Source organism: Capsicum annuum, chromosome 8 (assembly GCF_002878395.1).
Source record: "Capsicum annuum cultivar UCD-10X-F1 chromosome 8, UCD10Xv1.1, whole genome shotgun sequence".
Classification (NCBI taxonomy): domain Eukaryota; kingdom Viridiplantae; phylum Streptophyta; class Magnoliopsida; order Solanales; family Solanaceae; genus Capsicum; species Capsicum annuum.
Window position 1 is genome coordinate 86,263,382 of NC_061118.1, and position 72,089 is coordinate 86,335,470.

Genomic DNA, 72,089 nt, shown 5'->3' on the forward strand with positions numbered 1-72,089 from the left:
TTATTTGTTTAATAAATAAATTATGTTTGATCTTTGATGTTTTAATCCATATTTAATTTTCATTCTATCTATTATCTTCTCAACAAATATTTCGACGACTAGACGTAAAAAAGAATAATTTAGAATCCAGTAGCAATAGCAAGATTTATCTGTTGGGTTTGTGGTAGGGGTTGATTTGTGTTGTTTCAAATAGATTAATCATTCGTTGCAACAGATAATTAGTCTGGTGCAACAGATAAACATTTTGATGCAACAGATAATTAGTCTGGTGCAACAGATAAACATCCTGATACAACAGATAATATGTCTGATGCAACAGATAATACGATGATGAACAGATAAATAGTCTGATGCAACAGATTACTCATCTGATGCACTAGATGATTGATTTGTTTAAATTGTGGGCACTTTGTGCTGGATTCATAATCGGGGTTCTATCCATTATTGGAAAAATAGAAGTGTACCCAGATGACAAATACGAATAAAAATCATAATTTTACTTACCAAAGTAACCTATGAATTATTGCCAAAGTGGAAAGCGATGTAGTAAACAAAATTTGACCTAAGAAATTGGTCAGATCGCAGCAGTAACGTTGTACCAACAATAACAACAACAACACCAACAAATGGTCGACAAGAAGAAGATGAAGCAGAAGATGATGAATAAAGCAGTAGAAACAGAAATAATTAACAACAAAAGTCGCTAAGAGAGAGAAAACAACAATGGATGAGAAGAGAAAGAAAGATGCATTTTTTCGTCCGTTTCCTGTTATTTTAGGTATATATTGGGATCAAAATGTAAATTAAAAAACTTGTGGGTTATTTTAAAACTTTTTCAACTTTCTTACTACATAATAAAGTAATTGTCACCTCCAACTAATAATTAAGACTTGTGTTACCTACACCTCATTTTAAAACTCTTTTATCACCTGTGGCCCAAACCCCCAAGTTAGTTATTGGTTATGCTAATGCATATTGAGCGCGTGGACAGTAGAAAAATTTGGAGGTGCTTTCTTTCCACAAAGTTTTTTTTTTTTTGGTAATTTTCTTTCCACAAAATTTGCTAATGCATAATTTAATATATATATATATATTAATTTTAACTTAAATTATTTTAGCAATAAAAATTAATAATAATCAACTATATATATTATTAACAACTATAAGAATATTTCAGTCATTTAATTAAAAAAAAAGTACTTAAAAACATTATTTATCAAATAGATCAATAATTTTTTTTTTTTTCAGTTTTATCCAAATATTTAACTGTTTATCTTTGCACTTTAATTTTTTTTTTTTCAGCCACTTTTACAAAAATGTCTTTTCGCTGATTAGGTTTTGTCAATGTCATTAATACTCAAATTCATCAATTCAAGAATTACAAAGCACATTTCTTTAATTTTCTCCGGTTTCAAGAATTACAAAACACATTTCTTTAATTTTCTCCGGTTTCCAAATACCGATGGTGTGCTCTCTGCTATGCCCTATCTGAATTCTGAACCATGGGATCGGCAGAACCTTCTAAAGCTTCAATTAATGATGACGGCGGTGGCGCCTCCACTTCCGGCAGCGTGAAGAAGTTCCCTCTGGCAGCGCAGCCGGAGATTATGAGGGCCGCTGAGAAAGATGACCAGTACGCCTCCTTCGTCTATGAAGCTTGCCGTGATGCTTTTCGTCACCTCTTCGGTCTCTCTCTCTCTCTCTTACTACGGTGTCAGTTTGAGTACACTACTTATATCTTTTTGAAAATCTTAAAGTTGCTGTTTTTCAGGTACAAGAGTCGCTGTAGCTTACCAGAATGAGGTAGTTCTTTCTTTACCTCATATTGTTATCTTGGCGTTTCCAATTAAATTAAATCAACTACGATCTCAATTCTTGACTAGTTAAAATTTCTTTCCATTTGCCTTTAACCTTGGCGGACAATAATCCGACGTTTACTGATGGGAGAACGCAAGTACTCGGATATTGTTTTTTTTTAAATAACTGTGGTGTTCGGGCAAGCGTGCGCGCATCTCCGATTAATTCCACGGGATAGTTGGCATCTCTCATTGCCATCTCCCACCAGCAAAGGGTATCAGGTAACTCAAGTATTCAGATATTGTGCGGGTGGCAGGGTGCAATTTCTCAATAAAATAGTCGAGGTGCACTACAAGCTGTCAGTGACAATGATGTTATGGGAAAAAGAAAAATGGATACACTAATTGTGAAAGGAATGCTTCAAAAAAGAAAGCTTGCTTACTTCTGTGTGTTGTTAACTTCATCACATTATGTGCAGCGTGAAATAAAGAAAAAAAAGTTTAATTTTTATTTGAGTTTTGTGTCTAAAGAGTTGTCAAAACTAACTTCTTTTTGTTTTCAATTTTTGTTTCTCTGATTGATTACTCTGTTTAGTAGTAAAATGAACTTCATTGCAAAGTCCATTGGACAAGTGATGTATCGGTATTGGATTACTAATCAAAATGGACCTTATTCCAATTGAGGTATTGAAAGTTCGGAATCCTTCAGAAAAAGGCCACTGTGAGTTTTTTAGCAAGAATCACCCTCACCTCATACTGTGAGCTTTCGTAGAATGTTTTTTTCCTTCTGATCCTCTCTTTGCTGGTTCAGCCCTGGTGTTTAGGTTTTGGAGTTCTGTATGGCATCCTCATAACCTTAGGATATCTTGAAGTGACAATCAGAAAATGACTATATGTATTAGTCCGATGAAGACTTTGTGTACTCCTTTTATGTTGTGTAGGAGTTCCGATCAAAAGAAGTGAAAATGATCTGGCATTATGAGAATTGAGAATAGTGTGATTTTGGTGGAAGAGCAACTTGCTTATCTTGAGGGCTTATCATGAAGATGACTGTGAATGTTATCAGTTAGTGGCTATTAATAATTCTACTCTTTGCTGTAGAATTGGGTAGAATTGGACGGGAAAGAGGAATTATATTTTTACTCTTCCTACCATGCCTAACACCAAATTAATTGTATTTGTTTTCTATCTCTTTTACCCTTTCCTTTTCTTTTATGGAGGCAAAAAGACATGATATAGCTTGCGGATCTTACTTGTGAAGCCTAACAGTTCTAACTTTATAAGCTGTTGTCCTAGAATCTGTATCACAAGGATAGTCATTACTTCCTAATACCAGAATTGGTGCAAATTTTCGTTTCAGGCAAAACTCTTAGGGCAGATGCTCTATTATATGCTGACAACTGGTGCAGGGAAACAAACATTAGGAGAAGAATACTGTGACATCACTCAGGTTGAAGGAATATATGTTTTGCCGTTTTTACATCGAGTCTAAGTGTCTTGAGCCGTTTGGTTTGGCTTTTCTCCTGCCTTGGATTTTGTCTTTACTCAGTGTTTACTCATTTTCACTACCCCCTTCCTTCTAATTTTTATGTGGTTGAATTTAACTCAACATGAAGAGTGAAAGAAAGACTTCTAAAAATTGAGGTTCTAAACTTGGCACGACAATTTATATTAAATCATATCATTATTATGGGTAAAATGCAAAATTTAAAGTTAATTATTTCCAAATTCGGAAAAGTGTCATTCTTTTTGAAAAGATTTAATATGGAAATAACACAACATAATTGGAACAAATGGAGGACTTTTTTTGATAGATAGGAAAAAATAATATTCTCTCGCGATTAATGTGTTCATGGATATATTACCTGGCATAAATGTAATGTTTGCAAACATGCATTTAATTATTGTCCAAGTGTTCTCGCTAACATGTAATAGGTTCCTTCAACAGTTATATTCATTGAGAAGTATTGATCTAGATGTCACCCGACACTTTACCCGCACCGGTCAAACCAATCCTATGTGATAAGCCCCAATCATATGCATTTAGAAACAACATTCAAGTTCATTTAAAACCATGCATGAAATAATAACCTTTATATCGGCAACCTTTTCATAAATAAATTAAAAAAACACATAAAGGTAGTAACAACGTTTCATTCATGCATGCTATATGAGTAACCATAAATACAAGAAAAAATACTGCCTATAAAACCTCTATGACAGGGAATGAAATAACCAACCGCAACATACCCTGGTGCTCAAAAAACAAAATCTTATCTCCTCGAAAATCAAAGTGGACTTTAAACATAGTACTGAGGAGTGAAGCTGTGCTATTCTGCCTGGCCGTCTCGAACCACCAGCTCCTGAAATAGAAAATGAAACGCTGGTAAAAAATCCTAAGCTCCACATGCTTAGTATGTATCATTAGATGTTTCCATAAGTATGAGAACAAGTATTTATGAAAATGTAAAACATTTCATATAGGAAAATAAACATCTGAATCAAATACAATTTCAAACTATTGAAAAAATAGTAATATATAAATCCATTTCAAATCAAATTAGCTTATAAGTCTCAAAACATAAACTTGTAAGTTAATACTTCAATTGGGAGTACTATACTGACATTGGCATCAAAGTAGTACATCATGACAACAACATCATCATAGGAGGGAAAAACTCTTTCACTTGCGTAGTGCAGTCTAGCCATCATGCCGTACAACTCGACAATCATGTAATAATAGCACAGGTTCCCACACTTGGAGGACTTTATCCCATATACTTTAACTCTTCAGGTTGGTCTATGTTGTATTGAGATTTGAAGTTTCATGGCAATGAACCAAATCCTTCTGTATGCCACATTCGACTATCACAAGTAACTCCCCAAAACATTTTATATTCCAAATAGGCCACATGACATTTAAAGCCTCAAATATAACAAGTGGGAATGTTTGTCACACATTTCCCAAGACACTTTCCTAGGGTCCCTTCTGGGTTTTTTGATTCTTTCTCCGATGAACTTCGTTCAGCAGAGTAACACCACCAATCTTCTTTCTAGCCTAACATCTTTTTCTGGGATGGGGAATTGGATTTACTTCAGATTAGGGGAAAAGTCATATGATTTAACTTGCCACATAGTCCAGAACTGCCACAGGATCATGGTATGAGTGAGTGGAGAGTTCTAGATTCTATATGTGAAGGATGAAGCTTAATAGAGTAGCACTAGTGTGGTTGTGCAATAGACTTAAAGAAGCTTCAGATATTAAGGGGAGATCTTTCAAGTCGTGAAATGCAGAGGTCTAACTACCTATATTTATAGCTCCCTCAAGTTCAATAAATTTGGTAGGTTTATCTCTATAATAACCGTCAATGGGGAGTCTAGATCTATCATCATCCTACCTAAAAATTCATTTAATGAGGGTTGGGTAGGGCTCGCTGCAAAAATTGAGTCTTTCATAGTGAAGATCTTCAGGCACAAGAAAGAATTACAAATAGGGGGGATGAGATTACAAAAGGGTAGGGGGGTGGGGAGGAAGGGGGAGGTGGTGTGCAGAGGACCTTTTGAACCAGACTTCATGTCCGGAAAAAATGATCTGTTGAGAAGAAGTTTAGTGGGTTATTTTCCAGACTGCGATGAGATCCCAACACGTAATGGTGTAAAAAGATGGGTAGAACAAACATGTATGGACATTCACAACATACAAGTCTTTGATCTGAATGGGATCCAATTCCTATTTGAATTCCAATCGAGAAGAGATGCTGTGAACATTCTTTTTGGGAAGTGTTTGAGACAAAATCATCAGCTGGAGTTGGACTGGTGGTCTCTGATGTACCTCAAGTTATAAAAACATATTCGAGGAGGCCAAAATAAGCAATTGGAAAACTTAGTAACTGTCATGAGGCAGTTACACATGTATTGGGTGGTCTTTTCTGTAGAAAAAGGGCAGGACAGTGAGAAAGAGATATTCTAAAAAAGAAAAGGGAATCTTCTGGGAGAGTTCTAGCCTTTTGAATGTCTAGGAGTGCTGGAATTTGTGTAATCTTTGTATTATGTACTGTATTATTGAATTTCATTCATATCTTAGGTTCTATTTTAAGGTGTTAGCAGTTTCCTAGTGGCTTTTTTCAGAATTCTTGTTTTAATATCAATGTATCTAGTGTAAAACATCAGTATTTGTTCCTTTATTTACTGTTTTTGCAGTAAGTCTATCAATTTGATACCCAGAGAAGTAACTTTCGGGCATGATAAGTAAAATAGAGGGACGAGTCGAATAGGCGGAGACTATTTGACAGGGATAAGAGAAGATCTCAGAAAACTAGAAGGATGGTTTCAAGGAATAAGAGTCTCTTGTAAGAATTGAAGCACAAGGGTGAACTGTGATGGCAGAAGAATCCTCTTCTCAAACCAGATCCATCGAAAACCAAGAAGAGGGAAGCAATGTCAGCTTGGCCGGAGAAAAAGAGGTGAAGAAGTTTTGAAAGCTACAATTACTAGTTTTTGAAGGAGAGGATCCATTAGGATGGATTTTCAGAGTGAAACGATATTTCGTAGTGAATGAAATTTCTGAAGTGGAAAGACTACGAGCAGCAGGTGTTTGTTTGGAAGGAAAAGCCTTAAATTAGTATTATTGGATGGAGTCTTGACAACAAATGTTAGCCTGGGAAGACTTCAAAAGGGAGTTGTTCATCATTCTCAAAAGATCAACCAATATGTTGTCTTAATGGGGCTGAAGCAGATTACCACATTCGCTGTGTTTCGTTAAGAATTTGAAAAGGTGTCAGCATCTATGAGTGAAGCGTCAGTTGGAATGTTATCTGGTGCGTTTTTGAATGTTCTAGAAGGGGAAATTTGAGCAGAAGTGATGCTTTTACGGGCTTAAACATTGAGGGAGATAATGGAGATGGCTCAAAAGGTGGAGGATCGAAATTCTGTGTAGCAACAAATTCACGATTTTAAATTTGAACCAAACAGAGGAAATCGAAGCAATAAACCCGTTGCATTAAGAACCAATTATCATTGACTTACAAACATTCTTGAAACACGGGACTCAAGTGCCGAAACAGCAGGTCGTAACACTGATTCACAATTGCATCCTGCTGCAAAGTCGACTAGGTTCAACTCTTCAGTAGAAAAATTCGAGGGGTAATTTAGAAGGTTGTCTGTTTTAGAATTTGCTCGAAAAAGACAGCTAGGGGTATGTTTTAGATGTTCTGAAAAATTTTGCCCCAATCATCGTTGTAAAAATTAACAACTTAAACTATTGATTGTTTCAGAGACACCCAACATAGATGAAGATAATACAAAAGAATTTTTTGAGCCTACTGGAGACGATTTAGTTGAAGAGGAAACGAAGGGTACTATGATGATGTTAAATATGAATTCAGCTATGGGACTTACAAGATGTAGAGTACTGAGTTTGTAGGGAAGATTCATTGGCACAACGTAATTGTTTTGGTCGATATTGGGGCGACCCAAAATTTTATATCTTCCACCCTTGCTCATCACCTGCAATTATCTATTAAGAAGACCAAAAGATTTGAAGTAATAATTGGAATGGTCAACAGGTTAGCAGGAGTGAAGTATGTAAAGAGGTAAGGATGGATGTGCAAGGAGTCCAAATCAAAACAGTATTTTCTATTCGAATTGAAGGGTACTGATTTGGTTTTAGGGATGGAATAGTTAGTCACAATAGGTGAGATGAGGATAAATTGGAAACTTTTTACCATGAAATTCAAAGATGCGGGAAGATTAGTGTTGTTGAAAGGGGATCCAGCTATGGCATCGAACAATAGTATTATCAAAGCCATGACCAATTTACTAAAGAAAGGGAATCAGGGATTTTTGGTCGAGTTGAATTAGGTAACAAGAACTGAAGATGAAGAAGCTATAACATCAAGGAGATTGAAAAGTTATTATCTGATTATCTAGAAGTAGGTGAGCAAGCCTTGGGCTTACCACCACGTCGTTCTTGGGATCATGTTATTACTCTTCAATCTGAGATCACAACCGTCGAACGTTCGTCCATATTAATATCCTCATTCTTAAAAAGCGGAGATCGAGCGTTTGGTCAAAGAGATGTTGGCCGCTGTAATCATTGAGGCTAGTTCTAGTCCATATTGTAGTCCATATTACTAGTTAAGAAGAATTACTAATTAAGAAGAAGAATGGAAGTTGGCGATTTTGCGTGGATAATTGTGCTCTTAATGATATCACAATCCTCTACAAATTTCCAATACCATGCATTGATGAGTTACTGATGAGCTAGGGGGCATCATATTTACAAAGTTATTTACAAAGTTGAATCTTAAGTCGGGTTATCATCAAATTCGCATTCAAGCTAGAGATGAAGAAAAAACAGCCTTCCGCACCCATGAGGGACATTATGAGTCTATGGTCATGCCATTTGGATTGACCAGTGCAACCTCGACTTTTCAATCATTGATGAATGATATTTGCAGGGATTATTTGTGGAAATTTATTTAATTGTTCTTTGATAATATTTTGATTTACAGTAGGGACTATGCTTCACATATTGGGCATCTGAAGGTTGTTTTGGATATTCTCAAAGAGAATCAATTGGTAATCAACAAAAAAATTGCATGTTTGGTCAACTTAAACTTGAATATCTAGGCCATATCATTTCCTCTAAAAGAGTGCAAGCTGATCCCTCCAAGATTGAAAGTATGATATCTTGGCCAGTTCCTAGAGATATCAAGTCCTTGTGAGGATTTTTGGGACTCACTGGATATTACAGAAAATTTGTCAAAGACTACGGTAAAATTGCTGCCCCTTTAACTGATTTACCTAAAAAGGATGCCGTTTCATGGGTGGAAGAGCCCAACAATCATTTGAGGCGTTGAAGTTGGCTATGACTCAAGTGCCCGTTTTAGTGATGCGGAACTTTTCTTAGCTTTTTGTAATTTAAACCGATGTTTCGGGGTTTGGTGTTGGTGCAATTTTAATGAAAAATGGTAAACCTATTGCTTATTTCAGTCGAATGCTTTCCTCTAGAGCAAGACAATGTTCGGTATATGAACGGGAGCTAATGGCTATCGTGTTAGCTGTTAAAAGATGGAATCACTACTTGATGGGCCATCATTTCATCATCAAAACAGATCAAAAAGCCCTTAAAGTTTTGCTAGAACAAAGAGTCATGGATGAGAATCAATAGGAATAGGTCTCCAAACTCACGGGTTGTAAGTTTGAGATAAAGTATAAATTAGGTGCTGAAAATAAAGTGGCTGAGGCGTTGTCAAGACACGGGGAATCTGCAGAGTTATATGCATTTTCAATTTGGAAATATGAAGACAAGGAAGAATAGGACCAAGAAGTACAACGCGACACTAAAATGATTTCTATTTTGCAGAATTTAATTTCAGGACATCAAGCAAATGACAAATACAACTTAAGAATGGATGTCTACTATTCAAAGGACGCTTGGTTTTGCCCAAAGGATTATCTTGAATACCTGGTCTATTGAAAGAGTTTTATTCTCTCCTATAGGAGGCCATTCGGGTATCTTCGCACATATAAGAGGGAGTTATGAAGAGCGATATGCAAGACTTCGTTTCCAGGTATGCAATTTGTCAAAAGAACAAGTCTCACACTTTTGAGTCCTGCATGGCTACTTTAACCTTAGCCTCTACCTCATCATGTGTGGGAGGATGTAACTATGGACTTCATTACTGGCCTTCCTAAATCCCACAGGTTTGATACTATATTGGTTGTAGTAGACCGTTTTAAGAAGCATGCACATTTTGTTCCACTTTTACACCTTTTTAATGCTAAAGATGTGGCTGCTGTTTTCATTAAGGAAGTGGTTAAATTGCATGGATTTCCTAAATCTATTGTGTCTGATCGTGATCGTGTGTTCATAAGCCAATTTTGGAGAGAGCTATTCAAAATAGCAGGTACTACCTTACGCTATAGCTCTTCATATCATTCGGAAACCGATGGGCAAACGGAAGTCGTGAATAGGAGTTGAGAGACATATCTCCGTTGTATGGCTGGAGAAAATCCTAAACAATGGTCCCACCGGTTATCTTGGGTAGAGTATTGGTTTAATACATCCTTTAACAGATTTGTAAGTATGACACCCTTTAAAGCATTATACAGAAGGGATCCACCATCAATTTTTCAAATAAATGACATTACTTCAACGGTGGAAGAAGTAAATGGGCAGGTGCACACTAGAAAACTGACCTTGACTGAACTCAAAAGAACATCTGCTACAAGCACAACAAAGAATGAATAATCAAGCAAGAATTAAGCGGATTGACATTATACAGAAGTGATTTTTGAGATTGGTGAAATGGTATATCTCAAACTTTGGCCCTCCAAACTTCGTTCTTTGGCTAAGAAAATTAATGAAAAACTCAGTCTCCATTTTTATGGCCCTTTCAAGATTCTAGAAAAGATTGGTCTCGTAGCTTATCGGTTGGAGTTACGTTGGGGCTCGCATTCATTCAGTGTTTCATGTTTCACAGTTGAGAAAATGCTTGCAACTCTGCTCAAAACCTACCTCCATTTCTTACCCAAGATTTGGAGCTTCAAGTTGAACCTGAAGCAGTGAGGTAGACCAGGAAGGTAATCAATGGTAAGTGGGAAGTGTTAATCAAGTAATCAATGGTAAGTGGGAAGTGTTAATCAAGTGGAAGACCCTACCAGAATTTGAGAACACTTGGGAGGAATATGTAATCATCAATTTGCAATTTCCTGAGTTTTGCCTAGAGGACAAGGTGACTCTTATAGGGGAAGGTAATGATGTACCTCAAGTTATAAAAACTTATTCTAGAAGGCCAAAATAAGCAATTGAAAAATTTAGTAATTGTCATGACAGTTAACATGTATTGGGTGTTTTTTTTTGTAGAAAAAGGCAGGACAATGAGGGAGGGATATTTAGAAAAAGAAAAGGGAATCTTCTGGGAGAGTTCTAGTCTCTCCATTGTCTAGGAATGCTGGAATTTGTGTAATCTTAGCATTATGTATTGTATTACTGAATTTCATTCACGTCTTAAGTTGTATTTTAAGGTGTTAGCAGTTTCCTAGTGGTTGTTTTCAAAATTCTTGTTGTAGTATCGGTGTATCTAGTGTAAAACATCAGTATTTGTTCCTTTATTTATTGTTTTTTGCAATAAGTTTATCAATCTCCCATTTTGGTGGCTATTCCAGAACAAGCGCAATATAATTTATTTGGGTGCGAATTCTCGAACTTTCAGTCCATATATGGTCAGAAAAAGTGATGAAGGAATTGGATGACCAATGTGGCGGTTGGATAGAAACAGAGGAGAGGAGGAAACCCAGTTGAAAAATAATCTGCGATGGGCCAAACTCCGAGTGAAAGGACCGGTGAAGAACATACTGGCTTATGTCGAAATAAGTGACGGGATCTATAGTTTTCCCCTTCTGGTATGGTATGGTGTGAAGCTCCGACTAGATTCAAATTAAGTGGAGACGATGGACACATGATTCAAGAAGCAAGTACATCGAGGGTACAACCTAAACCTATGGAGAAAGAGGTACTGATTGGAGCAAGTAATCATAATAAGAAGGCAATGTGCTTTTGAAGAGTCTACGACACAACAGTTCATAAAACCTTATGAAAGGTTCAGGTACTTGAAAATAATGAAGTGATGAAATCTCAAAATGTTATGTCACAGTACGAACCGATACAAAATGAGAAACTGTCGACGATATCTTTGATACAATATTGGCGCAATATTGTGAAAGATTATGAGGATCTGAATTCTACGTTAATTTAAGCATGCTGACGTAGAAATATTTATCAAGTGACATGAAAGGATGCATCTTGGTAAGCATAACACTTATTTGATTTGCAGTCCAGACATTTGAAGATGTCACACATATTGATAGTCACTTGACAAAAATCCATATGAAAATTCCTAAAGAATTCAAAATGCCTGAAGCATATAAAGTTTCTGGGAAACTTGTTTATTATCCTTAGGGATAAATTGATGATATGAATATTGTTGAAACTCTTGGAGATTTTTCAAAAGCAATACATTATTTGCTGAAATGAGAAATATACCGAATTAGATTGGTTGTGAAGTACCATATCTTAGTGCAATTGATGCACTCATGTATCTTGCAAATTTTACAAGGCTTGATATAGCCTTTTCAGTCAATTTATTAGCAACGTATATTTCTGCTCCTACTAGGAGACATTAGAATGAGATAAAACACATGAGCTTGTTTTATTCTAAAGATTGCAGTCTCGATCTTATTGATTATGCTGATGTTGAGTATTTAATTAATCCGCATAAATCTCGATCTCAAACAAGTTATGTGTTCATATGTGGGGATACTGCCTACAAAGCCGTCTATCGTAGCCACTTCGTTGAATCATGCTGAGATAATAGCTATTCATGAAGCAAGCCGAGAATATGTATGATTGAGGTCCATGATACATTTCATTCGAGAAAAATATGGTGTGAAATGTGACAATGTACCCACAATTTTATACGGAGATAATGCAACATGCATAGCATATCTTAATGGAGGATTCATAAAAGGAGATAGAACGAAGCACACTTCATCAAAGCTTTTCTACATACACGAGCTACAAAAGAATGGTGATATTAACGCGCAACAGATTCGTTCAAGTGACAATGTGACTGATTTATTCACCAAGTCTCCTCCAAATTACAACTTTCAAGAAGATGGTGCACAAGATCGGGATGCAAAGGTTCAAGGATGTTCTCATTGGGGGGAGTTAATACGCATTGTACTCTTTTTCCCTTTCAAGGTTTTGGCCTACTGGATTTTCCTTGTAAGGTTTTTAATGAGGCAGTCTATATGCGTATTGTTAGAGATGTGTACTCTTTTTCCTTCACTAGATTTTTTTTTCTACTAGGTTTTTCTAGTAAGGTTTTAACGAGGCGCATTCTCTATCTAGACATTCAAGGGGGAGTGTTATAAATGTATTTACATTATAGTGAATGTCTATCAAGATCTAATAAGATCAAGATCTAACTGATATCTATCAGGATTTGAAGTATCTGTCTTTTAGTTAGAAACTAGGAGTATTTTCCCCTATAAATAGAGGGGTTTTATTCATTGTATTCTCAATCAAGAATCTTATGATCTCTCATCCATCAAGAGAAATAAAGAAGTCTCCCTCTTCTCTCTCTATTTATTCTTCTTGTTCTTTCTTTATATTTCATAACAATATATAAAATAAAATATATATTATTTGTTTATTTATAAAATTTCGGTTTAACCAAAATTTTTATTTGAAAAATCAAAAACCGAACCGAAAAATCGAATTTTAAAAATTAAAAATCGAAACCGAACCGAAAAACCGAAACCAAAATTAAATTTCGGTTTGGTTTTTCGGTTTTTTCGGTCTGAACCAAAATATGCCCAGCCCTAATTGTAATATAATGTCCTATAAGGTAACAAATTAGAATGTAGTGTCCATAAATAGGGCCTCAATGTAATAATGTAGTTACAACAATTAAATAATATCCTTACGATTTTATCTTATGTTTCTCACAATGATAATGAGGGAAGATTCTGTGTGTGAAGGCTATACCAAAAAGAAGTGTTGGAACTAGCCGGAGGTATCCCTGGACCTTGGAAGCAGATCTGGAACTTCAAAATTCCCACCAAGGTAAGATGTTTCACATGTATGGTTACTTACTAGAAGAGCATGTTTAACATAGGAAAAGCTGAAAAGAAGGGAATTTCAGATATCTATCTCCAGATTTTCCCTCCGTCACGAAAAGGAAGAGACAAATAGCCACTTGTTCTTACATTGCAAGGTCGCTGCTCTGGTTTGGTCTATGATCCTAGGAGTTCTCCAGTTAGATTGGGTGATGCCAGAACACACAGTTGACCTCCTTAGCTGCTGGATAAGGAGAGGGGGAGTAAGAGTCAGAAGAAATGGTGGAAGATAATTCCATCATGCCTTTGGTTGTCAATATTGAAAGAGAGAAACAACAGATGCTTTGAGAATATTTCCGACACAACACAGAAAATCAAAGAGAATTTTATCAATACTGTCTTTTCGATGTAAAGATCAAGGTTTAGAAGAAGCTGAATAGTTACTAGATTTCCCAGGCTCTTTGTAATTATGGTACTTTCTTCTTGTAACTTTTTGGAGGTTGCCAGCATGGCCTTAATGCTGAAGAATACACCTTTACCTTTCTCAGAAAAAAATATCTAATTACACATTCATGGTTCTCACGGCCTATCCAAAACATTTGAATAGATATGCAAATGTAAAACATTTCTAGATATTTATCAAATGAGAAATCAACTCATAGTATTCGAGCAAGTGCTATTTCAAATCATTTAGCGTCTCCTCTGATACAGAAAGTCGTGTATCAGAATTTTTGAATGGAATCAACCAGTATTTTAATTTTGAAGATTTTGTCTCAAGTGGGGGAGTACCAAGAATGGCTCTTTTGTTAGGAGAGCTGCAGCAGGCGTCATTATATGCAGAAGTAGAAGATTAACTTAACTGGAGATGGCAACAAAACGTCACTTTCACAGTGGGTCATGCTATAGGCAGATAAACAAAGAGTTGTCAAGTACTCTCAATTGGCCTCACAAACGGCTATGGAAAACAAAAGCCCTTACGAAGTAGCATTTTTATGTTGCTACTCACACATGAGGCTTGTCTCACTCAAATCAACTTGGAAGTGTTGGAGAATACTGATTTGCAGTAGATGCCATTAGTGCTACAAGGAGGAAAAGAGAAGTAATCATCTTTTTATGCACTGGGCTGCAGCTTGTTAGCTATGAAGCTTTCTTTTGACCTGTTTAATCAGTCATTTGTGATGCCTTGATCCGTTAAAGATTGCTGTGCAGTTTGAGTTATGGTGGTATTAGAAAGTCTCTGAAAAGGATATCAAACACTATTCCAGCTTCTGTTTGTTGGGTATTGTGGGAAAGCAGTGTAGTATAGTTTCTAAAGTACAATTGTTTTTGGTTCTTGGTATTCTGGTGCAATATTCAAGATAAGAGAACATGATAGAGTTCATCAGCTCATTACAGGTATCTATCCTCTTTTTGTGTACAGATGGGATCTTTTTTAATTAGGGGATCACTCTTGGAATTCACAAGCACAGTCTTAGTGCTTGGCTGTTTTCATTTATACTATCACTATATTGCCAATTTCAAAACAATTGTCATGTTTAATAAAACATGTTATCAATTATTCCCTCCATTTCAATTCGTTTGACTCCTTTCCTTTTTAGTCCTTTTAAAATAGAATGCCTCTTTCCTTTTTTGGGAACTCTTTAATTCTAACTTTCCATGTGGAATGCTTAAAACCACAAGATTAAAGGTCATTTATTGTACATTCTATATATCTTTAGTTTAATTCCACAAAATTCGAATGTCTTTTTTACTTTCTTTAACTCGTGCCATGACAAATTGAAACGGAAGGAGTAGCACCATCGTCCTGGAGCAACCAAGGATGATTATATTATATGGAGGTATTATTCAGGTGGAATCTTCTGTGTTAAGTCTTGGTACATGTCATTAACTTCTTTTAACTCCGATCTTCGGAATTGGAGCAAGATTTGGCACAAAAAAGCACCCTTGAAGGTTTTTGATTTTACTGGCTTGTGGCTAAGGAAGCAACCTTAGTTCACTCAATCAAATCTTCAGAGAAGAAAATGCAATTATGTGGAAGGTGTTCCCTTGGTGAAGAAAAACCTAAAGATAGTTGTTATCTTTTCCTGCATTGCAGGATCACTTGTTAGATTTGGAGCATGTCTTTTTCCATTTTGTACATGCCCTGGACAATGCCTCACTCCGTTCGGGATTTCTCCTTCATAGTTAGAGAAGGGATGATCTCGATAGGAAGCGCACAAGTTTTGGAATACATTTACCATGGTCATTGGTGGACAATTTGGACAAAAAGAAACAATAGAACTTTTGAAGGAAAATCTAGCAACATTCATATCCTTAAACACTATTGAATTGCTTTGCTAACTTTTGGGGCAGCATGAACTTTGCAAATGATGTAGATCCCTTTTTAGATATGATCGAGGCTTTACACACCTCCTAATTTTTAACGTGTTGTCTCAGTACTGTGATAAAATATTATTAGTTGTAAAAAAATGCACCAAGAATTGCATTTAAATTCCAAATCACTATTCATTGTCTCCCCCAACCATCAACATTAATGTCAAACTAAGGTTCCTTAATACAATCATTCAAGTTCTTTCTCGTGTCATATTAACGCTTGGCTATACTTAATAAAATGAGTTTGAACTAGAAGAATTGCCTCTTCTAATCAACCCTAGGTAATCTCAACTTTGGTGTTCTTGATGGTCTTTCAAGATTTGGAAGAAATATAGCAATTTTATGACTTAAACTTGTTAATACTAGTGTTAATTAACCTTAATCAACACAAAATATTGTAGAAATTTCAGCTATGGTATGGTGGGACGAGATCCACTTTGAGTTCTCGAGAACTTGAAAATTTGGCAAATATTTTCTCTCTCCCTTAGAGTTGCAAGAGGCAGCTCGAGCAAGGCCTCAGAAATTTCTCAACTTCACTCGTTGCCCAGCTCGCTTCATGAGCTTCCCGTTTGGGCGTCGCAGAGGTTGCCAGGCCTAAGCATTTTTGGTTCTAGCCATGATGCTCCCCAAGTCTCTTGTAGTTTCTTCCTTTAGCCCCCAGGCTTCTCGAGGTCCTGCACTTCTCTTCCTGGAGCCATAAAACTCACCAATTCTCTTTCTGGGTTGCTTGCTATGCAAGGCCCAACACGAGCATGCTGGGAGTTGTTTTTTCCATTTTGTTTCATTTTTTAAAAATATTTAAACCTTGGTTCATTCTTGCACACCTTTATACACTCCCAAATAATTGTGTATATATTCATATACCTTCCCACTAATTATCCTCATCCATGGGTCTTATTGACATGCAAATCGAAGTGATTAGTATGCCCTAACCCCCTTGTTAGGTTTTAAATGCTTTGAAATTTTGTGGGGTGCTACACTAGAACATTCTTTCTTTTTGATAAGTTGGAAGTCTCAGCCTAAAATATTTTATACAAAAGAATTCAAAACAGGTCTACATTTATAAATTATACGATTTAGCCATTTGATTTACTGCATCAGCATATTTTTATTGTTCTTCTGTCCCAATTACAATTTGGTATTGCAGGTTGCAGGGCCATATGGACTTTCGCCAACACCTGCAAGACGTGCTCTTTTTATTTTCCATCAGTCAGCTGTTCCTTATATTGCAGAAAGAGTCAGGTTCATCTACATTTCTAGGAGACTTCATAGAGGACATCCATACGTCTTACTTCTCCTTGTAACAATAATGGTTTCGGAGACCACCAATATTTATTGCCTATTGTTTATTTATTTATTTATCATTTGTTGTTTTTCAGTTCTAGGGTAGCTTCCCGTGGCATCACCCTGGCTGATTCAATGGCTGACTATCCATTTGGGGATGTTCCTACTTCAAGCAACGAAGCTGAGCCATCACCAACTGTTGAGATACAGTCATATTCAACATCCACTTCATCAATTTCAGCTCTTTCACTATTGAAAGCCAAGATGAGGGATTTCTGGTTGTATGCAGTTCGAAGGTGGCCTTCGGTACGCCCCATTCTTCCTAATGTTTGGTTATGTCAAATTGCCGAAGCCTGGTCATTTAAATCATGCGTTTCGCTCTCACTTGTATGTATTATATATAACTCTTCGTCTCAGATGTTATCCACGAAAGTCAATGGATAAAGTTGCTTCAGTTAAATCTTAAGCTGGATTTCTTCCAAGTTGGATGCTCTGTTTTTTAAAATTATCCTACAATTTGGACATTCTCTTGAATCTAAGGAAGCATCTATGACTCCTTGGATTTCGGATTCCCTGCAACACTTTAGACTTTGGGCTGATGTTAAACTCTCTGGATCTACTGTACTCACCAGTTGTTAAGTCCAGGGTTCCTTGTGGATCTAAGTTTTAATTTTCTATTGAAGTAAAGTAAAAGTTTATCATAATTGCTTTTACTTTTCCCGAAAGGAAAATATAATTTTCTTCCATATTTGGTTATCTTCTTTCTTGGAGGAAAAGTTTTATACCTCTATAACTGGAGGATTCTTCTTCTTATTTCATAACACCATAGCATCCACAATGTAGTCGTCAAAGAGTCTTGTTTAGGGGTAGATATTCTCTCATAGCTTTTTATGATTTCTTTATATTAGTTTTCATGATTGCTTCTTCTTATGAAGAGGAGCCTTGGAGTGACTAGTAAAGTTGCTGCCATGTGACCAGGAGGTCACGGGTTTAAGTCTTGGAAACAACCCCTTGCAGAAATGTGAGGTGAGGTTGCATATAATAGATCCTTGTGGTTGGGCCTTTCCTTGGACCCTGCACCTAGAGGGAGCTTAGTGCACCGGACTGTCTTTTCTTATATTAGTTTTTCATATGTAGGCCAATTGGCTGAAACTATCAATAATGTCTTTTTAGTATAATTTTGTGTCATTCGATTCATCGCCACAATGTTTTGCAACTATTAGCTTCCGCATGACACCCTACCAATTTCTCCTTTCTTTCTTGTCTCGCATTAAGTCTCTCCCTTTCTTTTCTCCTCAGATCAGTAGTTTTAGTCAATAACTATGGGCGAAGAAAGGATTTACTTCAATGCTGGCTATTAATCTTTTAACATCTCTAAGTCTATCTCTAGGTCAGAGACTTGGTTTGAATGGACCGAGCGGAGCAAAAATTTAACGAGAAAGGTATCTTTCAGCCTTAAAGTCATGAAATGGGTAGTTTTTGTCTTTAATGAAGCATCAAAGGAACACAGAATGGCTGTCAGGAGATGGAAAACAAGGGATCACTTTTCTGAGTTCTTTTGTACCCTTAAAAGTAATGAATATGGTAGATACATCAGTTTCATTGCAGTTCAGGGTGAAAACAGATCAGTCATAATAACTCCTGAAATTACATTAAATGCCGGATGGACAGCTATAGCAGAAAAAATCACAAGGTTTATTGGGTTCCCAAAAAAGGAAGAGAAAACAGTAGCAACAAGGAAGCTGCAGGAAAAAGTGTCGTTTGTGGAAGCCTTAAGAAGCAGCAAATGGTCGACTCAGTCGTCAAAAATCTTGGCCCCCCAAACTATCACTTGAATGGTGGTCGCCTACTGTGGGATGCTGGCCAGCAGATATAAAAAGAAGTTGGGTATGGATTCACATTTATGCTCTCCCGCTGAATTTGTGGTCGCAGAATACCTTCGAGTAGATCGGAGATATGTGTGGGGGTTGGATCGAAACAAAGGAGGAAACTACCCCTAAAAAACCACCTAAGGTGGGCTAGGGTTAAAGTGAGAGGAGATGGTTCTGAGGTGCCTAGGGTAGTAGAGATAGAAAGCGACGGTTTCACCTACAAAATCCCGATCTGGTGTGAAGTTCCGGCAACGGTGAGAAGGAAAGAGAAGACTGGAGAAGAAAACATCGTAGAACCACTGTTTAAAAGGGGGACCGTCTCAAGATCCGAGAAACCTAGTACAATCCTATCGGATTTTTCACTTTCAGTATCTCCAGGGCACGTGGGCACAACGACAGCTGGTGAGCAATTTAATACTTGCATACGTGAGAAGCACGGGGGAGGTTTAATGAATCAAAGGGCCAAGACTAAAGAAAGGTTAGTAGGCCTCTTTTCAGGAAAAAGTGAACTTGGGCCTGACCCAGCAGCCCATCTCATTTTTAATAATATCCAGAGTTCAAAGATGAAGGAAAGAATTACTGCTCTAACAACAGAGGATCTGGACAACTGCGATCACCAATTCCAGGTAGAGTCACATGCTAACCACCGAAAAACTTCAAAGGAAAGCTCGTATGCAGCAGCTGTTGGGAATCGTGGCACCATGGAGTCAACAGACAACACAGAAATCGCTCTGTTGGTGGATATGCAAGGCAGTAATAAGGGGGAAGTCAATCTGGCGCGAGTTGAGGAACCAAGGAACAATGCAATTGCAATCTCGGAGGAAATTAGCTGGGTGGTAGAAGATGCAGAACCACTACGCATGCAAATGCAAGATATGATTCCTGATAAAGAAAGAGAGGTGACTACTTGGGTTCAACAAAACCTACTCAAGTTGAGTAAATTGATCGAGGTGGACTTCCAAGGGCATAAAGAGGAGGCTATGGAATTGTTAAAGCAAATTGACAGTAATAGACAAGCAAGAAAGATGGAGCAAAACTATAAAAGGACTAGCTTTAAAGGCGCGCAGGAACTTAAAAGCCTAGTGTCTTTTGATGTGAAATTCAAAGATAATGGCAAAAGGAGCAGGGGAAAGAGTTTGTCACTAGGTAACTCATGAATTTCAAACTAGTCTCATGGAATGTTAGGGGTCTCAATGGGAGGGATAAAAGAAGATTGGTGAAGAGTTTGGCTTTGGAGTGGAGGGCAGATATAATCTGTCTCCAAGAAACCAAACTGGAGGGAGAGATAAAGGAGATGATAAGTCAGGTATGGGGAGGTAGATGGGTGAGACATGCTCAACTTGAAGCCAGCGGTACTAGGGGCGGAATTGTTTTTATATGGGATAGCAGAACGTGGAAAGGAGAGGTGCTAGAAGTTGGTGCTTACACTATCACATGTAAGTTTGAAGCAATTTTACAAGAGTTCTCATGTCACCTAACAGGGGTGTATGCCCCAAATTGTGGTTTTGAAAGAAGGCTAGTATGGGATGAAATCAGTGCTATTAGGGGTCTAACGGAGGGAGCATGGGCTGTTTGTGGAGATTTTAACACATGTAGGTACCCCACAGAAAAAAGAAATTGCAAAAGAAGGTCCAGATTCATGATGGAATTCTCAGAAGAATTGAAATTGATTGATCTTAATCTGGAAGGGGGTAGTTTCACATGGTTCAAAGGGGATAATCGTCTGGCAGCTTCTAGGATTGATAGAATCCTTATTTCAGAGGAATGGGATGGCAAATTCAGCAATATCAAACAGATTGTACTACAAAGAATGGTTTCAGATCACAATCCAATAGCTTTGCAGTGTGGAGTTTGGACACATAACAAGTCCTACTTCAAAGTGGAGAAGTGGTGGCTAAGGACAGAAGGTTTCCGTGACAGAATAAGAAATTGGTGGAACTCTTTTCAGACTTCAGGAAAACCTGGGCTTGCAAATTCAAATCTCTTAAATCAAAGTTGAAAGAGTGGAGTAAAAGCTATCAAGGGAACCTTAGTGCTCAGAAAAGAAGTCTGCTGGCGCAACTAGCGGAATGGGAAAACATTCTGGTAAACAAACCTACCTCTGAGTGATGAGGAAAAAATAAAGAAAGCTGATTTGTTTATGGAGTACGAGGAGCTGGTAAAGAACGAAGAGATATCCTGGAGGCAAAGATCAAGAACACAATGGCTAAATGAAGGAGATATAAATACCAAGTATTTTCACAAAATAGCTAGTGCCCACAAGAGATATAACAACATAGATCAATTGATGATCCAAGGGGAAGTTACTGAAGATCAGACAAAAATCAGCGGGGAAATAATCAGCTTCTATCAGAGCTTATACATAGAATCAGAGAGCTGGAGACCAGTCTACAATTTTGCCAACTGCCCTACCATCTCAAAGCAGGAAAAATTGTATCTGCAATCAAATTGTGAAGAACAAGAGGTCCTACAATGCTTGAAGTGGTTCGCAAAAGACAAGGCCCCTGGGCTTGATGGTTTCACCAGGGATTTCATTTTAAATTGCTGGGATATAATGAAGCATGACATAATGGAAGCCTTCACGAATTTCCACGATTGTGAAATTTTTGAGAAGAGTTATAATGCCACCTTCATAGCTCTTATCCCAAAGAAAAATGAGCCAAAGAACTGTGAGACTTCAGACCCATCAGTCTGATAGGAAGTGTCTACAAACTATTTTCAAAAGTGCTGGCTGAGAGATTAAAGAAGGTGATAGATAAGCTGGTAGACTCTCAACAAATGACATTTATTAAGGGGAGACAAATAATGGATGCTGTTTTGGTGGCAAATGAAGCGGTGGACTCTAGAATCAAACAGAATAAACCTGGCATTTTGTGTAAGCTAGACATAGAAAAGGCGTATGATCATGTCAGTTGGGGTTTCCTTCTGGATATCCTACAGAGGATGGGTTTTGGAAGTAAATGGATAAACTGGATTAGGCAGTGTATCTCAACAGTGTGTTTTTCAGTCCTTATTAATGGATCCTTAACAGGTTTTTTAAAAGCTCAGAGAGGATTGAGGCAAGGTGACCCTTTATCCCCTTTTCTATTTATTTTAGTAATGGAGGGTTTGAACAATATGGTGAAAAGTGCTTAGCAGTTAGGTTGGATCAATGGCTTTGAAATGGATAGAAGCGCAAACAACAGCATGGAAATAACGCACCTACAGTATGCTGATGACATTGATTTTTTGTGATGCCAATGCTGACCAATTAAAGTATCTGAGGGTGATTTTAGTACTTTTTGAAAGCGTGTCGGGGTTTCACATTAACTGGATTCTATATACTCTATAAATAATGTTACTGATATGAAGTTCCTAACTTCAATTCTGGAGGTGAAGTCGGAGTTTTGCCTATAGTGTATTTAGGCATGCCTTTAGGGGCAAAATCAAAGTCTAAGGAAATTTGGAATGATGTTATAGAAAGGTGTGAGAAGAAACTATCTAGATGGAAGTCTTAATACTTGTCACTGGGAGGAAGAGTCATACTCATCAACTCAGTGTTAGATGCCCTACCTTCCTACATGAGGACCCTCTTCCCTATACCAGTTAGTGTTATCAAAAGACTTGACAGCATCAGGAAATTTTTTTTGTGGCAAGGGAGCAAAGAAAAGAAAGGTTTTCATCTAGTCAAATGGAAGGCTATAACAGCAAGCCGAAAGACGGGAGGTCTGGGAATCAGGGACCTGAAAATGCAAAGCAAGGCTTTAAAACTTAAATGGCTTTGGAGATACACAAAGGAATACCAAATGCTATGGAAAAGAGCCATCAATGCTAAATATGAGGAGGCTGACAGGTGGATGACTAAGGAGACAAACACTCCGTATGGAGTAAGTCTATGGAGGTCCATCAGAGCATAATGGCCTTTGCTGAACCAAGTGCTCCATAAAAATTACAGATGGGAACAAAGCCAACTTTTGGACAAATGTTTGGCTAGGTACTGAGAGCCTAAAAGAGAAGTTTCCAGATATCTACAATATGGCGCTTTACCAACATAGAACAGTGGCGGAGCAGCGGTCAAATGAGGGTTGGGATATCACTTTTAGAAGAATGCGAAGGAGTTGACAGTCTTTGGTGGAATAGTCACAACAGCGGGAACTACAAGATGAACATATCCTACGAAGATCTGAATACTAGCAGCCACTAGATTGAAGATTGGCCCTGGAAACATATTTGGAAGCCAAAGACCCCTTTGAAGGTTTCTTGTTTTGTATGACTTTTGACTAGAGAAGCTGTCCTTACTCAAGAAAATTTGATGAAAAGAAGAATAATAATGTGCCCCAGATGTTGTCTATGTGGAGAAACATCTGAGACAGTTAAACATTTGTTTCTCTATTGCAAAGTGACAAGTATGGAGGATCTTTTTAGCGCTCAGAGGGATCACCTGAACAATGCCAGGAAACATTGCAACAAGCTGGGAAGAAGGAGGGAAGGAGACTAGAGACAAAAAAAGATGGAGCATTATACCAGCATGCAGATGGTCAATTTGAAAAGAAAGGAACTCTAGGTGCTTTCAGAATAGGAGCAGTATAGTTTAGCAGATAAAAATGAATTGTATTCTGCTTTTTTGTTTTTGGTGTAGACTATCCTACTCAGTAGAAACTGTAGAAACTCTGGATGTACTAGACTCCATTTAGTGGTGTAGAATATCTACAGGTTCTGTGAGTTTTTTTGGTTGTAAATAGGGGCTAATGCCCCCAAATTACTGTGTATTTGTGAATCTTAAAAGTGAAATATACAAGTTATCAGTTTCAAAAAAAAAAAAAAAGACACCCTGTCAATTTCGAACCCAACAAGTGATATCAGAGCCTATGGTTTAGCAGTGGGTTAAAGACAGGGTTAATGTGATTTCAGTTATAGCTGCAAGCAATTTGAAGACAATGAAGGTTTTTGTCAAACTACATATGGAGAAAATTTTTTAACATTCCTGCTGTTGCATCTTTAAAAATAAAACAAAATATTAATTTTTAAACCCATTTGTAATCATGATATTTTAAATCTTATTTTTAACCATGGCAATCAACAGTGATGGAGATTATATGAAGAACAAAGATCATGCATATGAAGAAGGTAAATCAAGTTTTGTCAAGAAAATCAAGCCTAGAGGGGAGATTTGTCAGTTTTTTGCCCTGATTTTCTTACCAAATTTGAGTTTTAATTTTCTATTAAAGCAAAGTAGAAATATTACGATAATTGTTTTTGCGTTTCTTTCAAGAAAAATGTCTCTTTCATATTTAGTTAACCTCCTTGGAGGAAAGGTTTTGTACCTCTATAAATTGAGGATCCTTCTTCTTATTCCATAACATCCACAATGTAGTCGTTAAAGAGTCTTATTTAGGGGGAGATATTCTCTTATAGCTTTTTATGATTTATTTATATTAGTTTTCTGAAGGCCAATTGGTCGAATCTATCAATAATATGCCTTTTTAGTATAATTTGTGTCATCTAATTTATCGCCACAATGTTTTGCAACTATTAGCTTCCGCATGACGCCCGACTGATTCGAACCCAACAGAGCATTACTGTAGACTAATATTTGTGATATTCCATATATGTAGGACAAAGGTTTAGAGTTACTTCCACCCTGAATAGAATGCCTTGTGGCATGACAAAACCCTATTTACTGATGGTCTAACCTTTGAGCTGCCAGAATTGCTGACTATCATGTTCAACTCCTTTATTTTGTTAGAACTTTGGCAAATTGACTAAGACATAGTTGACATGTACAGGTAATTGGGAAGTACCTTGTAAAGTAGTGCACATTTGGTCGACTCTCACATTTGGTCGACTCTCCATCTTTCACTTCCAATTTTTGTAAAGCAACATACATCCTTGCAGGTGCTTCCTCTTGTTCGTGAGATCTTGCAATTGGTTATCCGGACAAATCTCATGTTCTTCTATTTTGAAGGTGACTTGATTTGCCACTCAATAAACCAATTAAGTGCTGCTAGTTTCTGATACACGTGCTAAAAATCATTAAATTCTCTCTGTGCCAGGACTTTATTACCATATATCAAAACGTGCTGCGGGCATTCACTATGTGTTCATTGGAAAACCTATGAACCAACGACCTCGGTATATAGCTTCAAGCTTCTGTTGTAGAAATGTATGATCTGTAACTCTCTGCATCCGACATCTGGTCTCTGAAAAATGACTTTTCCTTCTGACCAAAGTTGGTAGATTTCTGGCTATATAATCTTTTCTGTGCTAGTCTTCATGTGAAGGAAAAAAGAAATTGCACAAAAATGGTCATTTCATTTGACTAAGATGGCATTCCTTCTTGTATAGACCTTGGGACAATATTTTTGTATCAGTGCTTATTAGTTTTCTGCCAGCTGTTTTTTGTTATTTAAAATATTTTCTTGATGCTTTTTCTCTGATATTTTAAAGGAAAAATTGGGAGTATTGGCCTTCAAAAGGAAAGACTATTTAGCTTTGCCAAAAATATTGGGCATTGGACGTGTCTGCCACTTTATGTGCTGTGGGATGTGAGCAGTCAGATATTTCACTTTCATGCACCAGTTAAAACATTTTCTGTATCAAACTTCACTGAAGTGGATGATTCTGTCTGGCACATATTCATTTATTAAAATAGTGATTTATGGCTCCTTGTCTGCATAAAGACCCCAGTTAGACAATATTGGCTGCTCAAACTGTTCTTGTTGTGCAGATATCAAATACTAGGGGTCTTCCTTCTAATTCAATTATGTATTCTTGCTGCTGAAGGTCTGAGGCGTAGTAGTTTATCATCCGTTTCAGCTTCTGCTCAACAAGCTCCCTTTGGAACCTATCGAACTTCTGCAGGTGAAACTTTTTGCATATACTATTGCGGGACATTCCCTGAGTATCATGTGTGAAGTGTTTATTTATGTTTATCACCCCAAAATACAAAATAATTTGTTCTTCGAAGAAAAAGAATAATCGTACCCATTATTTTCATCATATGTTCCAAGGGTGTGACTGCGGCTCAACATCAATAGAGGAAAGAATGAGCTTAATTAAAAAATGTAGTTTACTATGATTTGGAAGATATGATCATGACACAGAGTAATTATGCGTCACAAAGTTCCAAAATTTATTTTGGTCGTCAAGGTTACTTTCATATCTTTGCATTCATGCACCTCTTCTAGCCCTGTAACAATGCACTTGTAGATTAACATTTTGGTGTCTTTGTGTTAATTTTCCTTCTTCGGGTATTTCGTAGGTCATTTTTGTCACTTGTAGGTTGTAACCTCCTCTCTCCGTGTTTAGGCCGAGGTTTACCTGTTTTAAACGAGGAAGGCAATCTAATAACTGCCGAAAGTGAGAAGTATGGATTGGTTGCTGAACCCACATCAACCTTAGAGGTATATTTTGTTTTACTTTCAAGAATTATGTGTTACGTAATTCATTTAGCTCATATGACCTGGGAGAATTTAGCATTTCTCTACTATTCAAAAATTTGTGGGAGAGTAGTTGAAGGTTATACAAGTTTTACTTTGACTTTGTGCCTTTTGTAATGGGTTTTTCAATTTTTTTACTGGAGAAGTGAAGCATCTTTTTCACATACGATGCGGTTGTTCTCATTGCATTCAATGCACTGGCCATGTGTTTTGCTATGATTGAACTGACCCAAGACTCGAGTTTCCCTACTCTATATAAGTCGCAGACCGTCCTACTGGCTTCTCTTTACACTTTTCCTATCTTTGCAATCAATCTCTAAAACTTCCTTCCCATTCAGTTTCTTGCCGAAGTTTATACCAGAAAACACCACTCGAGCCTTTCCCTACTCAATATAAGTCGCAGGCTGTCCTCCTGTCTTCTCTTTACACTTCTCCGATAGTTTCTTGTCGGAGTTATACCGGGAAACACCATTCCCCTACCTTCTCCTTGTTAAAATCATCTATCATTATGTTTTCCTCTCATAAAAAGTTGCCTTCTATTGGACATGGAAAATCACCAACCTTTTTTGTGCCTGACGAAGGTCTGTCCCATGCTAGGGGTGCTGCGACCAAACCCAAGAAAAAGAACACCTAGGGCGATGTTGCTCAATCCACTAAGGATATCACTATGTCTTCCTGATAAAAAAGTTGCCCTCTACTGGACATGGAAAATCACCAACCTTTGTACCCAAGGGTGTGTGGCCTAGTGGTGCAATGAAGTTGGGTTGAGCACCATGAGGTCTCAGGTTTAATTCTCAACAGAGACAAGCACTAGGTGATTTCTTCCCATCTGTTCTAGCCTTTATGGACAGAGTTACTTTGGTACCCATTGCTGGTGGGAGGTGACAGGTATCCGGTGGAATTAGTTGAGGTGCGTGCAAGCTGGCTCGGACACCACGGTTATCAAAGAGAAATAACTGACCTTTTTATGCCTGTTGAAGGTGGGTTCCTTGTCAGCAATGCTCTGACAAAACCCAAGAGAACACTAAGACTGATGTTGTTGAATCCACCGTGGATACCATCTTGCCCTGTAATCCATCCTTCAACAAGGACGACCTGTAAGTTCGTACCCTTTAACAAAGACCACCGATGATCGACATAAATACACTAACAATTATATTTCCACGATCGAGGCGTCACATCTCTCCATTGCTTGAAAAGACTACATACGTAGTGTTCTGATTGAGGCTTTAGTGTGGACGATAGGATCACGTCTGCAAGATTGGGCTATATGTACGTGTACACATACCCCTTTATGCTTGGGTTTGGAGATCCTGTGATTGTCCTCGCTTGTCCTCGCTGTCCTTGTGTTCTACATGACCTATAGGGTTTGTTTAGCTCAGGTTGGCCCCTCTACCGAGAGTTTGGTGGTGTGTCTTTGGTATTTGGACAATAAGGAAACTCATCACCTCATGTTTGATTTGGTGTCGATTATTTGATCGATGTTTGACACCGCAAATGAGTCCTTTGGACATGCCTTGTTTAGATCTTTAATGTCTATACACATTCTAAATTTATTAAGCTTTTTGGGCACTACAATTTATTAAGCTTTTTGGGCACTACAACTACTTTTGCTTGCTAGTTTGGGTACTTCACTTCTATTTACCTCTTCCTTAGCAAACATGTTCTTGGGTTTGAAAATCGGGTGTTTCTTCTACCTCACTGGGGAAAAACTCAGGTTCGTTCCCAACTTATGGATCACAACTTTTGGTGGTATTCTTCTTGTATCTGCACGACCAAGCAAACTTTAAGAAAATTAATGAGTTTTTCACTATGTTTGGAGCTTAGCCCTATCCACGGTATACCTTTCTATTTGCAAGAAAGATGACAGAATGACTCTTCGAGCTCTTCTGTCATTGATTTTGTAGTGTCTGTATCCTCTGGTGCCTCGAGATACTCAAGCTATTCATCTCCTCGAGATTCAGTATATGTTTGTAGCTGGTACACCCAAATTACACCTCTCAATGAAGTATAAAACGGTCGCTGTCAAATATAGAATCCAAACAAGGTTGGGGATGAGTCCCACATGAAATATGGATATGGCGAGAAATATGTCAATGGTGGTTATTCAACTAGTAGTTGAGATTTCGAGGGGGGTTTAACATAAAAAGCAAAAGAATTCAATATTTGTAGTAATGTTTAGGAACTATTTGTTGTATTCAAAATAAGAGAAAAGACTATGACTGTGTTCCCCATAATTTCATAACTTTAGCTGATCTATTTTATTGGTGATCTATCCTGGTGCTATACATGCAAAACTGATAATTATGGTTCATCTAATGTCTTTCCACCAAATAGATGAATGGCACTCTCAATCCTTTCGGCTTTCGAGTGTTTTAAGTATTAAACCTCGTCGTTAGTTTCAGATTGACTTTTCTTGTGAAAGCTCAAGTTATTAGATAAGGGGTAGAAGCCTCAAATCTCCATTGTTAATCTCTTTTTCCTAATCTCTACTTTTATCAAGCAAGTTAAAATTTATGATAGTTCTAACGTTTGCAAGCGCTAAAAAGGAATCAAAGCGAAGAGATTAACAATGCATGCACAATCACCATTTAAGAACCACTATGACCTACGTTTGTCATCATGGTTTCCACAACCCCATTATGGTGTTTAGCTACTCATGCTTGCACGAACAATATCAAGAGATGTTGAAATCAAAATAGTGAACTTACAAAAGAAGAATAGTAAAATCGAAATTGTATTATCACAATCAACAATCAAAGTATGTAGTGTAGACTGTAGACTCCAAGAACTAGGAACAAAGTCAACAATAACGTGTCTCTACTCAAAAATTGAGTAATAATGCATCACATTAAAAAGAAAATCTAAGAAAGTATTTATAGACATCAAAGCTTATCCTAACAAACTAGGAAAACTTGGCTGTGCCAACATTCCACGGACCGTAATTTAGATTTACGATCCGTGGAAGTTGGAATTCAACTGTTAATTGCCTCTTTTTAGGTCTGGAACTTGTAGGTAATCTCGACTCATTCCACGGTTCATGAACACTTTGATGATTCATCAATTTGAACTGTGGTTCGAGACCAAAAATACTTCTTTGCGGAACCTTGGTCGACGAATGACAAACAGTTTGTGAACTGGTTTCACGGTTCATCAAAAAGCTCGTATGTAATACAATAAGATCAACCTGGGTACCAAACTCTTGAACAGTCACAACACATGATCTATAAATCCAATCACTACTAAAGAATCACCCACGAGAGTAGATACACATAACGACAGATAGTAAGTCCCAAGAAAACTCTTAACCGTGGGGCATAATAGGCAAACACGCAAGAATAAGTGGATCCTGAATCAAATAAAGCCGACTGATAGCACACCGAGATCGTACTTGTGATAACAACATCCGAAGACTCAGGCTCGGGTTTAGCAGGTATGTCATACAACTGACCACGCTCGCCACTTGGTTAGGCTCCTAACCGATCTCCTATCCTATCTGCTTAAGAACCTCTACGAGCATCCTGTGGACCATCCCGGCGACCATGCACACCACCTCTAGCTGGGGCAAAACTGCCCGAATCGGTGGAACACCCTGAGCTGAAGGAACTATCGCTCCATGTCTGGGAAAGTCTCTCGAGAATTGACCAAAAGCCCTACAACCATAACATGCCCTTGGCGCTACTTTGAAACTAGAAGATTCAGCTGACTCGAAATAACCACGACGACATGAATAAACAAAAAACGAATCCCTCGAAGGCTGACCACTACTCTGGCCAGGATGAGGATGATCACTGTAACTAGATTGGCTTCCATCGGTAATCTGAAGTGCGTCCTGAACGGGCCTACTAGACTGATCCTGATGCTGATACAACTGACGCGAATGGTACCTACCCTTAGAACCACTGCCTCTGAATCGTGAGCCCCTACGGCTCCCACTGAAACTACCCTGATATTGCGACCTCTTATCACTGCCCTCTTGGCCTCACGATGCATCTCCTCAATTACCTGAGTATGATTAGAAACCTCAGCAAAAGGCCGACCCGCAGCAACCAAACTCTGTGTAGACATGCGAAGAGCGTCTCAATCCCCGAACAACCATAACATGCCCCAGGCACTGCATTGAAACCAGAAGATCCGACTGACTCGAAATAACCACCACGGCATGAATAACCAAAAAACAAATCCCTCAAAGGCTGACCATTACTCTAGCCAGGATGACTATCGTAACTAGACTGGCCTCCATCGGTAATCTGAAATGCGTCCTGAACGGGCCTACTAGACTGATTCTGCTGATACGACTAACGCGGAGGGTACCTAACCTGAGAGCCACTACGGTTCCCACTGAAACTAACCTGATATCATGACCTTTTATCGTTGCCCCCTTGGCCTCGCGATGCATCTCCCCCTTAACCTGAGTATGATCAGAAACCTAAACAAAAGACCTACCCGCAGTAACCAAACTCTGTGTAGACATGCGAAGAGAGAGTCTTAATCCCCGAATAGAAGTAGCATGCGTAGCCAACTTACGAAATCGAGCCTCATGCTCTACAACAATCAAGGAGCCCTGCTCCAACCTTGAGAATTGGTTTCTCAGACGATCCCTTAGACTGCGAGGCATTTACTTCTCCAAGAAGATCTTGGAGAACCGAGTCTTATGTCAATGAGGGAGATCCAGCTGGCCTGGAATCAAGATTACCTCTCCAACAATGTCGAGCTGCCAAGTTCAATTGGAAAGTAGTTTAATCCACATGAGTCTCAACTAGGCCCAACTTACGGAGCCTATTCTCATAAGCAATCAATAACTCATAAGCATCTTGGATCGATGCACCAAAAACCTAGGCGAAGCCAATCTCAAGACTCTACCCAACGTCTTCTGCTCCTCAACAGACATGGCAGGCTGGGCAACTATCGGCTGTGCAACCACCGTCGCAAGAGGGACCTTAACTCTGGGAGCCGCAGCTACAGGTTGTGCCCTTGCCTCAGTACCACTCTGATCCGCAGACTCTCAAGTGTGCACCACCTGCCAATCCCAAGAGCTGAACCAATGCATTCCTAAGCACTAAAGAATAAACAAACCCCAACGGAGCCTAGGCTGGTCCCTATCTCATTGTTGGCTGGGGTGGAAGAATCCCCGGCTCAGGAGCAGGAATAGGTTTTGGTGAAGGTCCTCTATCCTGGTCCCTAGCTGGGGATATATCTCTAGGCTGTCCACGACCTTTAGGTCGTCCATGAACGACAGGATCCCTAGTCGTGGACTCGGGGTCCTCGTCTCATGCAGCGGTAGCATGCATCCTAGCCATTTGTGAAAGATTGAAATCAAAGGAATTCCTTAGAAACCAACTCAAACTCTTAGCACGAAATGAGTGAAAGAAGTGAAGAACTCCTTAGAATGTCCTATAACCTCCCAAAGATAAGAAACAGACATCATCGTTCTGATCCGCGAGACTCTACTAGAGACGTGCTCTTGTAACAACAATACTGGTGAACCTAGGCTATGATTCCAATTTGTCTATGCTTATCAGTCTCGAATAGTGAAAGACTAGACATAAATAGTAGAAGGAAAACGGGGAACTCCAACTCTGAGAGCTCACCCTATCTTCGAACTCAACTCAGCACGATCGTCACGTCAACGGTGGATATTATTAATCGAATCTGTACTAAAAAGGCATAGAAGTGTAGTATGAGTACCACAATCACGAGCACTCAGTAAGCATCATCGGCCGACTGAGCTAAATCATGATTTAAATCGACAAAGATGCATGATAAATAAGTTAAGTCAAGGTAAAAGGAAAAACCTGGAAATAAGCTCCACTACTATAAATAAATAACCGGAACATATGTAATATGAAAGAAACATTATTAATACCTAAGTTACTCGGACTCTTCACTTTTGGTGCTGCACCCTTGTCGACACGACATGGGTGTGGGTGTGGGATCCGTACCCGATCTGGTCAACCGATTTTGGGTACTTTGACCAAAATTATCTGAAAAGGTCCGGACAGATTTAAGAAATTTAGTAATCAAAACAAAAGTTAAGGTGAAATTGAAGAAAATGGAATACCTTGTATATAGAAATTTCTATGTTATTGCTTTTCTTTTTATCTCCTTCCAAGATTTTCTTCTTGAACAACATTTTTTCCTCAAGTTTTTCATATAATATCTCATAATTTATGTTTTATAACTCTATTTTTAGATATTTAAATTATTTGTTGCCGAATCCCCGCACCCATATCCATCCCTAGATCCATATCCCCGAATCTTTAAATTGAGACCGCGAAGAATCCGACCTCTAGATCCGTACCCGTATTGGACACTCGCACCCGAGTTTGAGCAACTTAGATTAATACTACAAGATTGACCCCCATAAACTAGTAAGTGTGGAAAAGTATAACCCAACGCCCCCTAAGCTTGAAGAGTACAATCAAAAGAAAGTTAATAACCGAAGTTCTATAATTTTACCGAATATCAAGCTATAACCATGACTCCATCCATACCGTATCATATCATAAATAAACTCACAATGCCGGACTCGAATCAGAACTCAATATCATCATCATCATTATTTATCGGTCCTGAACCGAAGCTCACATCATCAATATCATCATCAATTGTCGGACTTGAATCGGAACTCAATATCAAATAACCACCGGACTTGGCTCAGGATGCACCAACTCCCAAGTACCAAACTAGCATAAATATCATGCATCTAATATCCTCGAAGTCCAACATAGGCATTTTAAAGGATATAACTTGCATATAGAAGTTTGCAAGAGCTAACACGAATCTTGGCCTAAGGTGGGCCGGCGGGGCCCAATTCTAATCTCCTAAATTCATTCCAAGGAAATTATATGCTAGACTAGGCTAAGGTATCTAAATCCACTTCTAGATGTTAAATAGGCCACAATTAGCCCTAAGATAGCAATTCTACCTATTTCATGAGCAACTAATTCATTTCCGCCTAAATTACGATTCCTTAATAGGCTAAACAGTCCAAATAATGCTAATTATACCAATTACACCCTCAAGATCTAATTCCCATCCAATATCTAGCATAATATCATAAATATACTACGAATTAGCTCAATCCATAAGGAAGGTAAACCTAGCCTACTTAGATACCGAAGAAAAGCCCGAAGAATCCATTAAACCGATGATTTTCCCTTTCGAGAAGCTTTCATAAGATTCCACTCTATCAAAATCATAATCTACTCATCAAATCGAGAACAATGATACCTATATTGCACTTTTGTGCTTCGGGCCCAAAATCACATAAATATTTCATATGGGGTCCGCTTACGGAATTGCACTTTCGAAATCGACAACACGTCCCTCTATGCTCAAGGAACATTTTCACTCGAAAATGGGTGAATTCCGAACTCAAATGGTGCTACGATCAACCCACCAATATTCTAGAGATTTTGGGAAAATAATGAGAAATTAATCCATGGAATTGATGAAAACTTACTAAGAATTCGGAGAAGAATTGCATTATTCAAGCTTATAGATGCCCCAAAATCACCCACCAGTGTTTCTCCCAAGTTTTCTCAACTTCCTGGGTTCTGCTCTCCTTGAGATGAGTGAAAAATGAGAGAAAACGGGCTAAGTGGGGATTTTATTGTTGATCTTTGATTCAACAATAATTATGCTCGAAGTCTTTTCAAAACCTAGTAATAAGGGCGTTTTACGATATAAGAGGAATAGAAAAAACTCGTGATTGATGTGGAGGGAAAGATCTATTTTCAATATATATAGTTCAAGAAAGAATAGTCTCATTTGCTTACTTCTTTATTAGTCATTCACTTCAAGACTAGTTCTGAACGCCGCACAACATCATCGCTTAAGCGGTCAAGTGCCGCTTTAGCGACGTTGGCCAAATCTACGCATGTCGCTTAAGCGACCTTTGGCCGCTTAAAGCACCAAAGACATTGCTTAAGCAATACTTGCTGAGCGACCTGGCTGGCCTCTTAAGCGACCCAATGGCCGCTTAAGCAAATGCACCAGCACCGGCTGAACACTTGGAAATTTCCAGTCTCCACTGACCCCTCGGGATTCATTCGAAATTCCGTATACGCAAATGAACTATGCTACCAAATTTGACGTTCCGGATTCAATGGCGCAGTTGAAATTTGCATCCGAAGTCGTTTCGATGAAAAGGGATCCCACACCAAGTGCCATTTTTCTTAACTTCAGGCCAATAGCCCGAAATGAGTCCAGAAGCCTCGGGACCCGAACCAAGGGTCTACCTAGCCTAAAATCGACGTTCCGGTGCTGTTGGAACTATTACAACTGGCATACGAGGTATTTTGACTGAAGTTTCCACTCGGTAGCCAATTTTAACCAGCGAGGACTTCAAAATAGGGAATTGACTCTAAAACCAAACGAACTGCCCGGTAACTGAGCTGACTTCAACTCCAGCAAGTCATAAATGTCTTGGGGCAGCTATAGGAATGCTTTAAACGACAAAAATGAGCGGAAATACAGAAAACAACCTGGAGGGTCATTACAATTGACCTTGACACCTTCGAATATCATGTTGATAATATCATGCGGGAAACGGGCTTGTTGCGCACTTTTCCGCTTTACACCTTTCCCGAGTTGTTTTTGGCTCTATCACTCATAAACTCCCTTTGGTGTTCATTTTGAGCAGTCGAGCTACCTCATAATGCAGATGCTTGCAGTCCCTGGTCTTGTGATTGTAAGTATAGTGAAAGACTGAAAGTTGCACCATAGACTTTGATCTCTTCTCTTGGGATCTGTTCAAATATTTTTTGGCCATTTAACCTCGTTGATTTCTGTCATAGCCGAGACCAGATCCACGATACTTATGTTGAAACTATATTCTGAAAGTGGTGAACCTTTGGGCTTCTGATCGGTGGTTGGGAAGGTCTTATCGGTTACTTGTTTTGTAGACCCCTATTATTCTGGTCTTGACTTGATTGCCTATTCAGATATGCCCTCTTCAGTGATTGTTATTCTCGGTTGTTTCTTCCTTGCTCCAAATAGCCGAGGTTTTTGCTGGAGCATACGGTTGGAAATGTTGTCGCATAGGTTTTGGCTCGGAATTTCTCTGAGATGACTCTTGGGGCCGACCCTGACTTGACATGGAAACCATCATCCGATTTTCTAGATCTTTTACTCGAATTTGGACTAGCACCTGCTGTTCACATTAGCCCAGGTGGCTGCCTCAAAACTCGGTCAAGTTTTCTTGTAGTTTATGGGAAGCGTCTGAACTAAGAGGATTTAGTCTCTTGGTGAAGGCTTCTGCTGCCCAGTAATTGAGCACGGACGGTAACAACATCCTTTCCCTTTGGAACCTTATCATGAATCCTCGAAGAAGTTCGGTGTCACCTTGCGCGGTTCTGAAGATATTCTCCATTCGGATCTGTACTTTTCGAGTCCTTGCGTGTGCCTTTATAAACTGATCGGCAAGCATCAACTGAGTTGATTGAATGTTCAACTAAATGAGAATACCAGGTTAAGGCTTCGACAATCGACATTTCGCCAAATTTCTTGATCCAAATTTTCTTGGTTTCATTCGAAGTCGGATCATTCCCCTTGATGTTCGTGGTGTGTGCTAATATGCACTCATGCGGGTCAGTTGTCCCTTCATATTTGGCTACATACGACATCTTGAACCTGTTTGGAATAAGGGCGGTGTAGCGCTTGACCTATATGGTACCTAAGTATACTTCCTTAAAGTTGGGTCTTTTCAAGACTGGAGGAGCTTTGGGAATTATGTCCACCCTGGTTTGAATTTCCTTTACGCATTTCAAGAACTCGATCTTAAAGTGGTCCTCCGACCACCTGAGCCCCTGAACTCATGTCAGAAGCTTCGATCCTTTCGTCCTCCAATCGCTTAGTCAGAGTCTTCTTTGATGGAGGAATTGGGACTTCTGGAGTCGGATTATGGGATCCCCTGATCTGCTGGAGCAGGGTTATGCTTTGACCTTGATGCTCGAGGATCTTCATCATTTCACGCTGCTAGGCAGCCACCACCCTTACCGTATCATCTAGGTTCAACTCCCCACTATCCGTGTTGTTCCTTTGGCCTTCATCATTGGGACTCATCTGCATCATTGGGAATCCGTTCCCTGTTGTCATGCAAATCAAACTCTTCACGAGGCACACTGTCGCGACCGCTACCAGTTGGTGTTTGTTCCTCAATTGGCAATTGTCCTCGTGGCTGAAGGGGTGCTTGCTCATTGTTCTGAATGAAACCGTCCCTGGTAACCAATTTGTGGTCAGTGTTGGCCATGGTGTTTGTTGAGATGTTGGTGGCATTTTCTTGCAACACAAATTCTAACAATTTAGCAAATAGAGGATCAAAGGATCAATAGAACACCATAATTTCCCTAGACCTACGGTGGGCGGCAAATTATTTACCCGTAAAATAGTACAGTTGAATTTATTGAAGTGGTTTTAGGGTACGTGAGTTAGATTAATCTTGCAAATGAAATAATAATGAAATAAACCACATCAAATGGAAGACAAATGAATATAAGATCAGAAAAGTAATTGAGCCGTGTGTTAGCTCCTGAGAATCGGGCCTTGTTGGCCTAAGTACAGTGTGTCCGGAATGGCCTAAGAAATGAGGAACAAATAGCCTTTAAGCTTATAGAAAATATGCGTATACAAAGTGTGAATCCAGGTTTGGGGCTCCTAACGTGGATGACCAATGGGCTATTTTTAGAGAAAAATCTAGGAACAACTTCCGTAAGCCTCACCCCTCATAGTTTTCCACTAGGTCATTAATTGTGTGGTTGTGTACATCATGGCGAGAAGCTCAGTCTCCTCCATGATTTGCAGGCTGGCAAACATATCTTATCTTTATCTTCTTCGGTTACTATCTCCGTGTCTGGAACTATACGTTCGGAGCTAGATGGGATGTGATGGTGAAGGGTTGATCTCGGGTGGCGTTGATTCTGGAGTTCTACTGGACTGATTTATGTTCCTTGGTTCGGTCCTCGGGGATGTTTGCTCAACACTTCCTAATCAGTCTCTTCTGAGTGGATGCATGTGTCAGGTGCCACCATATCCTTTGTCCACCTGAACAGGACCGGTTTCACCCCATACAGATAATAGTGTATATGTTGATTATTAATTTTAACTTGACCGCCAGTTACCAAGGTTTCTTGACAGATTTTAGGGTTGAAGTTTTAGGGGAGAAAAATGTATTACACACACAAAACATATATATGCAGTTAAGGAAATGCATTGAGCATCTCCTGCTTAGACTTTATCATATTTTTGTTTCTCCTATTTATTATACCCTTGTTCTCCATTTCAAGGCCTCAAGTTCATGGAATTGCAAATGATAAATCACGACCCTTACCTAGGTCCACTTTTCGTTATTGTTGCTAGCTTAATCTTTATATGTATCTGTGTTCTTACAATTCTTACTTGGTGCATTAGAACAATTAACAAATATTTGACAACGTTGCTTATGTTTTCCTAGGCTTCAATTTAATTAGTAACAAATAATTCCTATGTCGTTCAGTCTCAGGGAAGCAGTCCAAGCAAATGCACGCTTTGCCTAAGCAGCCGCCAACATCCAACAGCCACGCCTTGTGGTCACGTCTTTTGCTGGTATTGACTCCTGACCGTTTCTCTTTTAGCCCAATTATTTTGGTTAGCAATTCATTCCCTGCAAAACCAGAGAGAAAGAAAAGGATCAAAGATGTGAAGACAGTAGAAAAACTAAAAGAGGTAAATGTGTAAGAAGAGGAAAAGGCATAATTCTCTTACCGTTTGTTTTGATTTGCACAATTTTGTAGGAACTGCATAATGGAATGGTGCAATGAGAAGCCTGAATGTCCTCTTTGCCGTTCTCCTGTAACACACTCAAGCTTAGTTTGTCTGTATCATTCAGATTTTTAGTCATGGATAGGTTCGATATTGCAAAAAAGATGACTGCATAATAAATCATGAAGGGCAGGTCTGTTCTAAATGTGTCGGAAAGATTCAGTATGTACTCACTACCTGGAATGTGAAATCCTGTTTTCTTTTCTTTTGCTCACACACGGCTCTGGAAGTGCTGTTGGGGGTAAAAGGGTGGTTGTGAGCTGTGGAAGGAAGGAGACTTTGGCAGCTAATTTGCCAAAGTTAATCAGGTTAACTTTGGTGCCGGTGCCATGCATAGTGGTGTAGCAGATCATCTTATCTAAAGTAAGCACATAACAGTTTTACTTGCTTTACACGACAGCCTACTTGTCTTGCACTGAAGTTTTTCCCTCATAAGGTGTCATGTCACTGCTGTTTCGGATTTTATCCATTTTATGCTTTGGGGTCGGATTTACTGGATAAAGTTCGGAACCGATCAGTCATTGTTGAGGCGTGACTGGTTTTCTGATATAACCCGACTACATTTGAGCCTTTTAAGATTTTAATTGGCATGTTTTTCCAGAATTAGCTGACGGGAATGAGAAATAAGGAGTTGAATCGAAATGTAATATGAGTGTATTTCAACTTCCACATTTTTTAAAAAATATATCAAAACATTTGCAAAGTATTCTTACTCGGAATTTCAACACAAACCAAATTCTTCAAATTCAGTAGATCATTGTTGTGTAGTTCAAAATATAAAGATGAAAGAACCCAAAGTGATTCATAAACTAATTATTTGACATTTTAGAATGCTTGTAAGCTTTTATATAATTATGCCAACCAATCAAATTAGCCATTAGACTTTCAAGTTCAATTTAAGTTCCAAAATCATTTTGATTATCCATTATCCTATAATGTAATGCAATGTTTCAAAAGCAAGTTCAACTATGCAATTTCCATATTCAAAACTGATGTTATAAAGGTTGATTGAGGTTATTACCATTATCAAGTCAAAATCCATAAACTTTGGGAAACCCATATCCCCCAATCTAATCATTTTAATCATGCACCCATTCAATCCCAAAATCATCAATTAATGTTGTAAACAATACATTTAAATCATAGGAAATATAATTTAAATAATAACCATTAAAAGTCCTCAACCCAATTTCAAGCCCAACAATTAAAATCACATGTAAAATAATTAAATATATGCCGTAATATAAAATTCGTGTTAGGGATGAGAGAGATACTTGAAAAATCAAAGAATTTTGAGAGAAATCAAGGGCTGGAGCCAAGGTAGGTGTTGAATCCCTTGTAAAACCTTAATGTTCTTGCTTTGGAAGTTAAAGTCGAGGAAATAGTGTTTTGATTTGATAAGTGATGTTAAAGGTACTCTTGGAGTGTTTTTAAGTCATAGGAATAGTGTAAAGGTAGGAAAAGACCCAAAAGCCCCTAATTAAAACATGTAGCAAAAATTTAGTTCAGCTGTCACGGTCTAGGTAACGACTCATGACGACTGACCATGAGTCATTGCCTGGACTCATGACTTGAGCATAAAAAATCTTGTCCTTCACTGTTATGACCACAATTCACTCTTCACAACTTGTTATCCCCATCATGAGTCATGATGAAGACTCGTGATTAAAATAGAATATATAGGCGACCTCACTATTCGGACAATGAGTCTTACCTAATTACGACTCGTTACGTCAATGGGTCGTAGCTTGGACTTGTTGTTACAAGACCAGAACCTGGCAACTCACTATTATGGTCACAAGTGCCCATCACGACTCGTTACGGCTGGAAATGAGTAGTGATTAATGTCGTGATCACTAGAAACTTCAACATCCCTTCAGAATCTTGGCTAATTTAATTACTTTACTCTTTAAGGGTCTAAAGCTCAAGAATCCAGGGTGTCATAGTACCCCTCGTAGGTAGGGTTCTAAAAATTCAAAAACTCCTGTGATTCCTACGAACCTACTTACGCCCCCATAGGTACTACTTATGTTGGCGCCGGCTCTATTTTCCTACTTTGTTCATGATAGATTTTCTAGGTTTTTTGATGTATCTATAAATACCCATTGGATGTTTCATTATTAGTTTATGCATTTTATACACTTACTACATTGTTTTGAGTTTTGAGATACACTTTTGATCTTGGAATTCTTGTTCTTGGTTTTTAGGGTTTGATATTAATTTGAGATTTTGGTTTTCATTCTTAATTATTTGTGAGATCATTCATATGCTTTCAATTATGAATTATATGTGTGTTCTTACGATCATGAGTAGCTAAACCACATAGTCAGGGTTGTGGGAACCCTGATGGATAAACAAAGTAGAGGAAGTGCAAAGTTATTCTTGATTGGTGTTTTTGTATGTATTGCGATTTTCTTTTCTTTGATTGCTTTCTTAACGATTGCATATGTGAGGAACCTACTTGTATTTGATACTAACTTGAGGTAGAGGTTGAGATTAGGAAAATGAGATCACAAGAGTAATTTGAAGCTACCAACCTTTATCTAATTAACTTGAGATCGAGAGAAGATAGTTAATTTGGAATCCAAACAAGGGTTAGTAATGCGGCACTCTGAGACCGAGAGGATATGACTGAAATTCACCCAAACCAAAGTCGAGAGACGGTTAGGTGATACATAAATTGTTAGATTCTGCATGCAAGACACTTAGAGAGTTTGACGAGAACGATAAGTATGTAGATTTAAGAAGTCAGGGCGAACACAATCCTAATGATCGTATCATACTGATAACAACCTCATTTTCCGGCATTGTTACTATTACTACTGATCTTACAAAAAAACCCCATTTACTTTAGGCACTTGACAACTACATCAGCAAGTTCGTGACAGATTTACGCCCTATTTCCGTTGGGATCGACCCCAACCTTGTTGGATTATATATTTGACAAACGACCAGGTTAGACTTTTTAGGAGGTCTAATTTGGGCTATATCATAAGGGCAATTGATGGAAAATGCATTGATCCAAAAAGCTGTAATTTTGGATAGTTTGTCGTTCTTCAGGGTGATCAAGCAAGCTTTAGCTAAAGAATTTCAAACTCTAGCATCTCAGAGTATGCAAGTATGCAATTTGGGATTTAAATAGGGTAAGCATACTGGCTTGTGTTGAGGTGAAGTGTAAGACCCCTTAAAATTTTGATCATTTTTTTCTTTGCCCTCCCGCATTTGTAATGTCAATTTTTGACCTAAGTTATGTTTAGGAATTTTTCAAAAAGGGTTCAGGGCCATTTTGGTACCCAAGGCAGTGAGGATCCGCGATAAGGCCGTGTCATGAAGGTTAACCTCTGCGATATCGGTGTGGCATAGAGGCTAACCTCCATGATATTGGCTTGCCATACCAGTATTTTAATTTCGTTCAGTTTTTTTTTCACTTGGAGAGGGAGGCTTTTGTTCTGTTTACCTCTTGTATGACCTTTCAACATAAAATAATCTCATTTTCTTCAGTTTTCAAAGATCAAATCATCCTCTTCCTCTCTCAAACTCAAAACCCAAGAACATTCCTAAATTTTAATTTTACATTGTGGCATGAATTCAATGGATTTTCATGTGATTTAAATTGTGGGGTTTTAAAATCGGGTTGAGGTGTTTTAGTTGCTACTGATTAAATTATTTGACGCATGTTTTAAATTGATTATTCATGCTTTAAATTGATGTTCTTGGGGCTGAATTGGTGCATTGTTGAAATGATTGAAATAGGGGACATGGGTTTCCCCAATTTGGGTAAATTTTGGCTTGGAAATAGCATTAACCTAACCCACTTTGTAAATTTAATTTTTATTATGAATAATTGCATGGTTTAACTTATTTTTTGAACCTATTGCATTGCATTAATGGATAAATGAATATAAAAATGGATTTGGATAGCCTTAGTGTCCATGGTTTGGATTTTAAATGGAACTTGAGAGTTAACGTGGTTATGTGGATTGATTTGACTTGTTTAATTTAACTTGCAAGTGTATTGGTATGAAAATACTAAGTGGTAAATGCCTTAATGAATGACTCCTGGGTTAATGGACTGATTTATGTGTAAATTGTTTTAATTAGAGCTTAAAGGGGATTGTGTAGCTCACTGTGAAGGTGTAAGTCCCCGGGGAAAGAACACTAGAAATCATGTTTGCTAGCGCTGGGGGTCTATATGACCATGTACTTGATGCACACTTGATACATACATTCATACATATATATATATATATATATATATATATGTATATATTGGGATGGCTACATCCTTGGTGGCTTTAGTTTTCCCTTGATTTTTCCTCAGTTTGTGCGGCTAACACGCACTAGGGCCCTTTCAGCAGGGGGAGTTGAACCCACATAGCCCATGTGTGCCTTTAGGATGGATCAGGCTACACAGTTCAAGTTAAATCCTTAAAGTCTCATGTTCATGATCCATTACCCTATCCCGACATCCTATATATGTATATATGAATGTGTGTATTTGGTTTTTGACTGATTTTGGACATGTCATTATTTTATCTCTTTCCCTGAGTTACATGCAAGTGCTTATCCTATTGACCGTCCTAGGACGCTACATCATTTCATGGTGTAGGATCCAAAGACTTTTCGGTTGCTCCTGTGCAACATTAGGTGGTTGAGCATGTCTGCTGAGTTGCTGTGAAGTGGTGAGCCTCCATCTTTCAGAAGCCCTTATCATTTCATTATTCTATCTTTAGTGACTTAGTACTGTTGGATTCTTTTCTTTGGTCATAGTGTGGGTCATGTCTCAACTTAGTTGCTATTACAGTGTTAAAGGCTATTATGGATAAATATGGGTTGGTTGTTTTTTTGACTCTTAGTTTTCTTTTGAGTTATCTATTCATCTTCTTATTACTATTTGATTGGCTTCTATTTTATCTTTATGATTATTGTGCTCTTGAGGTTAGGTTAAGGGGTGGTCTTTGATCCATGGTGCGCTTGAGATTCCCGTCACGATTAGACCCTGATTTTAATTGTGACAAGTATGGTATCTGAGTACGATTTAGGTTCATTGGGTGTCCATAAATCTATGTCGAGTAAAGTCCTTTTTATGGGTGTATAGCACACCACACTTATAAGAAGGAGGCTACAAAGAATTTAGGAATGTTTTCCTTTCTTGTGTTCTATTTCGAACTATAGAGTAGTGTTATGAAAATTCTCAAACTCCTGGCTTTCTCGCATTTCAGATCATGCCTCCCTAAAGATCAAATGTTTGTAGAAACTCTACTGTACCCTCTGTCCTACCTAAGGATAATGTGGACCTTTTTTATGGAGTGCAGACCTAGTCTAGGGTCCTTGCTCTTGACTTTGCTACCTAGCGTGAAGTTCCACTAATCCCTACTAGTTCTTTCCAAACTTCTCGTGCTGATGACACTTATGCTCAGTCGCCTTATGGACGTATCTCTAATGCAGTATTCTGCCAGTATATTCATATGCTTATTCAGTTGGTGGCATCGCAATCTTGTCATCCTGATTGTGTTAGTTCTTTTGCTCATTCATCTGATATCACTCGAGTTATCCAGTTCATGAGGTTGAATCCCCTAACCTTTATAGGTTTTAAGGTTGAGGAGGAGCCGCAGGGGTTCATTGATGAGATGGAGAAGATCTTTAGGGTGATCCATGATACTAATATAGAAGGTGTAGAGTTTGCTTCTTATCAGTTGAAAGATGTAGCTTATCAGTGGTGCGAGGAGTAAGATGCTATGATGGGTGCTGATGCAGAGCAGGTGGTATGGGATGAGTTTTTGGGTTCCTTTTATGATCACTTTTTTCCACATAATTTGAGGAAAGTAAAGGATGAAGAGTTTGTGAACTTGAAGCAAGGAAAGATGAGTGTGAATGAGTATGCTCTGAAATTTCAGCAGTTGTCCCATTATGCTCCAGAGTTAGTGGCTAACGCGAGATCCAAAATAAGAAAGTTTGCTTCTAGTTTGTCTTGTGACTTGGTACTAGAGTGTACGACTGTAATGTCGAACAATGATATGGACATCTCCAGGTTGGTGATTTATATGCAGAAGGTAGAGGATGAAAAGAAGAAACAAACAGAGATGGGAGAGAGGCAGAATAGAAAGTTTAGGTATTCAAAGTAGGGTGGAGGTCTGCAGAATAGTGGGAAAGAAGGTAGAAAACAGACCAAGAAGAAGAACTGGGGAAATTCTTATTCATCTGTTGGTGCTCTCTATCTTAACCTTCAGGTGATCATCGTTTTTAGGATAATAGTGGTTCTAAGGCACAGGGTGCCCAGTCTCAGGCTAGTGGAGCTTAGTCAGACCCACCTTATCCTCCTTGTTGTTTTTGTGGGCAGCTTCACCATAGGTATTGTGAGGAGAGGAGAAATCGGTGCTATAACTATGATCAGCTTAGTCATAGCAACGAGATTATCCTTCAGCTAGGGTTTCCACTGGGGCTAATAAAGTTCTGGTCGCCACATCTTTAGCTCTTACGCCAAAGGGCGCTACTTCTGGTACCGACACTGGCCAAAATTGTCTCTATGCACTTGCTACTCATCAGAGTCTGAGGCATTTGCAATGTTATTACTGGTATGTTACATCTCTTTTCCTGTGATGTTTATTGTTTGCTTGATCCCAGTTCCACCCTATCTTATGTGGCCCCTTATATGGTTGTGCATTTTGTTTTTTGTCCTGAAAATATTTTTGACCTCTTTTCTATGTCTACTCCGATGGGTGATTCTATGGTTGCTAGAAAAATTTATAGGGGTTATGTGATGTCCATCTTTTATCAGGAGACATAAGTGGATTTGATAAAGTTAGATATGATGGATTTTGATGTTATCTTGGGGATGGTTTGGCTTCATTTGTGCTGTGCTTCTCTGGATTGTAGGTCCCAAAAGGTAAGTTTTCATTTCCCTAATAGACTGGTATTGGAATGGGAGGGGAGTTCCTTAGTACCCAAAGGGAGGTTTATTTCCTATCTTAAAGCTCAGAAATTTAGTTCAAAGGGGTATTTATATCATCTAGTTTGGGTTAAGGATTCCGACTCTGAAAGTTCTTCTTTATAATCTGTCCTTGTGGTTAATGAATTTCTTAAAGGGTTTCCTAATGATCTTCCTGGAATTCCTCCGATAGGGAAATTGACTTTGGGATTGATCTTCTGCTGAATACTCGTCCGATTTCCATTTCTCCTTATAGAATGGCTCTGACTAAATTAAAAGAGCTAAAGGAGAAATTAAAAGATCTTCTTGATAAAGGGTTCATTCATCCTAGTGTCTCTCCGTAGGGTGCTCCTGTGCTTTTTATGCGAAAGAAAGGTATGTGTATGGATTATCATCAGTTGAATAAGGTGACAGTGAAATATAAGTACCCTCTTCCTAAGATTGATGACCTTCTTGATCATCTTCAGGGTTCTAGATATTTTTCTAAGATTGATCTTTGTTTGGGTTATCATCAGTTGAAAATTATAGAGGTTGATATTCCTAAGACTACTTTTTGAACCTGGTATGGTCACTATGAGTTTTTGGTTATGTCATTTGGGTTGACTAATGCTTCGGCTGGATTCATGAATCTTATGAATTGGACTTTTTGTTAGTTTTTGGATTTATTTGTTATAGCCTTCATTGATGACTTCTTGGTGTACTCTAAAAGTGAGAAGGATCATGTCAATCACCTCTGAATTGTGTTGTAGACTATTAAGGACAAGAAATTGTAAGAAAAATTTTCAAAGTATGAATTTTGGTTAAGTGTTGTGACCTTTCTTGGGTATGTTGTTTCTGGTGAAGGGATCAAGGTTGATCCACAAAAAGTTTAGTCAGTTAAGAAATGGCCTAGACCCACAATTCCAACTGACATTAGGAGCTTCTTGGCCTTGGCTGGGTATTATAGGAGATTTGTGGAGAGTTTCTCATCTATTGTTGCTATATTGACGAGGTTGACTAGGGAAAAAGTTAAGTTCTTGTAGTTTGATGCTTGTGAGGGTAGCTTTGAGAAGTTGAAGATAAGTTGACTTCTGCACCAGTTTTGACCCTGCCCGAGAGTACTGACGATTTTGTTGTGTTTTGTGATGCGTCCTATGTGGGATTTGGTTGTGTTTTTATGCAGTATGGTAAGGTTGTGGCCTATGATTCTAGGCAGCTTAAGGTTCATAAGAGGAACTATCCGACCCACGATCTAGATTTGGTGGCTGTGGTGTTTTCTTTGAAGATTTGGCGCCATTATCTGTATGGATTGCATGTAGACATCTATTCAGGTCATAAGAGCTTGCACTATGTGTTTATGTAGAAGGAATTGAATCTGGCAGAGGCGATGGATTGAGCTACTTAAGGATTATGATATGAGCCTGCACTGCCATTCAGGTAAAGCTAATGTTGTTGCTGATGCTCTTAGTAGGTTGTCTATGAGGACCTTATCTCATATTGATGAAGAGAAAAGAGGATTGGTGAAGGACATTCACAGGTTGGCTAACTTGGGATTTCGTCTTTTGGACTTTGAGGATAGGGAAATGATTGTTCAAGAAGCGGTTGAATCATCTCTTGATGCTAAGGTGAAGAAGAAACATGCCTTGGATCCGATACTTATGCTGATTAAGGATGATGCGGGTTAGCAAAAGGTTATGGCTTTTGAGATTAGAGATATGGCATCTTGAGGTATCAAGGTAGGTTGTGTGTTCCTAATGTTGATGGGATATGGGAAAGGATTTTGACTGAGTCTCACGAGTCCAAATATACAGTTCATCCAGGTTCAACTAAGATGTACCATGACTTGAAAGAGCTCTATTGTTGGAACAATATGAAGAGGGATGTGAAATTTTTTTGGCTAAGTGAATGGTTTGTCAGCAAGTTAAGGTTGAGCATATGAGTCCTGGTGGCATGTCTCAAGAGATAGAGTTGCCTATGTGGAAGTGGGAGATGATTAATATGGATTTCATTATTGGTCTTTCACAGTCTCATATCAGTATAATTATATTTGGGTCATTATGGATAAAATGACTAAGACTGCTCACTTCTTGCCTGTGAGGACTAACTATTCAGGAGAGGATTCTGCTAAGTTGTTCATTCAGAAGATTGTAAAGTTGCATGGTGTGCCAGTGTCCATCATTTAAAATCGAGGTATGCTGTTTTCATCTCACTTCGTGCGTTCATTTTAAAAAGGTTTAGGTACACAGGTGAACTTTAACACCGATTTCCAACCTCAAATAGATAGGCAAGCGAAGCGTACTATTCAGACTTTGGAGGATATGCTAAGGGCCCGTGTGATTGATTTTAAGGAAAGTTCGGTGAATTATTTTCCTCTTATTAAATTTGAGTACAATAATAGTTATCATTCGAGCATCCAAATGGCTCATTTTGAGGATCTTTATGATATGAGATGTTCCTATTGGATAGTTTGAGGTTGGTGAGACTAGGTTGTTTGGTCCTGACTTGGTTCACCAAGCCATGGAGAAGGTGAAGGTAATTAGAGAAAGACTTAAGAATGCTCAAAGTCGCCAAAAGTCTTATGCGAATGTGAGGTGAAGAGATTTGGAGTTTGAAGTAAGTGATTGGGTATTCTTGAAGGTGTCTCCTATGAAAGGAGTCATGGGGTTTGGGAAGAAGGGGAAGCTCTGTCCTCGTTACATTGGTCCATATCAGATCTTGAGGAGGAATGGGAATGTCACGTATTATTTAGATTTGCATGCAAGTTTAGCTTTGATTCATCCTGTGTTTCATGTGCCCATACAGAGAAGGTTATGTGTTTCTTAGGTAGATGATTTGATTCATGATGTTCTTTTGGAAACCCACAGTTTGTGTTATTCTATTTATCCGGGTACGACCAAGATGTACAATGACTTGAGGCAGCTTTATTGATGGCTCAGGATGAAGAGAACATAGTGGATTATGTGTCCAAGTGTCACAATTGTCAATAGGTGAAATATGAACAACAAATCTGCAAAATTACTTCAAAAGATGTCTATAACTATATGGAAAACATATTGCTATGGATTTCATGCTTGGTCTTTCTAAGACCTTGCGGAAATATGAATCCATTTGGGTGATAGTGGATCGATTAACAAAATTATCTCACTTTTTGTCAGTTCGGTAGACTATAACTCTTAATAGTTAGCAATGATTTATGTCAAGGATATTGTGAGACTTCACAGGGTTCCCCTTACCATCATTTTAGATAGAGAAGTGAAGTATACTTCTAAATTTTAGAACTAGTTACATGTGGAGTTTGGTACCAAGCTCACATTTAGCACAACTTTTCATCTTCAAATTGATGGGCAGTCGCAAAGGACGATTTAGGTGCTAGAGGAAATATTGAGAGCCCATGTTATTGATTTTGGGGGTCATTGGGACCAATTACGTCTTGTTTGAGTTTTCATACAATAACATCTATTATTATAATATCGATATGGCACCATTTGAGGCATTCTATGAAAGAAATTGTAGGTCACCTATTGTGTGGTTTGAGATTGGCGATGTTAAGCCTTTGGGAACTAACTTGGTATGGGAGGCTAAAAAAAATAAGGTAAATTTAAACCAAGTGGTTGGCTGCTCAAAGTAGTTAGAAGGAGTATACAAACTATAAAGTAAGGGACATGGACATCAAGGTTTGTGAACAAGTGTTGATTAAGGTATTTCCCTTGAAGGGAGTCATGAGGTGTGGTAAGAGGGGCAAACTTAGCCTTCGGTATATTGTCCCTTTGAGATTCTTGAGGATATAGGTCTAGTTGAATGTAGGCTAGCATTACTGCTGGGGTTGTCGGGAGTTCATCTGATGTTCCATGCTTCTATGCTCAAAAGGTATCATGGAGATGGAGATTATATCATTAAATGGGACTTGGTTCTATTAGATAAATATTTGTCTTATGAATAAGAACCCTTGGAGATTCTAGATCGGGATGTCTGAAAGTTGAGGATGAAGGAAATTCATTCGGTTAAGGTGCAACAGAAGCACCGTCTGGTTAACTAGGCCATTTGGGAAATCAAAAAGGATATGCAGGACAAGTACTCTCACTTGTTTAAGGATGTAGGTACTTTCTCTTCTCTCCAAGTTTTGGCTTATTTTCTCGATTGATCATTTGGGGATGAATGATGGATAAATTAGTACATTGTTATGTATAATCCTTTCATTTAAAATTTCATGCGAAACTTCTTCTCGGATTCGAAGTTATAAATTTCAGGCTAGGCTAGTTTCAGATGAAATTAGAGCGAGGTACGGTATAGGGTAATTTGGATAAGTTTGGTAGTGTTTGATTTAACCCCTAGTTATCTAATGCTACAGGTAGCCCGTAGGATTTTACAAAATCGAATTTGGGTAAGTAAAACTCCTAAAATTCATCTTAGCGTAAAGGGTACCCTTTGGAAAGTCTTGGATTTAAGGTGTGTTGTGAAAAAAGGGATTATTGAAAGAAACTGGACATTCTGTCCCACCGACATTGCTATCGACACATACTGAAAAGCAGGGAAATTCCTGCTATGGCGACCATCAATGCGGTTAAAGGGCCGCTATAGCGACATACGTCGTTATAGCGACATAAATTGCTGATATATTTCAATAAACCCCAAAATGGTTTATTTTTCCAAGAAAAGTTTAGGGCTTTAAAAATGGCGATTTGGGACGAAATCCACTAGTATTTCATTATATTTCTTCATTAAGATAAGGAATTCACCCCCGTCAACTAGTAAATCAATAATCTAGCCTTATAACTACTAGTTGGCATAGTTTAACGATGGTTAAGGGATGCGTTTCCTTGGTTTTCAAGTGCAAGAGGGTAAATTGAGTATAAAATCAATAAATTTTTCTTAATTATTGCTATTTTATGCTTTCATGTCATTAATTCACTAAATCAAGCATGAAATTTGTAGTTTTAGGTGAATCAAGGTAGAAAAGCCCTAGAGCGGTTAGGAAATAATCAAGAAATTGGCCTTAAGGGTTGAGTGTGAGTTATAGTTCTCAACATGGTAGGTCATTTTGTTAATTACATGCTTCTATGCTTTTTTTAGATCGAGATCAAGCGAGAATTGCACGAAAGGGAAAGGCTCCGTCTTAGTTGAGTTGTGCTAGCTTGATATGAGGTAGGTGATTGTATTGTAGTTTAATCAAATCTGTACTATATGTGCATATTAACTACTTCTTAGCATGACTTGTTAGTTCATGTTTTTTGGTGTCGTCAATGTAGTGATTTTGTTCCTATTATATGGTTTTAACCAACCTTATGGTTGAATACGGAATGTTATGGTATTTTGAACATTCTCTCCATATTGGTGGAATAAGGTTGACAAACACTTGTGTCTGTGTTTTTAGTACATGGACGAAATTTATTCCCCGCAAGTCATGGATAGTGGGTGGTTATGATACCCATAGATTGGATGTACGTGGTTCAAGTGAGTTTGATGGTTCCATGAGTAATTTGGGGAAATACATTTATATATTTAATTATTACTTAACTTATCATAACTATTTTGATTTGGCTTAACTTATTTGACTTGGTGGTAAATGATTTGGCTTCTTGTTTGTAATCCTAAACTGTTAATAGATACTTGTCATGATAGAGTAGGTTAGAATAAACATGGATTAACTTGTTATACTATGTTTTGGTTATATGCTCATATTCTCATCTTGAGTTGACTAAATGACCCTATTAGTGCACTATTATTTTCTTGTGTGTGGATACATACCTGCTCTTACTTTGTTAAGTGCAACGTATATTCCAGCACCTCCTACGAGACCTCATTTATGATTTCAAATTTCAGGGTGTCACGACCCAATTTCTGAGTCATGATGGCACCTACCTTATCCCACAAGCAGGTAAGTCAAACCGTAGCCCAGAGCTACAAGCAATGATCTAATTTGGTGTAAATGACATAAATGCTAGAAGTTATGTAAACAAATATTACAACAATAAATCACAAAAAAATAATAATACCAAAGATAAATTAGATAATAATACCATCCCACAACCTAGTAGTATCGATGCAAAAGCCACTAAACCAAAAGAATATGAGTACTATAATAATTAAATTTACATCAGTCTCGAAATGGAAAGACTAAGAAAAAGCATAAGAATAAGAAAAGGTCAACTCTGGATCCGTGAGCTCACCGTGTCTCTGACACTAGTCAGCACGATTACAACATTAGCAACTATAACTAGTACCCGGGTCTACAACAAAAAGGTACATAAGTGTTGTATGAGTACCAAAGTCATGAGTACTTTGTAGGCATCATCGACCGACTGAGCTAAATCATAATATCAATATAATTAAAATGCGAGATAAATAAGTTAAGTCAAGGTGAAAGGGAGAACCTGGAATGATGCTCAAATTGCTATAAATGAATAAATAAATAATCTGAAATAATAACGTAAAGAACACATAACTATCACTAAAAAATCGACCCCCATAAGCTAGTAAATACAGAAAAGTGAATAACCCAATGTAGGTCCTTATAAGCCCGAAGGGTGCAACCGAGGGAATAAGTAATCAAAATTATACTAATTAATCGTGTCTCAACATTATAAACGAGAACTCTTCCATGCAATAAAAATCTAACTCAAACCGGTTTGATAACCGTCATAAATAACCTATCATTGCCAGACTCAAATCGAAACTCATGTAATCAATTATCAGACTTGAACTAGATCTCATATCCATTTGTCGGACTTGAATCGAAACTCATAATTTTTTGCCAGACGTGAACTGGAACTAGCATCAACTCCCAAGTACCCATCTAGCATAAACATCATGTATGCAACCTCTTCAAGCTCTAAAATGTACATTTAAAAGATATAACTCACCTATAAAGTCTACAAGGAGCCAATGTTAGTCTCAGCCTAAGGTGGGCTAGAGGGCCCCACTTTTAGTCTCCGAAAATTTATTCTAAGAAAAATTCTGCCGAACTAGGCTAAGGTATATAATTCATTACTAGATATTAAACAAGCTACATTTAGTCCTAAGATAACAATTCTACTAAAGCATGAGTAACTAAGTCAATTATGCCAAATCAACAGATCCTTAAAAGGCTAAATAATCCAAATTGTACTAATTATGCCTCCAAGATGTAATTTTCAACCCATATCTATCACATTATCATAAATATACTACAATTAAGCCCAATCTAAAAGAAAAGTAAACCTAGACTACCTGGACACCGAAGAAAACCTGGTGAAATATGCTAAATCAGTGATTTTCTCTTTTGAGAAGATTCTACAGGATGCCATACTATCAAAAAGATAATCTATTCATCAATACAAGAACAATGGTATACATATTGCATTTTTGTGCTTCGAGTCCAAAACTACGTCAAAATCCCCTGTGGGGCCCACTTGCAAAATTAGACTTTCAAATTTGTCGATGCGTCCTCCTTGATCAAGGAACATTTACCCTCAAAAATGGGTAAATTTTGAGCTCAAATGGTGCTAAATTCAATCTACCAATAATCTAGGAATTTTGAAAAATAATAGAGAATTTATCCATGAATTTGATGGAAACTTTCCAAGAATTCAGAGAAGAAACGAGTAATCCAAGCTCCCAAATACCCCAAAATTACCTATTAATGTTTCTCCCAATATTCCACACTTTCTAAGGTTTTTCACTTTTGAAATTGTGTGAAAAATAAGAGAAAATCAGGAAAAGAGGCATTTAATGCCATCCAGGTGCCGCTTGGCCGCGAAAGTGGTCATTGCTTTGGCGACCAAGTGTCTCTTTTTTGGTACCTTCCCAATCTGCACATGTCGCCTAAGGGATCCACTCACCACTTAAGCGACACTCGCGAGCTCGCTTACGTGACTCACTAGCTAGCATTCTAACCGCTTAATCCACCGGTTGGTCTCTGCGCGAGCTCATCTTAAGTGATCTAAGTGGTGCTTAAACGGATGCACTAGTTGGGGACTTGAAAAATTTCAAGTCTCTACTGACCCCTTGTGATTCTTCTAGAATTCTATAAATGCAAATGAACTATGCTACCCTATCAAATTTAACGTTTCAATCTCAATGACGCAGTTGAAATTTTCATTTGATTGATGAAAAGTGAATCCCACACCCAAGTGCCATTTTTCTTAATTTTTGGTCAATAGCCTGAAATGAGTTCAAAACCCTTGTTACTCGAACCAAAAGTCCCCCTAGCCTAAACTCGACAATCTGGAGTTGATGGGAATGCTAGAATTGGTATATAGGGTCATTTGACTGAAGTTTTTGTCCGGTAGCTAATTTTTACCAATGAAGATTTTAAAATAGAAAATTGGCTCTAAAAAGCATGCGAAATACTTGATAACCAAACTGTCAACTCCAACAAGTCATAAATAAATTGAGGTGGCTATAGGAAAGCTCCAAATGGTAAAAATATATGAAAATGTAGAAAATGACATGGAGTATCATTACACAGGGAGAGCAACATACTCGGGATACCATGAAATCTTTCTCTTATGACTTTGTCCTTTGTTTTGGGACTCATACATTTTATTTATTTTGAGGTTGCATCCCCTTTTAATAATCTTAGATATTTTTGTACAGATAACTTTCAGGTTCTAGGGATGATTTTGTTAAGTGCAGTATTCCGCAACTAGTTGTACTTATGTTTTGCTTTTGGATTTGAAAATATGTTAAATGGATTAGTTCATTGACTCTTCTAAGTGTTGATTATATGATGGTAGTTTCGGGGTAAATAGTTCTCCCACTAGATGAATAGTATGGGTGCCGCTCATGATGACTTTGGGTTTTGACATAATAACTATATAAATTTATTTTATGAGGTACCAAAATATACTCCGAAAGCTAACATTAGATCATGACCTCGACTCAAAATTCGACACTCGATCCCAACTTGACACATGACCTAAGATACTAATTCTTGTTCCCACATGGGACCTAAATCTATACCACGACTCGTGACTAGACTCTTGACCCAACTTCAAACTCTAAAATCTAACTTTCGCCCCTGACTTGGCATATGATTGAGATTCCAATTCTTGACCCACATGGGACTCGAGTTTGTACCCCAACTCGCGACTGAACTCTTGTTTCAACTCCAAACCCTAAAACTTGACTCTCGACTCTCAATCCCAAACCAAACCTGAGGCCCTAGATTCGGGATCCATCTCGACACAAACTTGACTCTAGGCTCGACCTCTATGCTCAAATCGATACCCAAACGAAGATCCCATCCAGGGCCTGACTTTCAACCTTGACTCGAGATCCAACTCCCAATTTCACTCCCGTTATTTTTCTTAAATTTAAGAAAAAAAGTATATTTGAAAAATATTTTCCAATGAACTATTTTTGTTTTGAGCCGAGGATCTATTGAAAACAGCCTCTCTACCTCACTTTTGAGGTAGTAGTACAAACTACGTACACTTACCCTCCCTAAACCCCACTTATGTGGGAATATATTGAATATGTCGTTGTTGTTGAAATATATCTTTTAAACACTTTTAAGCCAACCAAAAATAAAAAGCGAAAAAAAAATCCAAAAAATATTTTCCTTCTTATCAACACACGTAATGGTGAACTCTGGCGTTAAACTTTATAAAAAGCGAAAAAAAAATCCAAAAAATATTTTCGTTCTTTATAACACCCTTAATGGTGAACTCTGGAGTTAAAGCAGCCTTCTTAAACATGTCATTATAATTTCATATTTAATTTTTTTTTTCTTACATATAGTAATTTTATTCTGTATCGCCAGTCTTGATAATAATAACTAAATCCCACAACACCAATTATATCTTTTCTACATTTGTAACTCGTAACTTAAAAAATAATTCACAGAGTTTGATGTTGCTATGGAAATTTAAGTTTCTCTTGAATTAATATTGGCTTATGAATAACTATGTTCTCAGAGTTATACTTTGAATTGGAATGAAATACAAATAATAGAAATTTTAAAATAGAAAATTTAAACATTATGTTGTCCAAGTATTGTTGTTCTAGTTGAATTTCTATAACATTGGTTGGCCTGAAGAAAAAAGAAAGATAAAATTGCTTGTTTTTAATTTAATATTCAATTTAGAAAAGCAAGAAAAAAAATTGATGCTAATTTGGTCATGTTAATAATTCGTATGACTTGCCGTCTGTGGGGATCACTTTTACATTGCCTTAATAATAGTCCAGTAAACTTATGTTACTGTATGTTAAAGAATTTAAGGTTGTCTTTTTTTTTTTTTTTTTTATATACATAATCAATTGCATATTAGATTTGAGATAACTAATTTGGTTTGATTTATTCCTCATATTTGTTGTTGAAAAATAATATTGTTAAAAGATATGATGATTGATTTGTCTTATCCTCACAAGAAATAAAGAAGTATCCTTTCTTCTTTCCCTATTTATTTTTGTTCTTTGTCTATATTTCATAACATTTAATAAGTCTTTCAATAAGAAATATAATTTTTAAAAAGCCTAACGTAGTCCGATCCTAATACAAAATGTTTTGTTTAGTTTTAAGATAAAATTACAATTATACCCACTAGTAAGTTTTCAATGGGAAAAATTATAATTTAAAAAAGCAAATAAGTCAATCAGCCTGTAGTGGATATTTTGTTCACTAATTTTGTTATTCATGTTTTTCTTATAATATAGATATAGATATTGATTATGAGTTGTGTCTTTTTCAATTATAATAGATTAGTGTACGTGCGTTGCACGGTGCTTCATATCAATATGGAAAATTACATATAAAAATACTGAAGTACATAATATTATAGTTGAAGTTATGACATATGTAATATTCTATTCATTTAAATGCCAAAATGCGTAGTTTTCTAATTTTAGTATATTAGTTTAACCGCACGTGCCTCGCACATGTGCGAAGATTTTTAATGAAGTGCAAAAAGTTCAAATCACTTCTCTAAGATGTTTCACACTTTAATACAATAATGTAACATAACATACATTTCATTGTAAACACATATTTTACTACCAGAAGTTTCAAGTGGTTAATGGATCGTCACTTTTATGTTTGTCATTCAGTATCTCTTTTTCTTGTTGCTAATGGCTAAATGAGACGTATAGATTTGAACCATATTTGTAGTACGATTATTTTTTTCTATATTTTAATTCTTTCCTTATTTTTAAAGTTAAATCCTTATAAAATCTTTGATTACTTACTTAAAACCTTTAAAAATTTGGTACTTCTTACATTTTTCTTATTCTAACGTTTTCATATTTATTTTTAGATTTTTTCAAATTAATTCTTAAACTAATGAAAAAGGCATTAGTTGTTATTAGTTCTGATAACCTATAATAAGAAAATATTTTACTATAAATATTTAATTAATTTTCAGTACTTAAAAATTAAAAAATTAGTGAAAAAATGACTTTTTCTAAAGCAAAAACTTTAAATGAAGGGCAAAAAATTCAAACAATATTTCTAAGACTCGTCACACTTTAAAATATAGTATAAATATGCTCGCCAATTAATTAACCTAAAATACATTAAAAAATTATTGAATAGAAATCAGTGCTAAAACAAATGTCATATTTGTTTAAATGATAAAAATGAGGGGTGTCAAATTGATACGATATATAAATAAATTTATTTATATATTTTTTGATAATCGTGATGTTCGTGTTAGTTTTTGTATATCTCAATAATTTCATGGAATACTTTTCACCTCAAACCCACCAGTAACAGATAACAAGGAACTCTATTCATCAAAGCTTTAAAAAAATTATTTTTGTCTCTATTAAGATTTTAAGATTTTCTACCTTACTAACATAATCAAAATTTTAGAATAAGGACTATTTAAATTCAACGTTCAAACTTAATAAACTATTTCGATAATTTTTCTTTTATCTTTTTTAAGTTACTATTAGCAATTATTAGATTGTAAGAAAAACGCACAATCATAAATAACTTTATTGGAATAAATAAATAAGCAACTTTAGTATGACATTTTCTATATTGAGTGGCAATACGAGAAATTTTAACTCTATATCTTTGATCGTCAAATCAAATACTACCAACATCTTATATATACATTAATAAGTTATAGGTGTTATCTACAAAATATTACTTTATTGGATGTGCAGCAATGTGCAGTTGATAAATTTCAATACCATAACTCTACCAAATCCTTATTGATGACGGTATGATTTGATTTGAGTATTCAATACAATCCAAACGGATGCCATAGTACTGCACATTCCTTGATATCAACTCACTTTTTGTTTTCTAAGGTCTCGAAGAAATAATAAAAGTTTAACTTTATTACTTCTATATTATAATAATAGTCTACTGCACGAAACCTATACTTCCTCAGTTATTTGTCGCAACATGAACTTTGATCAACATTTTAAGATGTATTTTTTTATCATATTGATATGAGAAAAATTACAAGTTAAAGTTTTTTGAATATTCAATTTTTAATATTAAAACATTAAATTATTCAAATCTAATGTAACTTTGAAAATTAGTCAAATTGACTCTAAAGAAGTGAAATATTAAATCTATTTTGAAACAGAGGAAGTACTAACTAATATGTCTGATATTCCACATCTTAAATGCCTACGAAGGTCATATAACAACCTGAAAGTTTTACTCATTAGTTTTAACTGAATGTCCACATTTCCTATATGATCAATAGTTTCTAGACAATGGAGATTTCGTAAATAACTTATGTTCCATGTGAAGTACCATTAGACCTACACTATTCCTCTCAACTTAACTTTCATCTATTCTATTCAAGAACCCCCCCTCGAAGTCCACCATGATGACCCCTAACTGGTGATAAATGACAAGCCTCAAGAATGCTGCTCATCTCTACCTCAAGAATACACCTCCGAATAACCTCATCCGTACATACCAAAAAAAATAAGACTCATCCTAGAAAAACTTGTGTACCTTATGCATGAAACGTTTGTGCTATTGATATGACAAGTCTCCTGGGACAAGGTCACTTGCTAAATATTTAGCAAAATCTGCAAACCAGGGGATTATGTCTTGAGATGCTGCCAAGAACCGCTCATCTGAAAAAGCATTATCAATTTTAAGCTCATCCCCTAATTTCAGTATTGTATCCTCTTCGAGGTGGGATAGGTGTTCTACAACTTGGTTTTAGTGCCTATCCAGTCTTCCACCTCAAAGTCAAATTCCTGTAGCAATAATATATAATAAATTAACCTCGTCTTCGCATCTTTATTTAAAATCAAATACCTCAAAGCTGCATGATCAGTATGAACAATGAATTTAGTCCCACTCAAATAGGACCAAAATTTCTCAAAAGAAAAAATCTCCACGAGTAAATTCTATTCAATAACTGTATATTTTTATGCGTGGCGTTTAATGATTTACTGGCATAGTAGATGGAGTGACCCGATCTAAGATTTCAGCAGCTAATTCCCAAATGAAGGCTCGTGAAAGCCCCACCAATGATAGTATTAACAATAACTTTATTATTTACATTCAGGGCTCTATAGAATATCTCAAGCATATTCCTCCCTGAAATTCAGTAAGTGGGCACCAGCATCAATTTCTTGTTGAACCTCAACCATGTATCATACAATGGTTCAGAATATATCTGCCTGAAATTATAAATCTCATCCTTCAACTGGAGCATTCTCGAAGGCGGGAAGAATCGGTCAAAAAAATATTTCCTCAACTAATTCCAATTAGTGATGGACCCATGAGGTATTTTCCCTAACCATAATATCACTTCACCTGTCAGAGAGAATGGGAACAACCTGATTCTCAAAGCTTCCTGACTCATTCCAAGTAAATTATACGAAGTGCATATCCCAATGAAATTCATGATGTGCATGTTGGAATCATCTATTGGCAGACCAGCAAACTTACCCTTCAGATTCAACAACTAGATCATGGAACTTATAATATCAAACTTCACCCCCTGAGGCAGCTCAAGAGGAATGACAACTCTTATTTGAATAGGCTCAACATACCCCAGGTCTTTCTCCGGACCATCATATGTTGGGAAGAATGGAAAAGCTGGGGTACTTGAGCTCTCTTTCTTCTAGCCCTATTTAGTTTGGCTCAACGTTGTTCTTTCTATCTCACACTTTTGTCTTGACCTGCACGATGGGCGGCAACATCCCTCATCTTATTTTTTTTGGATAGTAACCACACAGTGGTTTGTGCAGGTGTCTCTTAAACACCCTGCAGAGGGGGAGAAATCTGATAAGGGTTATCATGATGTCTGTGCTCCCGCTCTTCCATTTATGGTTCTATCATAAGGTTTACTCCAACTTAATATCTAGTGGGATTAAAGGATTGCTTGGACTCCGAGTACTGGGCATACACCGGCGTATGCCTAAGAAACAGTAGAAAAATAAAAACCCAACAACCTCAACAACTTTGATCAATCAATCTTTAATTGTATTCCTGGCAATGACACTAAAATTTAATGTCACCCTAATTATATCTACGATAAATATAATACGGTTGCTGTAAAAAATATAACCTAACAAAGTTTTGGGTCTAACCCACATGTAATAGGATGAATATATCTCATAAATTTACTGAAGTAGCCGCCCGAAGACTGGTTAGCGGTTGAACACTAGCATGAATTTAGGATAAAGATAAAATAATTCCAACCAGTAAAACCAATTGAACAAACCAAATGCATACAACCCCCTCCCCCCTATATATATTATTGAACGCTAGCATAAATTCAGGATAAGGATAAAATAATGCCAACCAGTAAAACCTATTAAACAAACTATATGCATACAAACCCTACACACACACATATGTATATATATAATTATGTCGGAAAAGAAAACCAGGTTTAGCTTGCATTTAAAGTCATTAACCTGGGTATGTGTAGCTTAAACTCCCTTAACCACCCACAGGATATATGGGTCCAGTATAACCCCCTGAACGGCCCTGATACGTATAGCCGCACAAACCGGAGATACCATAAGAGTAAGGGATTCCCAAGTACCCTCACCCTCCATGATACATATGTACATTATACTTAGAGGATTCCCAGAGGATTCTCACGTACCTCATAGTGTCATAAAATGGTCGCCATGTCCTACTCCTCATGTCAGTAAATATGAGTTTCCAGTGTTCGTTTATTGAACTCCCACTTTCACGGTTAGCTATCACACCCCACCACTATTGCCCAATTAAAACTATTTTCAACCAAATAAATCATTGTTATTACCTGAGGCTATACATAATGGTATTGTCATATTGACTATAACTTGCAAGTATTGTTCTTAGCCAAACCTGTTTGAGATTAAGGGAGTCCCATGTACCAATAGATCATATTACCAATTAACTTAGGGGATTCCCATGTACCCCACAAGTGTTCCATTATTACGATTACTTGGGGGATTCCATTGTACCCCAGAAGAATGATTGTTAAACCAAAACCATTCCATTTAGACCATTCTAAACCATTTAACCATTTAGGGTTCCATTAACAAGTTTAAACCATACATAAGTTCCCTTAAAGTCCAACAATGTAGTGAAAATATTCTCATAGGCATTTTATCAAACATATTGGGGGCATAGTATTTCCAAAACCAAAACCAATTACCAAATAACAATTCCCATGCAACCAATTATCCAAAACCACCATTAAAGAATATAAAAGCATAATTAAAACATGGAATAACCATAACCAAGCATTTATAACCAAAACCCCCAAATTATAGTTGAAAATCCAAAACCATACAATAATCAAACCATGAAAACATTAAATAAAACCATGCCTTTAGTTGGAACTAACAATGATGTAAGAGAACATGCCTTAAATCAAGAAGATAATGGAGAGAAATAACCAACACAATCCCTAAATTAATCCTTAAGATGAAACCCTAGCCTTCCTTTACCCAAAAGCCTTAGAGAGAATTATAGTGTTTAAAAAGAGTTTCTAAGTGTTAATGAATAGAATAATAGGGCAAATAAACTCCTAATAGGGATATAAGTCGTGGGGCCTTATTAGTTTAAGAGGAGAAATGTACAGATTGCCTCACTTAAAGTCCCCAAAATCTCATCAGGTGGGTACGACTATCTATACCAGTCTTACCCTCTAATTTGAGTTGTACCCACCACTCGTACCCAAGGCCATCTCCCTTGGACCCAATACTGTCCAAGGTAGGACTCACCCCAAACCATGTCATATCTAAGTATACAAATAGTACACATGATCCGTACCCCTGGCAGAATAGAATTCCAAGAGGATTGAACACTGACCACTATACGAGTCCATGGTACGACTCGTACCCTGGCTTACAGATCTTTGTGAGCCACTCGTACTTAGATCCAACTTAAGTTACCAAGCCTAAGATTAAATTAAGTAACCAAACAACTCGTATCCACCGATATAACTCATACCACCCAAGTCGCACCCATTTTAGAAACCAAATCCAACCCACCAATCAACACTGGTCAGCATACGACTAACCCAAACCACTCGTATCCCAGTGTACGAGTCATTTACCATAGTCGTATCCTCTCTAGAGACCAGAAATCCAGGGAATTTTCTAAGGGCAAGAAACCTAGGGTGTTTCAGTCTCCCCCACTAGGAACATCCGTCCTCGAGTGACAGACAAGGTAGGGTAACCAAAAACATGATTCATTTGCATTATCAAATATCAATCCAACCTTTAACCAAGTTAGGAAACTTAAATGCAAAGATATTAATCTTTTATTTAACAAACTTAAAAAATAAAGATGTGTTCAAGAACACATACCTTACGCACGAATCCCAAGAGAAGAAAATAGATGTGGATACTTGGAATTTATGTCCTTCTCCACTTCACATGTAGCCTCTTCCACCCTGTGGTTCTGCCATATAACCTTAACTGATGCCACATCCTTGGTCCGTAACCGATGAACCAACTAATCTAGTATCTTAATTGGGACCTCTTCATAAGACAGAGAATCCGAGATACCCAAGCCCTCCAAGGGAACAACTGAAGAAGGATCACTAATGCACTTTCTCAATATAAAGACATGAAATATCGGTTGAATGAAGATCAAACTAGAAGGAAACTCCAATTCATAAGTAACATTACCAACCCTTCGCAAAATCGTATAAGGACCAACAAACTGGGACTTAGCATTTCCCTTCTTACCAAACTGGATTACTCCTTTTATGGGAGATACCTTTAGGAACACCTTATCCCTAACCTCAAATTCCAAGTCTCTACGCCTTACATCTGCATAGGACTTTTGGCAACTTTAGGTATCCTTAAGACTATCCCTAATCACTTTCAACTTTTCCATAGCCTGATAAACCAAATCCAGGACAAACATATCTGCCTCATAGAGCTCAAACCATCCAATAGGAGATCTACACCTCCTACCATACAATGCCTCAAAAGGGGCCATACCAATACTAGAATGATACCTACTGTTGTAAGAAAACTCTACTAAAGGTAGATGCTCAATCCAATTACCACTATAATCAATCACACATGCCCAAACCATATCCTCCAATGTCTAATAGTCCTTTCCGCTTGTCCATCCATCTGAGGATGAAAAGCAATACTCAGACTCACCTTAGTACCCAATCAATTCTGAAAAGACTGCTAGAAATAAGATGAAAATAGCATACCATGATTGGAGATAGTCAAAATAGGTACCCCATGCAGCTTCACAACCTCCTAAAGAGACAACTTTGCATAATCCTCCACCAAAAAGGTAGTCCTCACTGGCAAGAAGTGAGTTGACTTCGTCATCTTATCCACGATGACCCAAATCGAATCAAATTGATTTCGAGACCGAGGAATACTGGTAACAAAATCCATATTGATCACCTCCCATTTCTACACGGGAAAATCAATTACTTGATACAACCCTCCAGGCCTCAGGTGCTCAACTTTAACTTCTTGACAGACCATGCACTTTGCCACAAGATCAACCTCATCCTTTTTTATATCATTCCACCAATATATCTCTTTGAGATCATAATACATTTTCATAGAACCGGGATGAACAACATAACATAATTCATGTGCCTCAACCAATATCCTTTATTGCAACCCATCGACGTTAGGAAACACAACCTTCCTTGGTACCATAAAGTACCATCACTACTGATCTTGGATACCATTACCTTTTTCCCACCTATATCACTTTTGATTTTTATCAAGATAGGACCTACAACTTGCTTCTCCTTAATCTCTACTTCGAGAGATGATTGAATCGCTTCCTATACCAACACACCATAATCCTCAGAGTTTATGAGACGAACTTCTAAATTAGCCAAGTGATGAATATCCTTTACCAATTCCCATTTCTCCTTATCCACATGATCTGAACTCAAAATGGATAACCTTCTAAGAACATACAACATTAGCCTTTCCTAGATAATAGTGAAGACTCTTATCATAGTCCTTGAGAAACTCCAACCATCTTCTCTACCTGAGATTTAGCTCCTTCTGAGTGAACACATACTGTAGACTCTTTTGATCAGAAAAGATATCTACGTGCACTCTATACAAATAATACCGCCATATTTTCAAAGCAAAAACCACCATCAACAACTTCAAATCATGAGTAGGATAATTCCTCTCATGCACCTTCAACTACCTAGAAGCATAGGTAATCACCTTCTCGTGCTACATCAAAACATAAGCACGTCCTACCCTAGATGCATCACAATAAACTTCAAATCCCTTTTTGCCTTTAGGAATTGTCAAAACCAGTGCTGAAGTTAGCTTATCCTTAAGCTTGTCCAAACTCCCTTCACATATTTTAGACCAAAAAAACCTTACTTTCTTTTGAGTTAATAACCAACTATAATATCTAGAATAAAGGATTTCATATCAAAGTCGAATCTTAGAATTAATATAATGCAGTGAATGTAAAGAGCGTGTAATCTAATACAAAAACATCAAACGGGTATTTTTAGTTTCATAAGAAAACCTAAAAGACCTAACCAAAACAAAATAGGAAAATAAGGTCGACAGTGGCTATGCCTCAGGAAATGAGTCGTCTGGACTGACGAAGACTCATTGTCAGCTCTATTTCCTGACTTCTATGCTCTTTGGTGATGACTTATCACGTCTACCTACGTGTCATTGTCTGGACTCATTGTCTCTCCAGTGAAGTTGCATCTTTTAAATGTTTTCTCATAAATATCAGAATGGTTAATACTACGTCTCATAGCCTAATTTTAACACTCATCATCAGTCTCATCTCCAAAAGGAGCCAACGCATAACTTCTCAGGACTTTTCATCTTGTTTGCTTAGAAATATTCCACTATACGACTCATAGATAGATCCTACAAGTCGTAGCCTACATCCACTTTATTCTTCAGCTTATATTCCATCACTGGTCACTTGACGACTTGGACGATGGGTTGTATAGTCACCCAATGACTCATTATCAAAGCAGAGACTTCACTTTATTGAGATTTTTTCTTTTTCTTTTTTAATACTCATTATGAACCCTGTTTTCCTACAACATAAACACAAAAATGTCATATCTAATAAAAATGACCTAAGTATTTGTGTATTTTCCAATCTTAAGCATCAAAAGTGCCATGAAACCATGACACATCAGTGGTGTACCAGTTTTACATCAACAAAATAATGAGTTTTCTTTTTATTTTAATTTTTTCATGTTTATTGGAGGTGAACATTAAAGTTAGTCCGTTTACTTGGTAGAATTATAGGCATGCTGAAGACTGTATATTTGAAATAATAGAAAACGTTATTGTAAACCAAGAGTTGTTTAACTATTTTAAATATATAGAAGTGGAGCACTTAGCAAGGGCAAACTCAAATCATGCACCTCTATTTCTAACTATGGGAAATTAGTTTTAAATATAAAAAAGCCTTTGAAAACCCTCAACTTTTTGATATGATATACAAATTTTATGAGTCTAGTGGAATAATTCTAGAAAGCTAATTTAGGTAGGCCATGTTTTCATATTTTTGAAATAAAAAATTAAGAACATTAAAAAAGCATGACTAGATAGCGTATAGAAACATATGCAAGCATCTTCAAATAACTAATCATTAGAGAATAGATAGTGAGTATTAAAGAACTACTTTTTGAAGATAATACTTTCCTCAAAATAGAATTGTTTTATAAATGGCTCAAGCAATGTCACGACTCGAGGGTACCCTCTAGTCGCAAAAATGGTGCTTTCGGTCATAAGTGACCACAAGCTAGCCTATGAGCTAGTACCTGTTGGGAGAACTAAATAAAATATAAATACAACACATGAGTGGAAGATAAAATAGTAAGATATTGAAATATGAATATTGAAATATGTGTTAATAATATGTTTGAAATATCGGATATAATAATGAAAACTAAATTATCTATCTGAAGAAACTGATAGTACTGAAAGAACTGACTGACTATCTAACTGATTGTCTGAAAGCCTCTAAACATCATGAGGAGTTGATGGGACAAACACCCAACTAACTCTTACTGAATGAACTTAAGGAAATACCAAAATAAATGAAATAAATAAATCATGTCCTCAATGGATGAGGACTAACCGCTGCTGTTGCTGAGTAACGTTGAGCTATCTAAGAACGGTCAGGAAACCGAGTATCTGAACCTATGTTATAAGACAATATAGTGCAAAGAAAAGTATGCGGTCAATAAATTAAATGTATTGGTATATGAGATGAGGACTAACTGAAATGCATGAGATAACTGAGCATGAATGCAGGAACATGTAATATATGTGAATGCAGGACTAAACATAAACATGATTCTGGGGTAATCCTTAAGTTGTAAGGCTGAAATCTATAAAACTGAATAACTGACAATCTGCAAGCTTGGCTAAGAAAATCTCAGTTGAGATACACTAAGATACTGACTGAAACTGTGGGAGGTATCATATAACTAACCTACCCTAATTTGAGCAAATCGGGGTCCAACCTATAACCCCAGTTAGAAGGATGTCAGTACCATGCCACGGGTACTAACACTGGTTGTGTGGATCCACTAAACTGGTGTCCCAAAGGACTAGGGAGTTACCCTTAATAGGCAGGTTCTCTCATGAAATATACTCCAACCCTCAACTAGAAGGTAGATATCTTAAATTTATGCTGGCTACGTGGTTCTGTAACTCAGGGATTGCTACTAAGGGTCACACCCTCTATTGGCAGGTAAGCCACCACCCTTAGGTTCGATCGGTGCTAAATCCTACTTCCAACTAAACTAACACTAGTACTGAACTGAGCTAGACTCAACTAAACATAACAATTGACATTGCTCATTATGATCATAATAATTGAACAAATGGTAATATTCATGGTTTAACTGAAATCATTACTTGAAGGATCTGAAATATAATTAAACACATAGGTATCGGGTGTTCATAACCTGCCAGTATTGAATAATCATAAAACATAATATTAAAGCTTAAACCTGTAGTAGGGACACATGGTTCAAAAACCCAAAATATAACATTTCACCAATTAAGTGAGAAGCATGAAATTGAACATAGGAATGTCTTAAAATGTTAGAAAACAACATGACTTCAGAAAACAACATTAATTCATGGCTAAATTCACAATTCAATATTATGACATGAAATTTAATTGAATATGACATGGAAATTGAAATTGAAACATGAGATAACCTAACTTTCCATGGAATCATACTAGGTCATGAATTGAGTTAAATTACTAAGAAAAAACATAAATTAAACTTATCTTGAACATATGCATCTTCATAATAAAGGAAAACACATATTCTTAATCAAAGAAAGGTTTTTGGGTTCCATGGGTGAAAGGGACCCATGGATGAACACCCCACATACCTTAATAATTGAATTCTTAAAGATTTCTTGGATTGGAAACTTGAGCTCTTGATTTCTTAGAAAAAAACTTGAGTTTTTTCTTGAGGAAAGATGAGGGTTTCTTGAGAGCAATTTGGTGGGAATGGGGCAAATAGTTCCCTTTTGAAAGTCCTAATTCATGTTAAGGACGAGTTGGGTTGAGGGAAAAGGACCGAACTACCCCTTGGCCCCTTAAATAATAAATTTTAAAATATACACCCTCATGAAGTGGGTCCTATCCTGGCGGAATGGACCTCATGATGCGGCCCTATCCAGCGGACTACCCTTCATGGCGCGGGCCTATCTCGAGGGATGTACTATCTTTGTTTCCCAAATACACCCCTGCATCCATTTGAAAATCTCAAAACTTCCCCGATATATACCTTTAAACCCCAAATATGAATCAACTCAAAAACCAATATCTAGAGGTTGGGAAGACCAAAATAAAAATTCATAATGTCTAGGGGTATTGAAAAATGAGTAAGTCCTTAAAAATTAGTGAAAATTTCAAGTCTTGGACCCCTTAAACATGAAACTACAACTGAATCGAGCTTAGAATCCTATGGGATATTACAATATCTCCCCCCGAGAATATTCTTCATCAAATGAGATTGGTTAGACTGAGAACACTAAAGCAACTGAGACCATATACTGAACATGTATGACTTGGAACATGATTACACAACTGAGTCTGAAGCATGATACATGAACTGAACTGATTTTGTGAATGCATGCAATGACATGAGAATGGTTACAAATAGAGAATAGAATTGAGTCAATCTAAGGAAAGTTGTTACCTCAAGCTGAATCTTAGTTTTCGAAGAAAATATGGGGGTACTTGGTCCGCATATCTTCTTTTGCTTCCCAAGTAGCTCCCTCCATGGACTGATTCCATCAAAGAACTTTAACCAAGGTGATTTCTTTATTCCTTAGCCTACGAATCTGTTGATCAAGGATCTCAACTGGGACTTCTTCATAAGAAAGGATATCCCGAACATCCATACTTTCTAAAGGAATAATAACAACTAAATCACTAATACATTTCTTTAATAAAGAAACATGGAACACCAGATGTACTAACGCCAAATTTGTAGGTAACTCAAATCATAAGCTACCTTTCCAAAATAGTTCAAGATCCTATAAGGGCCAATATAGCGAGGACTGAGTTTCCTCTTCTTGCCAAATATCTTCACTCCTTTCATAGGTGAAATCTTCAAATAGACTAAATCACCAACCTCAAACTCAAGATCGCTTCTTCTCATGCCTGCATAAGATTTCTGATGGCTTTGAGCTATCTTTAACCTCTCCCAAATCAATTAAACTTTCTCCATTGCCTCAAACACTAAATCTGGCCCTATCAAAGCGGCTTTACCTACTTCAAACTAACTAATAGGAGACTTACATATCCTTTGAAAGAGAGCCTTAATTGGAGCCATCTTAATACTGGAGTGATAACTATTATTATAGGCAAACTCAATCAAAGGCAAGTGGTCATCCAGATGACCTTTAAAGTCTATAACACATGCCCTCAATATATCCTCCAAGGTATGAATGGTCCTCTCTGCCTGACCATCTACTGAGGATGAAAGGCTGTACTGATATGGACTAGGGTACCAAGGCCCTTCAGAAAGCCCTCCAAAAGTGAGAGGTAAACTGAGTACCTCTATCTGAAATGATAGACTACAAAATTCTATGCAACTTAACCAACTCCCTAAGATAAAGCTTGGCATAATCCTTAGCAAGTACGTAATATGAATTGGCAAGAAATGGGCTGACTTGGTCATTTTATCTAGAATGACCCAAAGCAAATCATGCTAACGATGCATACAAGGCAACCCTATCAAAAAATCCATTTTCACCACTTCACACTTCCAAGTAGGGATGCTCAATTCCTGCAAGGTTCTACTAGGCCTCTGGTGATCAACTTTAACCTTCTGACAGTTCAAGCACTTAGCCACAAACTCTGTAATATCTTTCTTCATACTACTCCATTAATAGATTTCCTGCAAATCATGGTATATCTTAGCGGCTCCTAAGTAGATAGAATATTGCGCACCATGTGCTTCTACAAGAATTCGCTGTCTCAGACCATCAACACATGAAACACATAACCTACCTTGACAATGAAACACACCATCTTCCCCTTGGGATAAAACCTCCACCTTCTAGTCTTTAACCACCTCTTTCAACTTAACTAAACTAGGATTTCTATCTTGCTTTTCTTTTACTTTGACAACCAATGAAGATTCCAAACCATTCTGAACCCATATACTACCCTTAGCTGAATCAACCAACCGAACACCTAATCCAGAAAGCAGATGAAACTGACTAACTTCTTTTTATCCGTCTCAACATGAGCAATACTACCCATGGACAATCTACTAAGGGCATCTGCCACTACATTGACCTTGCCTAGGTGATACAACACACTCATATCATAATCTTTCAATAACTCAAGTCACCTTCTCTGACGAAGATTTAGATCTTTCATCATGAATATGTACTATAAACTCTTATGCTTTGTGAACACGTCAACATGAAGCCCATAAAGATAGTGCCCCTAAATTTTCAAGGCAAAAACAATAGCTGCCAACTTAAGAAAATGGGTAAGAAAGTTCTTTTCATAGGGTTTAAGCTGTCTAGAGACATAGGCAATGACCTTACCTTTCTACATAAATATACAACTAAGACCAACCCTAGAAGCATCACAGTATACAACAAACCCATCTGTGCCCTCTGGCTGAGTCAAAATTAGGGCAAAAGTGAGTCAAGTCTTCAATCCTTGAAAACTTTTCTCGCAAGAATTTAACCACTGAAATTCAACTTTTTTATAAGTCAATTGAGACATGGGTCATGCAATAGAATAAAAACCTTCAATAAACCATCTATAATAGCCAGCCAAATCTAAAAAACTTCTGATAACTAATGGAGAGATGGGTCTAGGCCAGTTTCTTACCACTTTGGTCTTTTAAGGGTTAACTTGGATGCCATCACCGGATACAATATGGCCAAGGAAAGCTATTGATCTTAGCTGAAATTCGCACTTACTGAATTTAGCAAACAACTTATGAGCTCTGAGGGTCTGTAATACAATTCTCAGATGATTGCATGATCATTCTAATTGCGGGAATAAACAAGGATATCATCAATGAAGACTATGAAAAACATGTCGAAATACTGGTTGAACACCCTGTTCATCAAGTCCATGAAAGCTGTAGGAGAATTTGTTATTTCAAAGGACATAACTAGAAATTTAAAGTGACCATACAGAGTTCTAAAGGCTGTCTTCGAAATATCAGATTCTCTGACTCTAAGTTGATGATAGTCGGACCTAAGGTCTATATTAGAGATATAACCAAAACCCTAAAGTTGGTCGTACAAGTTATTAATTTTGGGGAGTGGATACTTATTCTTAATGGTGACTTTGTTCAACTGACGGTAATCGATGCACATTCTGAGAGAATCGTCTTATGCATGAACAAGATTGTAGCGCCCCAAGGAGAAGCACTAGGCCTAATGAAACCCTTATCTAAAAGATCTTTTAACTGATCCTTTAATTTCTTAAGCTCAGATGGATCCATTTTGTAGGGTGAAATAGAGATAGGTTGGGTATCTGGAAAGAGATCTATTTTGAAGTTGATTTCCCTTTTGGGTGGAGCTCTGAGAATATCTTTAGGGAACAAATCTAAAAATTCACTTACTACTTGAACTAAATCAAGACTTGGGGTATCAAGTTTGAGTCTTTGACCCGAACAAGATGGTAAACACACCATTTAGATATTATCTTTCTTGCTTTAAGATAGGGAACAATCTGACCCCTAAACGCTAAAGTACTACCCCTCCATTCAATGACTGGTTCATTAGGAAACTAAAACTGAACGACTCTATTTCTATAGTCAACTGAGGCATAACATGAGTAGAGCCAATCCATGCCAAGTATGACATTGAAATCAGTCATCTCTAACTTCTCAAGATCAACTAAAGTGTTTTTTTGAGATACTTTGATCAGGAAGTTTCTGTACACCCGTTTGACTATAATAGATTTTCCCACTAGGGTAGACACTGAGAAAGGATCTGCTAACATTTTGGGACTAACACCAAAATTGATGGCTATATAAGGGGTCACAAAACAAAGTGAAGCTCCAGAGTATAACAATGCATAAACATGAATATGGAAAACCTACAACATACCATAACTACATCAGGAGAACTTTCCATTGGTTGCACTGGAGGTGACACCCTGCTAAGGTAGGCGATTGGCTGGAGCTAAAGGACGGTTGGACTGACCCTGCTGACTAGCCCCTAGGCGATCTCTAATCCTGTGGCCTAGCTTACCACATATAAAACACATATTACTACCAGCCTTACACTCACCATGATGTATCCGACCATATTTCCCGCAAAGCGGATTAGTACAACCACTGTTCACACTGCCCTGGGACTTAGAGCCTGGCACTCTATCCCGACTATCTTGTCTGAACTTAGGCACTGGCGCACTAGATAAAGATGGAGTTGGCACTAAAAATTTCTGATAGAACTGAGAACGATTATCGCCTTCTGACCTTGGCTGGGAAAAGTTAAAACCTCTTATTCTGGCCCTCTTATTTTATCTATACCTTTCCTTACACTTCTCCTCCCTAATCTACTGAGCATGAACCATAAGTCTAGATATGTCCATCTACTTAATCAAAATGGTGGTCCTACACTCTTTGACGATACTATTAGATATATCAGACAAAAAGTTATTCTAGACCTATTATCCGCCACCATAGTAGGAGCATACCTCACCAACTGAGTAAACTTAAGTGAGTACTCCTTCATACTCATATTACCTTGCTTCAAGTTGATGAACTCCTGAACCTTATCTTTCCTCAATTCTAGGGGAAAAAACCTGTGTAAAAAAACTGTGGCAAACTCTTCCCACTCTACAGGCCCTACATCAATACCTTGATCCCCCTCCCACTGCTTAAACTAGGTGTGGGCTATATCTTGCAACTGATATGCAATAAATTTTTACTCTCACTTGAATTGATGCCTATGATATCTGTTACTTTTTGCACCATGTCCTGAAATTCCTGTGGATCCCTTTCAAACTTGGATCTCAAAAATAGAGGGAGATTTATTTGAGTAAAATCCCAAATCCTAATTGCAGTTGTATTTTCCACTGGATTAGCTGGAGCAATAGCCTGTTGTTTTTTCTGAGCAGCAACTGAATGGGGTAAAGTCATGAAAATGA

At 37.4% G+C, this 72,089-nt stretch overlaps 1 protein-coding gene across 4 annotated transcripts; it reads left to right on the forward strand.

Moving 5' to 3' along the window:
- Positions 1–1,300: 1,300 nt before the first annotated feature.
- LOC107838930 (peroxisome biogenesis factor 10) lies at positions 1,301–38,561 on the forward strand. Of its 4 annotated transcripts, none has more exons than XM_016682218.2 (11): positions 1,301–1,686; positions 1,772–1,803; positions 3,157–3,246; positions 16,942–17,036; positions 17,174–17,384; positions 24,824–24,893; positions 24,982–25,060; positions 25,656–25,789; positions 26,237–26,331; positions 37,865–37,953; positions 38,142–38,561. In XM_016682218.2, exons 1-11 carry the CDS (start codon positions 1,503–1,505, stop codon positions 38,242–38,244), a joined length of 1,182 nt encoding a protein of 393 aa, XP_016537704.1. In that variant the 5' UTR covers positions 1,301–1,502; the 3' UTR covers positions 38,245–38,561. The 4 variants fall into 4 exon arrangements, with proteins under 4 accessions (XP_016537704.1, XP_047251689.1, XP_047251688.1 ...); XM_047395732.1 differs by having other exon boundaries at positions 1,351–1,686; positions 3,133–3,246; XM_047395733.1 differs by lacking the exon at positions 26,237–26,331 and having other exon boundaries at positions 1,342–1,686; positions 3,133–3,246.
- Positions 38,562–72,089: the final 33,528 nt, after the last annotated feature.

Excerpts from the sequence above, each read along its gene's own strand:
- LOC107838930 (XM_047395732.1), top strand. The coding sequence starts at position 1,503 with ATGGGATCGGCAGAACCTTCTAAAGCTTCAATTAATGATGACGGCGGT. Across the intron at positions 3,247-16,941 it reads AATACTGTGACATCACTCAG|GTTGCAGGGCCATATGGACT; the intron begins GTTGAAGGAATA and ends TTGGTATTGCAG. Across the intron at positions 26,332-37,864 it reads AACCCACATCAACCTTAGAG|TCTCAGGGAAGCAGTCCAAG; the intron begins GTATATTTTGTT and ends TATGTCGTTCAG.